This window comes from Arvicola amphibius, chromosome 10 (assembly GCF_903992535.2).
Source record: "Arvicola amphibius chromosome 10, mArvAmp1.2, whole genome shotgun sequence".
NCBI lineage: Eukaryota > Metazoa > Chordata > Mammalia > Rodentia > Cricetidae > Arvicola > Arvicola amphibius.
The window spans coordinates 21,390,792-21,462,880 of record NC_052056.1 but is presented as its reverse complement, the minus strand read 5'-3'; positions in this window follow the sequence as shown (position 1 = coordinate 21,462,880).

The following is a 72,089-nucleotide window of genomic DNA, read 5'->3' as shown; positions in this document are numbered from 1 at the left end:
CTTTTTCTTATCCTGATGACATACAAAATTCACATTTAATTTTCCCCCATAAGTTTTAACACTGTTTGAATTACTAATATAACTAATACCCTACCTAGTTTTACTCTTTGGGAGATTTTCTGTTGAACATATATGTTGAATATTTTAGTAAATTTTTCTACTCAGTAGTAAAGAAAAAAATAAAAAGTTAACATTTACACTGTATTTTCCATTATCCAGTTTGCTAATGTTAAGAAAAGTGAGCTAAATACTCAGTGCCTCATATATAAAGAACATCAGAATTTGTCTTCTTTTAGTGATGATGCAGGCCAGATGAGTGAGCATCGAGAAACAAAATATCAGTTTTCTGTTAGACATCCACGATAATATTTTTATTTTCCCTTAGGGAACTGCCACATTTTTTTGCTGAAGAGACTGATTCAGAATTAGATATCAGCTGCCTGAGATGAAGCGGCTTACTCTTAGCACATGAACTTTATAAAACACATGACTTCTTACTGGCATAAACTCTAAACAGACACACTTTTTTAAAGCCCCAACTTTCCATAAGAACATTTTCATGTTTTAAAACGTAGCTACTTTTCCAGATTCTCAACACTGTAAATAAGTTATGGTAATAATGTGACATACACGAGGAAGTGGTCACTGTCAGTTTCTGTGAGTATTTAAAACAGTCACAAAATTGGACCAATTGCCAATTAAGTTACCATAGTTATTATTTGATTAGATATAATAGCAATATGAACCTAAACAACATGAATCTAAAAATTATGAGCATGTTTGAGAACCATATCATTCTTATAAAGTTTTACTTTCATTATTGATATTTTACCCAGAGTACAGTAAACCTAACCTTCTTTATTTTGCAGTTTCTCTTTCAAAAACTACTTTCTCTACATCATGGATAATAAAGTTTCAAAGATATATAATACTTAAAGATTTCTCAAATGCAAAATAAGAAAGCCAAAATTAACACAGAGACCTGAAATCCTGGTGCCACTTCCTTTCCCTTAGAGAAAATCAAAAATAAATAACACAGCTAAAGTAAAGCTTGGATATAATATATCATGAAAATTATTCATCAACAGTATCACGTGATATAGGAATCCACCAAAATTCAACAACACCATGAAAAATCTATGACTCTATGAAATTTGGTCATTGGGAAAAGACTCAGTAGAAGAGTTCTTATCCTACAAGCCTAAGAACCTGAGTTTGATTCCTCAGTATCCAAATCAAAATATGGCCCACAGCGGCCTGTACTTGCAATTTTGGTGCTGAGTAGATGGTAACAGAATTCCTGGGGCTTGCTTCTCAGTCAATCTAGACTAAAGGGTGAGTTCTAAATGAACAAGAGACTCTCCCTCCAAAATAAGGTAGATGAGGTGGATAGTTCCGGAAGAATGACTTCTGAAGTGGTCCTCTCTTCTTCACATATACATGATATGTACCTTCACAGAGCAGTGTCCCATACACACAAGAACATACACACACATACACACACAAAAAAATTAAATACAAAACAAATCTTGGTAAATATTTCTTTCCTTGCATGACAGCGTTTTACTTTATTTTATTATTTATTCTTAAGACAGGATTTCATGTAGCCCAGACTGATTTCAAAGTAGCTATGTACCCTAAACTGACCTTGACCCCCAATCCAGCTCGCAGGACTAGACTTGTAGGTGCATATCACCACACCTGGTTTATGTGGTGTCAGGATTGAATCCTTAGTGGCTCCATGAATACTAAGCCAGCATTCTACCAAGTTACACCACGGTTTCATTTCAGTTCATTTTTTAAATTGTGATATTTATATATGTGTGTATGTTTATGTAGTGATATGGAATAGCAAATCAACTTAAATTTATTAGCTGATTTTTATTTGGAAATCTACTGACTAAACTTGAGACAACCTGCAGATCAGTCAGTTCATTAAATGCATGATGAGAAACTAACTACACTTGTTTTTGAGTTTTACTTTTCTGGATGATATCTTGGTAGCTCTTCATTATAAAATCACTATATCTGATAACAACCCTGTATTTCAGAGATAACTCATATCTTGCTGTAACTGTGTTGTCTTTAATGTTTGCATTTCACCATTGAAAGTTCATGAAAATTATTTTATGAAGACTTATAACTAGAAATTTCTGTTGGAATTATGTGCAATAGTAAAAAACAAGCTAGATATCAAAGTTAGAAGGTCCTTTATGTTTATATCACAGGGAAAACCATTTTCTCTTCTGCTCTCCAAACAAAAACATTGATTCTAAAGCCAATTTTTCTCTTCCACACAAGTAACCAAATCAAAATAACTCAAATAATCTACTTTAGCAATTGTGAAGCTGTTTTTATTTTGAAAATAAGGGAATTAGGAAAATTAACAGTGTTATGGGGAAAAAAATCACACGTATCTACATATATGTATACATATACATGTGCACACATATAAAATAAATACACACATATGCATGAATATATACATGTGAATTTACATGTAAACCTGTACATACACATACATCCCTTGCTGTATAACAAGGCTGTTTCACCAGAAGACCAAATATACGCAAGAATTATTAGTACTTGTAGCTCATAGCTGCTAATAATGTTCATCTCAATAGGAAATGGAGGAGCAGTAGGAGATTCTGATGAAAATCCTGGAACTTTGCCTCAGCAAAAATGTACATTAATTCAGTTATTTCCTGTCTAATTTTAAGAAGGCCTGAGGGCACAGCTGAAGTCCATACATATTGTACAGGTTAAAATCCCTAAAAATGAAAACATGACTGCTCTTTAGTTGGGGTGCCTGAACTCTGAAGTAAATTACTTGTAATTCTCACAATAAATAAGACCACCTAAGGAATCATTCATTTTCTTTTCCATAATCTAAGGATCTCCAGCAGGCACATGAATGTTAAGAGTCCAGTTGTATCTAAAACCTATAATTAATTCATGTAGGGATGTATAAACCAGTCTGAGGAAAATGGCTTACCTTCATTTCTTTTTATACATCTGATTGAAATGAGCACAGGAGCTTAGTGATAAGAATAAATCTATTTTCTGTTACATTGCACAGACAAGTTCCTTTAAAGTCTGATGAATTTTTCCCTTTGTATAATTTATTCACAAATGAAGGTTCATGAAATTCATAAATAGTTATGGTACTTTGTAAATTAAAGTCTACTTTTTTCTCAAGGTTTTTTGGGTACATTCCTCCTCCTGTGTTCTATTTATAGACAGGTGGAAATGTTCTTTTATTGTCTAGAATGTGTTTGTTTGCACATTAAGGTTAATAAGCGCCTCTACTTCACTCTCACTAGCAACAATTTTCTGTCTCAATTTAAGTAGACACCAGTGCCTTTATGGGTTGTTAAACATTGTTGTGGGTGCTGCAGTTGCCTGTGTAAGTGCTCTCTCGGAGTCAGATATGTGAAGGAGTAACTGAGCACAGTGGGGAGTCATACCTAACCTGCTGGGGTTTTGTAATCCACCAAAGATAAGAAAAAAAGAGAAACAGAGGGAGAGGGAGACAGACTTTATTCTCTGCATCCCACCCCACCTATATCTTAGTAGAATATTGTACTCTCCTGACTATGGATCCAGGCTCAGAGAGGTTTTCTCTGCTCTGCTGGTGTCCTGCTATTTAATCTTAGATTAAAACTACATTGTTAGTTCTCTTAGACTGACAGCTTGTTGTCTAATGATTTTGGGATTTTTGAGGCTCAAGAAGTGAACAGTACTGTTTTAAATCATCTATTGTATTTGTCCTTATAATTATTTTTTATCATCTATCGTTCTACAAGTCTACATATCTTCTAACTATCTGCCTATTTTATCCATACATTCCTGTGTAGATGTGTATAAATATGAATGAGTAAATAAGATGGATATGAACAGATGGATGTGTGTGCATATGTGTGCCCATTTCTAAATGAGAAATGTATACTAGGAGTGATCCCATATGCTAGGCAAGCTCCCATTAATCTACACTGCTATCCCCAATCTATCTACCTACTATTTATACACGCTCTGCTTCACTGGAGAGCAAAAAAAATACATATTTTTGCACTTAGACTGGTTTTAGGGGAAGATAAGGTAAAGGATGAGGTTTTTAAATTGTTCTGAGATTTTTAGCTTAGCTCTCTAATCTTTTTCTACTAGTAGAGATGCCCTTGGTAGTCCATAGAATCATCAACCAAAACATAAAATTAAAAATAATTTTTCATTTAATATTTCTTGTTTTTGTTTTTTCGAGGCAAGGTTTCTCTGTAGCTTTGGAGCCTATCCTGGAACTAGCTCTTGTATACCAGGCTGGACTTGAACTCACAGAGATCCTCCTGCCTCTGCCTCTGCTGTGATTAAAGGCATGTACCATGACCACCTGGCTCATTTAACGCTTCTTACTCAGCAGTTGGATAGTTAAGCATATTAAACTGAGTTGGGAGGACCTTGGTCTTAGCATAGAGTGGGGAACCCTGATGGCTCCTTGGCCTTGAGAGGGAGGGAGGGGAGGTATGGGTGGAGGGGAGGGGAGGGAAGGGGGAGAAGGAGGGGAGAGAAAGGGGAGAAGGAGGGGAGGGAGGGGGGAGGAGGAGGGAAGGAGATGGAAATTTTTAAATATAAAAAAAAAATAAACCATGAGGAAAAAAAAAAAAACTGTCAAACATATTTGATAAAATAAATTCTTTTCTAATACAATGTATCTTGATTATAGTCTCTCATCCCTCTACTCATCCCTGCTTGTAGCCGCCACCTGGCTAGCTTTACCCAAAATGATTACACGGAAACTGTATTCTTTTAAAACACTGCCTGGCCCATAGTTTCAGCCTCTTATTATCTAATTCTCATATCTTTCTTAACCCATATTTAATAATCTGTGTAGCACCACGAGGTGGTCACTTACCAGGAGAGATCTTAACCTGCATCTATCTTGGAGAGGAGAGGCATGGCGACTGCATATGGCGACTGCCTGAAGCGTCTGCCTCACTTCCTTCTACCGAGCATTCTGTTCTGTTTACTCCACCTACCTAATTTTCTGTCCTCTTGGAGCCAAGACAGTTTCTTTATTAATAATGAAAGTAACACATAGATACTCCTCCATCACCTGTTCCTCTCTACCTCCCTCCCCTCCCATCCACATTCACTCCCTTTCTGTCTCTCATTAGAATAGAACAGGTTTCTAACAAACATGACATAATAAATCATAAAAATATGAAACAAAACCTTTCATATTAAAGAGTTCCAAGAGCCATCAGAAGAGTCAAACCCACTCATTCTCATGGTCAGGAGTCCCATGAAAACACTAAGCTGACAGCTATAATATACATGCAGAGGACCTGACCCAGATCCATATACACCCTGTGCTTGCTGATTCGATCCTTGTGACTATTCTTTTTGCTTAGCTGATTCTGAGGGCCCTGTTCTACTGATGTCCTCAAGCCCCTTTGACTCTTGCAATCTTTCTGCCTACATTTCTCCAGGATTCCCTGAGATTTAAGGGAGAGATTTGATGGAGACACCAATTTCAAGACTCTCTCTACATAATTTCTGCTGGTGGGTCTCTGTATATGTTCCCACGTGCTGCCAGAGGAAGCCTCTCTGATGATGACTAGAAAAGGTACTGTTCTATGAGTATAGTAGAATATCATTAGGAATCACTTTATTGTTTGGTATTTTTTTCAGACCAGCCATATTTGGTTTTACCTAGAAAACTGGACTGGGTTTTGTTTTGATTTTGAATATGGAACCAGTCCTTCTGAATGACTTCATCTTGGTGAGTTCAAAAGCCACCCCATAAACACACACACACACACACACACACACACACACACACACACACACACACAGGCACAACCAGAGAAACATAATTTTTTTTTTTTCCTCATGGTTTATTTTTTTTTATATTTAAAAATTTCCATCTCCTTCCCTCTTCCTCCCCCCTCCCTCTCCTCCTTCTCCCCTTTCTCTCCCCTCCTTCTCCCCCTTCCCTCCCCTCCCCTCCACCCATACCTCCCCTCCCTCCCTCTCAAGGCCAAGGAGCCATCAGGGTTCCCCACTCTATGCTAAGACCAAGGTCCTCCCAACTCCCCCCAGGTCCAGGAAGGTGATCGACCAAGCTGAGAAGGCTCCCACAGAGCCCGTCCATGAAGAACAATCAGAGCCCAGAGCCATTGTCCTTTGCTTCTCAGTCAGCCCCCGCTGTTGGCCACACTCAGAGAGACGGGTTTGGTCGCATGATCCATCAGTCCCATTCCAACTGGAGTTGGTGATCTCCCATTAGTTCTGTCCCACCGTCTCCATGAGTGAACGCACCCCTCTCGTTCCTTAAAAAAAAATTAAGGGCATGGAGAGATGGCTCAGTGGCTCCGAGGAAGTAGTTTCCATTCCCAGCACCCATATGGCATCTCATCTAGTCTCTGGTCCTTGGTTACTAAAGCAGCATCAGGTATGGGTTTCTTCTCATGGAGTTGGCCTTATATAAAATAAGACATTGGTTGGCTATTTTTATAAGTTATGTACTAATATTACCTTATAATATTTTTGCAGATGGGACAGATTGCATTCAAAGGTTTTGTGGCTGAATTTGTGCCCACATTCTTTTCTCGGTAGCCTGCAGAGTACGTTCCTGCTCCGAAGAGACTAGAACATAGGAGTGAAGACTCCATGGACTTGCCAGGTCAAATTCCCCTTGTGCAATGAGTATGTAGATTCTGTCTTTTGCAATGGGGCCCTGCTATCAACTTGTGGAGATCAACACTTTTTCTAGCATCTTTTCTATCAGGGTCAGTGTATCTAGTTTCATGTTGAGGCCTTTGATCCACTTTGACTTGAGTTTTGTACGGGATGTTAAATATTTGCATTTCTCTACATGCTGATATCCAGTTATGCCAGTACCATTCGTTAAAGACATTATCTTTTTTCCAATGTGTATTTCTGACTTGTTTATTAAAAAATCAGGTGTATTTGTATTCATATGTATTTGGATTTAGGTCTATTCCATTAATCAAGGTGTTTGTTTTTATTGCAATTCAATGACCTGTTTCTTACTAAAACTCTGTAGTACAACTTGAAATCATGGATGATTATACTTCTAGAAGTTGTTATTCTTATTCAGGATTGGTTTAGCTATCATTTTAAACATTTTTTAAAGAAACTAACAAGTTTTAAAATGTTGGCTGTTTGGTTTTAATGTGAGCTGGCTAGCTAATAACAACAGCAAAAGAATTTTGAATTCCCTAGTAAAGATTCAAATCTATTGTTGATGGGTACCAAACGCTCCTTCCGGAGAGGAGGTAAGAAGGTGTGGTGTCAATAGCACAGACCAGGTAAAAGACAAAGAGCAGACTCTTTTATATATCCTCCTTCCAGCACCCAGGCTGTGTTCTGATCCTTTAACATTGTGTGGCCACCCATCATTGGCTAGGTATGGTCAGAATCTCTAACAGTATTGTTGCTAGGCTCTCAGGCAGACTCCAGGTTGACTCATCTCTCACATTGTAGGCCTTATCTTTCTACAATAAAAAAAAAGAAAAGCCGAGAAATCTTCCTGTATCAGTGATTGGATTCATCATAAAGTAAGCTGAATTCTCATCCTTAACATGTGCCAATTGATAAACAGAGTATATGGAAAGGAACTGAATCTTATTAATGGGAGATAGATCTTGTGGGAAGACTTTGATGAAGTTAGGTACACTGTGTCCCTAGATTCTAGTGAGACTTCAGCAGAATAGCGTCCCCATACTAGCAGTAAACTTTTCATGCCCAACTAAGGAAATTAAAATTCAGGTGGTCTAAGAAATGTTGCCATTCTACTTAATGCTCCTTCTCCTGAAGAGCTACTTCCTCTGTTTCTCCTGCCTGTGTATGTTACCATAACTATAGTTATACCTGTAAATTAGGTAACATGCCAACAGGTTCAAAGTATAGCGCACAAAGGGGGGCTACATCCCAAGGTAGTCACTTGTATTTTCTAATCCATATAGGTAAGTTAGTATTAAGAAATGGATTGCTGCTGGAGAAAAGGCCTAAGAATTTGCCAAAACATTTGGAACTAAGCAGTGAGTATGAAGGATATCTGAGGCATATGTTGGTATGTTATGACTGATAGATGTGAGATCTGAGCAAGGAAGGAGCAAGCTGAAGAGAATCTTCTAACTTGGAAGACCCGTAGAGCATCCTGCGTGGGATGCTGAGAGAGGTAGGGTGTGAACAGGAGTAAAGACAACAACAAGGAAGCATGTTACTAACATGATAATGTTTTACCCTGTTATAGATGCAGGCTCCATTTCTCTACTAGATAAATGTGTCTCAAACGATAGCTATGCCATCATGGCTGGTAGTCTTTACAACTATTCTCGGTCTTCATTTTATTCACCTTAAAATGTGATTCTTTTGTAAGAAACTGGAGTCTATAAACACAGAGAACAAAGTTTTAGTCACTATAGCACTAATATAGGGATAAATAAATAAATAAAATTGACACAATAAGTGATTTACTAATAAACTTGCCTGGGAACTATTAAATTAAACTAAGACTAACTCAACTAAAGGAGTACTGTCTCCAAAATGCCTGGAAGGTTAGTAGTATTCTAACCAAACATTGGAAACTGTGAGGTAAAGAATAAATTCTGTGCTACATTGAAGTCTAGTATGGCCAAGAACATTTCTGCTAATGCCTTTCGCCATGATTGACCTCCAATTAGAATCCATTCTCATTACAAATAGAGGCATCTGTGACTCTTTTTTAGGCCTATCCAAATATCCTCTTAGGGACAGCTCAATGGAGCAGTGCAGGGTAACAGCCACTATTGAGTCCTAGACAGTCAAAGTCCCCTGTACTGGTTTCAGAAAAGATAAAGGAAGACAAGAAAAACCTGGGTAACAACTATTCAGAAAGAACATCAGTACCTAGCAGAATATTGTCATTCTCATTAATTCTAAATGGTAGTTAGAAAAGAAATTGCTTAGTGTTTTACCTGGAAGTTTTTCTGTTAAACTGAACCAAGACATAAATAGTATTGGTTCTTTAGCTCAGAAAATGCTTCAGGGACCATATAGCTTTATAACCATTTCAAGATACATTCTAAAGTTTTTACAGCCACTTTCTACTTTACAGATGTTCAAGGCTGGATGGGATTCTGGAGGTCATCACCCTGCCTGAAGGTAAAGGAGACACAAGTCCTCCTAGAGTTAAGAAAAGGGGAAAGATTAAGGAATTCTCTCTTCTCAGCTGCAGTGCCCACATCATTCTAGACACAAAGTTCCACTGAGCTTTAAAGCCTAAAATAGTAATCTGTAAATGCAGAGAACATTTCTCAATAGAAAAGGAGAGTCTCAAAATGTCGGTTGTGCCCTCATCATTGGTAGGGCTCATTTTTCCTATTTTTCACCCTAATTGTTCTGAGTTTGTGTATGTGTGTGCCTTTGCACTCGTTGCTATTCTTAGAGTCAAGTTTTATACCGAGACTTTATCCTTTAACAAAAATTAAAATGGAAAGGACCCTATTGCTTTGCAATTTCAAAAAGACAGATGAAAAACTGCAAAGCTCATTGTACTGAGGCAAAGCAGTCATGGCACTGATGCTATCTAAAGGAATGTTGGATTGTGGCAACAGGATGGTGAAAGAACTGTTTCCTATTAGCTCTAACAGCAGGGCTTGTTATCATTTAAGTGCACGCTCTAATACACTTAGTGTCTTGTGCTACATTTAACAAGATTAAGTGAACACACACTGCTTCGACTCAAATCTTCATCGGAAATCAGAGGTAAGCCTCATTTCTTGCCAAAACATCCTCTTGTGGCTCATTCTTAGAGCAAATTTCATATAAGTAAATCTGTTTACCCAGGTGTGCCATTGATCGGTAAAAGGATTTTTCTTTCAGGTAACTTTTTGTTTACTGAACTTTAAAACTCTGTCTGAAAAAGTCTCAAAGTAGAGATATCAAAGAAGTGCTACTAAGGACGATGACTTGTAACAAAATGAAAATGTCATTGTGAATCCAGCAATTCATTAGAAGAAAAGCAGAAGGATTTGTACTGACAGTTCCTATGTGGTTTCATTGCAATCAATAATTAGGGTTGGATAAGTAGCTAGTACTAGGTAAGCTGCCTGAAAGACCCAGTGTCTCATAGCCCCACAGGTTGCTTATCTCTCCTACTTGGAAATATCTGAACTGCAGAAAAACTTTCATAAAGCATGTGTCTAGATCATTACTAAGAATGATCTTACTGAAAATGGTAAACTTCCCTTCTGTCCTAGGCATCTGTCCTTTCAAAGTCTGTTGCTCCTTTCTCATAAATTACTTCTTGAATTTATATGGTGAGTAAAACATGCATATGAATCCAGACAAATATTTTATAAGCTATCTTTAAATTTCATTTTTCTACTTCAAATATCACAGATACATAGAGCTTATAGTTTGTAATTTCTCACACTCTCAAGCAATGAAATATGACCATATGTATGAAATAAAAGTGTGATTTGGAAGCTGGGGAGATAGGTCTGTCAGCAAAGTGCTTGCTTACAAGCATGAGAATCTGAGTTCAGTTGTCAGAAAAGTTCAGAAAAAATGGGCAAGATAGTACATTTTTGTAATCTCAGCTCTGAGAAAGCAGAGGCAGGTAGATCCCTGGGCTCTTAGTCTTTCCTTCCTACCCTACTTGGAGATACCCAAGCTAATGAGACACTTTGTCTTAAAGAACATGAATGATGATGAAGGTATGATACCTAAGGTTGACTTATGCCTCCATCTGAATGCACAACTCTGCATGCACACCTCTGCACCCATACTTGCACACACACACACACACACACACACACACACACACACACACGTTTCTTCTATACTACATTTGTCCTTTAAGTGGTTTAGAAATCTATACTTATTTGGGTATCTCATTTTAATGAGTCTAATTGCCTTTTCAACTGGCTGGTTCTTGAGAAATAAATCTTTTTTATCCTTTTTTTAAAAATTATCTGCCATCAGTGACATTACTTTGCAAGGTCTTGGTTTTCCTCTTGGACAGAATAATTGTCTCCAAACATGTCTATTTCTAATGATATGTCTTGTGAATCTATTGTCTAATATGACAAAGGTAATTTTGCAACTGTCATTTAGAATATATACATCACAATGGAGAGATAATATAGCATTATCTGATTGGTCTAGTATAAACATGTAAATCCTAAAAGTCATTTCTTCTCTCTGCCAAATTAGGTTCTTGAGGAATGGGAAGACAGTGGAGTCAGAGAAATGCAATATGAAACTTCCAGTCAGTACTTTGAGGGACTCAGGGAATGAAATCAGCCTATTCCTTGTGGAGAAAACTCAGATTCCTCCTCCCCCATCGTCTACAGAACAAAACACATTCTTAACTCCTTGATCTTAAACCAGTCAACTGAAGTACCACTTTTGACGTCCAGAACTGGATCCTCATAAGCATTCATAACTTATGCCACTATATAATATTCATATGGTAGTAATTTCAAACCAACATTCAGTCTTAATAACTTTCCATTTTCCTCCAATTACTATCAGTAACCACTTAGAAAGTTTCTCTCCTTATATACATACATACATATACATATATTATATATACACACATATATATACATATATATATATATATATATTACAGATTTTGAGGAACTCTCAGAATCATGACTTGTGTAATTCATCATTTTGTGCTTAAGGCTAGATGACTGGAACACAAATTGTGATTTACATCTGTTCATGCTGAGACTTATCTACTTAATTTCTATTCAATTTCACTAGCCTTCCCAGATGGTTGACCAAATATCATATCCCTTTACTCATTTGTTTCTGAGCTACTCATTTTAGAGTTTAATATTTTATTAGGTATTTTCAAATCATCATAAATTCAGCATGGGCTAGAAAAAATACAAAACTAGAGTCTTCTTAATGGATATACATGTATGATGAATGCATAGAGACATGGATCTCTTTCTGTACAGCTACTGAATCTCACACCACATGTCCCGATTTTAGATATGATTCTTTAATTCTCATGTTTAGTTCTGTCCTAACTCTGACATGTTATAAGAAGTGACGTAGGGGTGGTGTTTTACAATTTCTGAAGTTCTAGCAAGACTTTTCTCCATTCATTTCTGCAAGCACCATTTTCTAAACTTATGTCAAGTTAAGCCATTTGATTTCAAGAAAGTTATAGTGGAGTCATAGTTTCATAACATGGAGGATTGTTTTCCTTTTGATTTAGAAGATTATAAAAAATGTTGAGTCAATGTTACATTTCCTTTTTGTTACCAATGGCTTCACAGACCTGGGAACTCAAATTGAAGGTTGTATAAGCCAATAGCAGACACTGTCTCATTGCACCTCTCAAGAAAGCTCAACAGATTATTTCCCACATGAGTTTGACACAGACAATTCAAAATTTATTTCCAAGTCCTTTACATTAGCCAATAAAAAAGCACAAATGTGTTTGTTTCACCACAGTGATTTGTAAAATGAATTATCACAGCATCAAAAAAAACCACTAGAGTCCCTTTTGTAAGATCCATTATAGAAATTTTTATAAATAATAATACCTTACAATGGCATAAACACATTCAGAAATCACTGCAGTGTTTTAGATATTTGTGAGCAAACCCTTGCTCCTTAGCATGTTCAGAACTGAGGATTTAGAAATCATTTCAGTTTTGTTCAAGTGAAGAAATATGCTAATGTTAAAGAGATGACACAGCTCACTGGTGCATAAGCCTCCAAAACTATTAGGAGTTGTGAAATTTGAATTCAAGTCTCTACTACTTCAAAGAAAAATTAGTATCACATAATGTCACAAATTTGAAGATATTTTTATCATTTATCAGTTGACAGAACAAAGACTAGAGTACTTTCCTCATAGACTTATATGCTAGATAACAGATTTGTGTGGTAATCATTGCCTTGTGGGATTTTTAGGGTCATTAAGGGAATCAGGAACCAAAGGAAGCTTAATACATTAACTTGTTTATTTTTCGTATGGTTTCTATATCATTGCAACTAGTATCATATATAATTAACATGAACAGCCAACATCACTTCCAAGTAATTATGCTACATATTTTTCTTGGGAGCTCCAGGCTCATATACACTTGGGTCTTCCTATTTCACTCATTGACAAATATCTAAAAACTCAAGTACCCAAGTAGCTCTTAGTTTTCCTCTCACCTCTGGAGGTCTTTCCTTGGGCCTTGATTAGAATAAAGTCCATATCTTAGAGTAGAATTATCTGTTCAACATCCTGTGTTTCTTCCCACAGCAAATATCCCCATCCCACCCCCAATGACATAAGCAAAATCTCCAAATGTCCCCTTGGTTCATCTATTCTTTCCCATTCATGAAGACCACATGAGTTTAAGTTGAACAACTAGATTATTTTCCATGTAAATCTCTTGGGCATATTGACTTGGCACAGTGGAATGCCTTTCTGGACATACCCATCTCCTACATAAACTCTGTTCATTTCTAAACATATAATTATATGTAGGTGGAAGTAGTCCTGTGTATTCTAAAACACCATATAATATTTTGCAACATCAACAACATTTACTCTCTCTCTCTCTCTCTCTCTCTCTCTCTCTCTCTCTCTCTCTCTCTGTGTGTGTGTGTGTGTGTGTGTGTGTGTGTGTGTGTGTGTGTTAACCAACGTTGTGATAATAACCAATGTTATTATCCACATTCTGGTACTGGAAATCAATTCTAAGGGTCTTACATAATAGGCAAATTCTATTTCATTCAGTTACATTTTCAGTATTTGGTTTCTTCAAACAGAATATCATAATATATTGTAGGCTTTCCTTGTGCTTGAAGCCCAGGGTAGGTTCAGACTTGTTATCATTCAGCCTTTGCCTCTAGAGTACATGGATTATTCATTACCTACCTAGGTTTATTAGAGTTAAGTTCTAGGAAATGGTGTAGTATCTTTCAACTGACCTAAAATCACCAGGACATATTTAAATACAAAAATGGGCATGTGACTTTTAAAGATATGAATACTGAAATGAATCCATCATGGAACTGCCTACATAAAATGAAATTTAATGCATGTCATCTCATCCTGTAGTGTGCAGCAGAAAATTGCTTCCTCTTTGTTTTGGTGCTAAAAATGCCAGAGAACATTTTGTACATCATTTGAACGGAGGCCTTGGCCATCAATATACACAAGTGTAAGCTGCTTTACCCTTGCCAAAGTCACAGAACATGTAACTATGAAAACATTGCTTTCAAATGTCAATGACGAATCCATTCCCAAAGGTCAAGTTTGGTTTTTGGGTTTTGTTGTTGTTGTTTACATTCTTTTTATCCTGTGCTTTCCTAGAGTGTAACATTAAACAAGCGAAATTATATGAAAATTCCTTCGACTTCAGAAGAAGACCAAAAGCAAAAAAAAATGATTATTTCCAATTTATGAACATACTCTAAGACAACTGGGTCATGGTTGTAACTACCCCTGCTTCTCAAGAAGCAAAAGAAGTAGATGATTGCCCGGAAGCAGTGAACATCTACAGTTGGAACAATGAGAAAGTGCTTTCCACTTCTTCCCTAGTTTCTAAAAGTATCAGTAGCGTTCACTAGTAATTATTAGTGAAGCAGCCAATGATTATTCGCTATTTGTCACTGAATAAGGAAGCTTTGGCTAGCATTACCCAGGTATAAAGGCTACACACAAATTCAAATATGAATAAGTATTTATTTCAGAACTACATGAGCACACACACATGCACACACATTCACATGCACACATACACATCTTTGGAATAAGCTGTCCCGCAGGTAAAGAATGTAAATCAACTTTCTTCAGACATATGATGAGTTATTAAGGATTCTATGATTTGCACCAGGCAAGATAATATTCTAAAAGGTTTCCCCACTGTAGAGCTGAATCAGGAAAGAAGTGTTACTGTAAATTAATACCATGTCATTGGTCTAAGAGGAAAGATTTATATGTTCTTCAAAGGTTAGAAACAAAGGTCTTTGTGTAAGATTCTCTCCCTGTCTCTTTTTAGACACATGCTGAAGAGATCTTCATAATGAATGCCACACTTTCTCACATGCACAACTAATGAAATGCTCATCACAAGACCCGGATAAATGGCAACACACCAGCATTGCTGCTCTGCATTTTCTCTAGCTTGAAATATTTTAAGAACACAGGTCTTTAAAATGATCATATTAATCTTTTTGTGCTTGAAAGTATCTAGACATTTTCTCTAACAGAATTTTGTAAACAGGTTTATTTATTGCAGTAACATGGCAATTGATGTGATAATGCAGGAAAATGCATTATATAATTCTATAAGTGTAGAAGCCACGCTATGATAAATGAGCTTGTTTACAGATTGTTTTTCTCCTATTTATTTTGGCTAACTATATTGGCATTACTGTTTCCTGAGACCTTCTGTCCTTTAAGGCTGTCTGTAGGGAAACGGGTAAAAAATCCACATTCTTGGGGTCAGAAAAATGGCTCTGCTGTTAAAACACTTGTTGTTCCTCCAGAGGACCCACATTTAACTTCCAGAAAACACATTGCATCTTACTACCATCTGTGACTTCACATCCAGGTAATTTATGGACCTCATTCTAGCATGTATGGTGAACCAAAATGCATATAAGATAAAATAAATAAATCTAAACATAATTGTAAAAATACATATTTATCCATTTACCATATGACAGTGTACAATTAAAGAATAGAAATCCAATTTCTGCTTTATGTTAATGAAATTATGCATAATAAAAATAATTTTATCCTACCTTCTAGCCTATAAACCTTTAGTGGTATGATTTGGGGATAATTTATTTACCTACTTTTATAGCAGTAATAAATAGCTCTTAGTTTATTGTAAAAAGGAAACTTAAACATATAAGCACAAATAGCCTTCAGGTTTAAAGACATGTGTTTGTATTGTCAGAGATACGTGTCTTTGAGCACCAGGGTGTCTCATCTGGCCTTTGATGAACTCACCTGGTAGCTTGTATGCTAAATGATCAAGGTTACCAAAGTTGCTCCGAGCCAGTAACTTCTTGCTTCTTTGTTACATTACCAAGAAAAATAAAGAAACAGAAAGCAGTGGGGAAGGGTAGTAAAATGAATGTTGATTTACAAAAAAAAAAGAGAGAGAGAAAGAGTCCTAAGACTAGAAAGCATTTCAAGAGGAAAACTACTGAGTGGTCTTTCATGAGACAGCAGAAACTGGATAAAGAAAGTGGTAATCTTCATTCTCTATGTATATCAAGTTTGAACCAGTATGAGCCTAAATATCCTAAGCATGCTCCCTTAGCCAACTCAGAGAGGTGATCCTGCATTGCTTCTCCAACCACATTAATGATCCTGTATTTAACAGTCACCTTTAACATTCTCTCCTTTCTTCTTCTCCTTTTTTTATAGATGAACTATTGAATCACCTTATTTCTGTTCTCAAGCTATATTAGTAGCTCCTGAAACACCATAGACCCATCTCCCTTACTTCCTAAAGAGAGTTTATTCCTCCTGTATTAACACAACTCAGAAGATGGATGCAAGAGGATTATAAACTCAAGGACAATGGGGACACACCAAATAAACTATAATGATTAAATTTTTAGGTCTTGGCGAATAAAATGAAACTTGGCATATGATTTTCATGAAGTGGTCACCAGAAACTTTATAGGTTTTAGAAGTAGCTTCCAACTGTATGCTTAAGTAATTCTGTCTGGTATATTTACTTAACATGGGCCAATCCAATACTTCCCAAAGCCTGGTAGCCTCTCTCACAAGAGGAAGGAAAACAAGTGATAAATTGTTTTTTTTTTTTTAGAACTTTGTTTTGGGAAATTCTGAGTGTGTATAAATTTTGGGAAATTCTGAGTGTGTATATATATATTTGTATTTTAGAGACGAGTGTCATACTCTGCAAACCAGGTTTATCACAGTCTCTCTTCTTATTTTCTATTTTTTTTAATTTAAGAAACAATATTATTGAAATAGCTAATCCTCAGGCCTTAACCTTCATCATGCCAGTAGTAAAGAGGCATCCCCAGAACTCTATTAGTTGCGCATCATTTAGGTGAAAGTATTTGCTAATGGAATCTTGGCCATATTCATACTCTACCATTTTTAGGAAAGAAATATGGAAAATGCACATGGCTGCCTGTCTCACAATATATTAAGCATATAATCTGTTCAATCAACTTGTGTTTTTCACACATTTATTAGCTTCTGTTAATAGAGATAAGCATACTTTAACTCTTCCAGAACAAAGTTCCATATTTTAATTTAAAGTAAAATTATTGTATAAAGTTGTAATGATTAATGTTTATAAATGTCTAACAGTAGATCTGAAGGCAAAGCTCTCTTACATGTCACCATTCCCCATGGTCATTGGAGATGCGCTGGCTACATAGAGTCTAAGATACAACTCTAGTTCTACAGTTTACAATCAAATGAACTATAACAGTGACTGTGGAGTTACTTCTGCTTTCTTGGTGATTTAATGGTATTTAAATCATTCCTGTCTTCAGGAACATGTCCTGAAACAACTCATATAAAAAAATCAAATTAGATGATTAGTCCTTAGTGACAATCTTCTAGAATTCAAATTTGTTTCATGGGTGGATTCCTTATATACAATGAAGAGCAAAGAGTTCTGACTGTTTGCATCATTTTTCTTCTAATATTAAAAGTTTTCAATGCAGCTTTATCCTTTAGGATATATTTATAGTACAAAACACTATAATTTGAGGTGCAAATCATTTTGTTTAATTATATGTAAGTTTATAATGGGGAAAAATGAAATTGTTCATCCACTAGAGCATACCTCAAAATAGAAAAGCAATCCTAATTTTAAAAGTCTTTCTTTGTTTAGATTGGTACATTTTGCTACAAATTGTAACTTCATGGATTTTTTTGTCAGATCATTAAAATATACAGTATTAAATACTGGAGTTTCATTTTGAAACATCTTTAGATTCATGTTGAGAGAATCCTTTGTAATTTCCCTGAACTAGCTCGAAGTGTATAAAACAGTCATTTCACAAAACACCACCAGACATTTGTGAATATTGTGAAAACTGTTCCTCAAAAAAATTAAAGAAAGTGCGAGGAAAGGCTTCCATTGATGCTGGTGCCCCCTGGAAACTGGGCCAATTAACGGGTGCGAACATTAATGATGAGTGTTGGTCTGGCCCCTAATTTCATCTGCAGGATGACAAGCTGTCTTAGAACAGAGACCATTGACAAGGCAAATTTAAGGGCTTGTCAGGAGTACACAGGGGTGGATGAAGTTATCACAAGTAGCAGAACTCCTCTGAGGATCATGTATCCCAGTGGAACTCAATAATCAAATGAAAATATCATGCTAGTTAACAAAATTATAACATATCCTTGAAATGAGGAAATAATAAAGTAGAAACACTAATTGGATACAAAAATTTCTTCAGTCCCTGAATGATGTTAATTGACTCTTCTGGAAAGTCTTCAGGTTTCCCAAATTGGGATTCTTTAATTAAAAATAACATTTACCTTTATCACAATTCTCTTATTTATCTTTTTTATATTAACCCAGATTTTCTTTAAGAAAAAAGTTACCATCTCATTATTTTAAAGACAAATATAAAGTAAGTGAAGATTATTTTCATTCCTTAAATAAGCTTCATGCTGATGGGCACAAAGGAGTGAATAGATGGGCTTCAATATTTAACACAAAGTAAATATTTCTAAGAAGTCATTCCAAAAATTAGAGAAGAAAAGTAATGAAGAAGTATACTACATGATGATATAATCTGTACCCAATGCACAATAATCTTCACTTTCTTTATGAGATTTGTCTTTAAAATAATGAGATGGTGATTTTTTTAAAGAAAATATGGGTTAATATTAAAATATACTTATTCTCTTGTTATTACGCTCTTATATTAATGAAGCTCCTAGATTTTTCCATTGAGTTTAATTAATAAGTAAGTGGGAAAGCCAAACACTGGGCAGAATCAAAGGAACTTCAAAGAAGACAGGGAGGAAGGATAATAGTAGAAGCCAGAGGGGTTGAGGACATCAGATTGCAGCCCACAGAATCAGCAGAGCAGGGCTCATCGGGACTCACAGAGACAGAAATGATAAACACAGACCCAGAATGGGTTTGTGCTAGGTCCTCTACATGTTATGTTTTGTTGTATAACTTTGTGTTTTTGTGGGACTCCCTACAGTGGGAATAGGGGTAGCTCTAACTCTTTTGCCTGCTCTTGGGGTCTTTTTCCTTATTTGGGATGTCTTGTTCAGCCTTGTTAGGAGGGTTTTGCTTAGTCTTATTATGACTTGGTATGCCATGCTTGATTGATATACCTGGAAGCCCCCCACCTCACTGTCCCTCTCTTTTTCTGAAGGGAAACAGAGGAAGCCTGGTTCTAGGGGAGAGGAGGTGGGTCTGTGAGGGACTCAGAGTAGTAGAGGGAGGGGAAATTATGTTCGGAATGTAATGTGTGAGAGAATCATGATGATAATGATGATGATGAAAACAACTAAGTGGGGGATTAATGAATCTTCCTTCTATAATAGCTCCTCCCATAAATATCATATTATAAATGGCCATAAAACCAACAAGTGGCACAATAGAGGGAGGCACAGACAAATGCATTAGGCTTTCTTCTCCACCTATACATAATAAATGGTAAAAAATAAATAAGGTTTGGAAAATATCTCAGTAAGTAAGTGCCTACCATACAGGCATAAAGGCCTGGATTTGATCATCTAGAACTCCTCCCACCCACCCCAAAAGAAGCTAGGTGATGTGGTACATATTTGTGACCTCAGTACTGGTGAGGCAGATGCAGCAGGTTTCCTGGAGTTCACAGGCCAGTCCAGAAAGCCTAACTTTAGCACACACATATATGTACAAAGTTCATATGAAAACATACATGTACCACACACACACAGAAATATACAAAACCAAATAATGGCATAGAATACTTAAAGGTAATCATAATCCAAATATATACACCAAAATCTGTATTTTGATGTACTAATAGGCAAAAAAAAACTGCTTTCTACTATGCCTGAATTGCTTGCAAAGCTTGGCCACAAAGAAATTTTGAAATTTAACAAAAATAAGGAGAAGAGGAAGAGGAAGAAGAAGGAGGGGGAGAAGAATGGGAGGGGAAGAGGGAGGAGGGACAGGGGAAGGGGAAGAAGAAGAGGAAGAAGGAGAAGAAGAAGAAGAAGAAGAAGAAGAAGAAGAAGAAGAAGAAGAAGAAGAAGAAGAAGAAGAAGAAGAAGAAGAAGAAGAAGCAGCAGCAGCAGAAGCAGGGATCACGAAACATAATGGTGGCAGCATGGATCCTCTTTCATTACTCTGTAAAAACCAATAATGGAAACAAGTTAGATCACCCAAATATTAAATACAAAATTTGTCTTCTGAAGTCACGTAGAAGTCTTTATATCAAGTTGAAAACTCATTCAGTAAGTCAAAACATCTCAAAACACCTTCATTCTAATTACATCCTAAAATTAAAGCCTTATGTTTACTAAGGCAAAAAATCCATTATTGTAAGATATTGATTACACAGTATAAAGATCTGTCATCATGACTGGTTTCATAAAAAAGCTACATGGCCAATAGTTAGGCAGGAAGTATTGGTGGCACTTCCAAACGGAGAGATCTCTGGGAAGAAGAAAGGGCGAGTCCTCAGCCAGACTCAGAGGAAGCAGGACATGCAGGAGATGTAAAAGTACAAGCCAAGTAGCAGCACATAGATGAATAGAAATGAGTGCAGTTAAGTGATAAGAGCTAGTTAGAAACAAGCCTAAGCTAAGGCCATGCTTTCATAATTAATAAGAAGTCTCCCTGTCATCATTTGTGTCCTGGTGGCCCAAAGAAAAATGCAACTACACTGCATCACCCAGGGACAGATGCAGGGAGAAAGCTGCATTGAAAATCCAGGCTGACTGAGGTTTGTCCCTTTCCCATCTGTCACTGTCACCTGCCGTGGCTTCAGAGGCACCTCCCCCTATGTATGAAAGGAGATTTTTACACTGGAAAATAACAGCTACCTGTAAATATTTAATTTTTTGTTAAAATAGGGCTTGCAGTTTTATGGGAACTTTCTGTGCATTAGTGTTTCATCCTTGTGTCAATTTAATGTGATCAATAATTGTGATCAATCATTAAATCACCCTATTATGAAACTTGAAATCTGCCAAACTTTGTACCTTTTTGTGTTCTGAGATGACATAATACATGGAGACTTATACTTGTCTTCCTATGATGAGCTCCAGGGTAGAGTGAAAATCATCCAGAAATGTCCCTTTAGCCTATGCGTATAGGAAGAATATTAAACATGTGAAATTGAGATTTAGACTTGGGTGCCATCTCTACATGATCTCATTGTGAACAGAAAAGTATCCCAAACTCTGAAAAATTCAAAGACCTAGAACTCTGATGGTCAACCTATTCTAAAATGTGTGTTCATATTGCATTTTACTAAATTAAAGAAAAATAAATGGTAGAAGAGAACCATCAACTTCTTCAAGGAACATAACTACTAAACAATCAAGGGAGAGCAGGAGTCTGCATTTTGTTTGAATATAGACTTAGAAACACCATTGCTAGTTGCAGAATTCTGTAAGACATATACCTTGAAATTCTTGGCATGAATGCTTTAAATAATTTATCACAGAACTCTATACAGCATACAGTGAATTGCATCTAGAAAAAAAAATAATATCTATTCAGATGAGTTTCCCCTGGGGTAAATAAAGAGTAAAAGGGCTGAGTACAATCCCACAGAACAGCATACCCAATTGTGAGTGGGACAAAAGAATCGCTTCAATACTGGAGGCAGCGCATGTCCCAAATAAGCTTTTAAACCAACACAGATGGTGTAGATTTGATCCAGGGCTGTTACATAAGCACGTTGATTTGTAAGTGAAATTGTCAAACCTCAGCGACAAATAGCTGTACATCTGTTTAATGATTATCCCTGTCCCATTTTTAGGAGTGAGCACTGTAATTATTTTCCTTGCATACAAAGAATTTGGAAATGAATCAAACAGACACTTTTGATGTACAGTGAGACAATTATGTTCCTCCTCCCTCCTTACTATTCAATATTTCCTTATTATGCTGACCCTAAATTGGAACAAGGAACAATGAATATAAGCCAGTATTCTAAAAATAGTAATCACCCAAATTAGAAGTGCTAGAGAACTAATTCTACCACACAGACTCCATCACATCGCTGTTAAAACGTGATCTCATAAAATGGTGTCTATAACCCTGAAAAGAATAGCCACAGCTTTCCTCTTTGGGAGACCTAAGAATCTCATTGTCTCTATCATCACTAAGATATAATAATGGGCCAATAAAATCACATCCCTACCCATCGTACTCGCAGCTGCTATTCTTTCTTTAAGTCAGCTCCTTAACTAATATTTTGCTATTTATTGGGTAGCTATCAATCAGGTACATAGTATAGCAGAAGAAAAATAAGATATAGTTTTGGAGCATTAGATAAATTACAGGTGACAAGTTTTCTGATGTAAATAATGAATGCAAAACAATCTAGGAAAGGGAAACAGTATATTTCTTGTGGATAAAAATAAATTAGTTCATTTGGGAGCAGCAGCAGAGGGTAGGATCTCAGCTTAGTAAATTTCCTTCTGGCACTGTTTCTGTAAAGGTGTTATTGAAGGACAGAGTCTTACTAATCTGACAAGCCTACAGGAGGGCTACCATGTGGCTCAGATCTCAAAACCACAAAAGATTTAAACCACATATCAACTACACTAGACATTTCAAATGGAAACTGCAAAGTACACGAAATACACATAAACATGACATTTTAACACCCATGAGGATAGCCTGTGGATATTACAGCATTGCATTTGCTGAAAATAGTTGTGGGCTGTAAAGATGGTTCCCAGAATAATGATTCTGTCTTGCAATAAGTGCACTTAAGTCTGAAAAGTCAGAACCCATGTGAAAGTCAGTTGCATGTGTGTAATACAAGTTCTTATGGGATGGAAAGAGAGAATCCTAGAGAAAGTTAGAGAGCCCAGGATAGCAGAAACAAGAGCTACATGTTAACTGAAGGGTACTGTATCAACATGTAGAGTGAAGAATAGTCAAGAAAGACACGTGATATCAACCATAAGACTCTGTATGCATGTGTACACACATATGTTGCATGCATATGTGAAGGTAATCAAAAATAACTACTAACACAGGATTAAGTACAATAAGATGTTATTTATTTAAGGGAGACTCACAGATCCTCTGTACAATCAGGAAACAAGAACATAATTCAGCATCCATGTGTGAGAGAGGAGAAAAAGAGTAAGCAAGCAGGCATGCATCTTTTTGGTATTCAAGGCCACACCCAACCTGGTCCCACCTCTCAAAGAACATTGGCTAAAGGAGGTTTCCCATCACCTCCCCTGTTTGTCTAAATAAGAGAGTTCCAAACCCATATGAAACTATATACAATAAAAACGGATATCAAGTATAAGAATTAGAATTGCAATCAGCATAAACAGTATTAAGCAAAAAACATATGCTAAATGTTTCAATAATTATTTTATCCTAAAGAGCCTAAGTCTCATATTAGAACTGGCTTGACTAAGTCATAAGAGAAAAGTATGACAATCTAGTCTTCAACCCCATAAAAGGCCTGAGAAAGAGATAATATTACTTAAGAAGACAGGTAGTTCAATCAAGCAGCGTCCAAAATGTGCAGTAAATGCCAGAGACAACTGGTTACCTGGGCAATCACCCAAACTCATTTGCAATGTTGGAGGAACCAACTTTGGCTAAGGCCTAGAGTAAAAGACAGACCATTTTTAGAGACAGGAAAATTTTTAAAACTGTCTTACCCTATCTTGGCAAGGTTTGTCATTATTATTATTATTATTATTATTATTATTACTACTACTACTACTACTACTACTACTACTACTATTTGGGGTTTTTTGTATCCTGCTTATTCAGTCCAGACACCATGCATTTTGTCAGTGGTCAAGGCATGGGTAGATCCTTGTCCAAAGGCCACTTTTGCCAAGAAGAAAACAAGCTCCAAATGGAGTGTCTTTGGTGCTCATCATTCTCTCTGGAATAGATCAGTGCTGCCAGTAGCTATCGTGTCTCATGTCAACAGAGCCCTAAGTTATTTAAATGCCATATTCTATAGTACTTTGAAGTTGTTGAAGATCTATTCTATCTATGTAGAATACAATCTCTATGTATCTAAATAACCTGATTAGTCTAACTTTAAGTGTAGAAAACATGCATGACTATTGACCTATAATTCTTAATACCTATATAGCTCAAAGACTAAGACTTCATATTAGATCATTAGACAATCTTTAAACAACTGTGCAGCAAATAAGGAAATGGCCTCAAAATGTAATCAATGTATGAGTATCTTGATCAGGGGTAGAAATGCCTGTTTAGTGCCAAAGAAGGTATAGGATTCCTTAGAACTGGAGCTGGAGATTGGAAATCTCCATGTGGGTGCTGGATCCCACAACCCAGGTCCACTGTAAGGGCATACATTGCTCTCAACTGTAAAGCTATCTCTGAATCTCGTGATCAGTATTTCTGTGTTCAGATGTACAATTTTCTAGAATTTATTGAAATAAATAGTCAAATTATTAATATATGATCTTAGAACTATGGTTGAAATTGGTTGTAGATGAAAAGACTAGTTCTAGGCTCATCACTGATTCATGCATTTACAGCAGTACCTTGATGTTTCAATTTCTACTACTTTATAGTACATTTTGGAACAGGCACATAAAATACATCAAAACCATCAAATAAAATCATGATTTCTTGAAAGCTTGCTATTCTTGGTGACATGAGACATGACCTGGTCATTGGATTTTCTTGTGCTTGTTTTTTCTGGCATATGTCTTTCTGTGTTTTGAGCTGGTGGCTACTCTATCTGCAATGGAAACCATACATGTCTCAGTTTGCTGTGAGGCTGTGGCTGTTGACCTGATACTAACTTAGTGTGAGAGGACTGACAAAGCTCAAGTTGGTCCCAAATTTATTGTTGGTATATTATTAGCAATAGGATGAAATGACTTAGAAAATCTGATCCACCCATGTAAGCTATACTTTGAGCCAGTGTACACCAGATGTTTCAACCACAATCCTAACCTGTGCCTGAATATCAGAATTCTGTTTGGCTCTGTCCAGAATAAGTACTGATGGATCAACTCTAGGCTCCTGTGTCATGCCTCTGCTTTTAATACCACAAAACTCTGTTATATATTAAGCCAGTAACCAGTTAAGACCAGTAAAATAGTGTGGAATAACCAAAGCCCATATTGTTATTGACTGTCTCTTGCTGAAATGAATTCATTGGACAAGACTCCTGAAGTGCCATGGGAGAAGAATGGACACATATGCTTTCTGAAATTTGTCTATTACAGAGGTGAAATGAGCAGAGGCATACAGGTAGTGCTCTGAGTCTCTTCCCTGTTTACTCAGATCAACATTAAGTATTAGACTTACCATAGCAATAATGTAATTTCTGCCATGCCCTACCTATAGTGACCATGTTCTACTATGTGAAGTTGGATTAGTATTAATCACCTCTCTGAATGCCAAAGATTCTTCTAAAGTAGGTCTTATGTCACTTTCACAGGCATAAGAAAATACATCATCTGAGAACCACGCTTAGGTTCGTGCTGTTATTAGTAGTGATAAAGACTCAAGTTCAATTCTGTCTGACTAGGGTTGAAGCCTACAAATGATGCTATGTTGCTTTGAGTGGTTTGCGTAGGGTAGCCATTGGTAGATTTCAACAGTACTGTCTTGTTACATAACTCTCTAACAAAGCCTTGTTCCCTAAAATTTAGAGTTTCTACTGAAAGCTCTGCTTTGCAAGGTTGAAGAAGTGGTGACAAAGTCACTTTGTGATATGAATAATGCTCTTGCTGTGGCTCAGTATTCAGACATTGGTCTGGAAGAAGGATGACGTAGGGGGAGGCCGCTAGTTAGTTCCTGGCCACTTAGCTCTGAGATAATCAAACAGATACTATATTAATTAAATCACTGCTTCAGGGCTGACGAGATGGCTCAGAGGTTAAGAGCATTGCCTGTTCTTCCAAAGGTCCTGAGTTCAATTCCCAGCAACCACATGGTGGCTCACAACCATCTATAATGGGGTCTGGTGCCCTCTTCTGGCCTGCAGGCATACACACAGACATAATATTGTGTACATAATATAAATAAATAAATAAATAAATAAATAAATCACTGCTTGACCAATTAGCTCTAGCTTCCTATTGGCTAACTCTTACATATTAATTTAACCCATTTTCATTAATCTGTTTATTGCCACATGACTGTGGATTATGGAGTAAATTTCCCAGTGTCTGTCTCTGGCAGCAGCTCCATGGCTTCTGTTTAACTCTGCCTTCCTTTTCCCAAGCTATAGGCCAGGACAGTTTCTTTATTCATTAACCAATAAAAGCAACACATAGACAGAAGGACCTCCCACACCAGGATGACTTGACTGCTATAGGTACTTGTTGTTGCTCTTTTATGCACCATATTGGCTTTCAAATATAAGGCCACCACATCATTTTCCTCTCCATTCGTCAATGTTTGTGCCTGAGAGAAATATGAGAGCAATTCATTTTCTTCATTTCATTTCATTTAATTTCTTCTTTTACTCTTTCTTAATTTGTTTTCCTTTTCTACTATCAGGAAATCTAGTGTGAGATTTCTGTCTATATACTGTTTATAGCATTGCTTAATAAAATAGCTGCTTTGGGCCTATGGCAGAGCAGAATATAGGAAGGTGGAAAATCCAAAAAGAGATATATAGAGTAGGCAGAGTCAAGAAGACTCCATGTAACAGCTGAAGGAGATAGAAGCCATGTAGCTAGGTGCCCATGAAGCAAAAGGTAACAAACCATGAGTCTCGTGGTAAAATACAAAATAATAGAAATGGGTTAATTTAAGATATAAGAGCTAGCTAGAAACACACCTGAGATGGCCAGACAGTATTTTTAATTAATATAGTTTCTGTGATTTTTTTTGGGTTTGGACAGCCAGAAAATGAAAGAGGAACTTCCATCTATGAAATTATTCTCTCTAACATAGACTCACTGAATTTTATGAAGAGTTTGGCTCACATACCACTGTGTGACTTGACATATACATCTTTTGTAAGTTGGCTACCTAAGGATTTTACTGACTACTTTATTCTCTGCCTATCTCATTTGGTTGACCTAAGTACCCAGGTTAGAAATATTTGTAAACTTATTGGTCCTTTGGCTATAAAGCCAAGACTGTTTGCTCTTAAGTTATAGGAGAAAGTCTGAAAACTATATACATTGAAAATGATCAACTCCACTTGAGTTGATAGTAAAGAATAATGATAAGAGCACAGTATCAGCTTAATTTGACCCATCTAAGCTTGATGTGGTACATGCGCCAACACAGAACTTACCTATTATTTTAGAGACCTACTTCCCTAAGTGAGCTATTGAACATAGCTCATTTTCTTCCAGTGTGCATGGTAAGTAACAATTTATTGCAATCATTTTCTCTTCAGTTGCTACTTTCTCCAACTGCATTCATTTCAAAAGCTCTTGCTTTAAAGAGCAAATGGTAAGGCTGCTTCTCCAGCTGACCTGTGGTTAAGACTGTTTTCTCTACAAATGAAATGCTGCTCACGATGACAGTGTGGGCCTTGTGTATTGAAAAGCTAAAGAACCCTGACCTTTTCCATACCTACTGGCACAGACATTCAGTTAAAGTCCTACTTTTGATACTATTGTTATTGCTAATAGAAGAACTAATGGTAATAATAACTGTACTTATAATTGATATTTTCAAATAGGTTTTAAATTATTTGCTTTAAATTTAGATAAGATTGCATGTTTGTAAAACACATGTAGTTTGTATGTGAGAAAAGTTAACTGAAACAGGCAGGGCAAGTTCAAGTGTTGTAAGTTGTTCATTTCCATCTCGTATTTAATACAATACTCTGTGCATAAGTTCCCTGTCTGGCCCAAGGAGATCAGTTATATGAGAACTGCCATCCAAATAGTTTGTGTTTCTTAATTTTCAAACTTACTTAAATTTCAATGTTGAGGAGAAATGACCCAGGAAACTCAATCTGTCTTTTACACATAAGTGAATGATGCCCCCAGAGTAAACATCCAAAGAGATTTTTTTTCAGCTATAAAATTATTCACACATTTTACCCAAATTATGGTTTTGACACTTTTTTTTTTTAAATCTGAAAACTGAGAATCATTCTTTACTGGGCGAGATTCATCATTTGCATGGGTGTACAGACTCAGCAATGGAGACAACTGCTAACACTAATGAAGTACACAGAGGCAGCACTCTGCTCTTGTTTTTCCTTCCCTACTTCTCCCCTTTGCCCCTACTCCCCCACCCATCCTTTCCTTCCTTCTTTCCTCCTGTTTGTCCATGAGTATTCTGTAGAAAATGAAAACCAATGTTGTTTTCCATATGAACAAGTTCTTACAGAGAGAAAAAGGTCTACTTTCTTGCTGTTCTTGTCTCAAGTTTCAGGAAATCTTTGTATACAGAGACTAAATGACTCCCTTTTCTTCCTGTGATGTTTACAGGAATATTTGTGGCATTTGTAAAATTCTTATTACACATCACATTCAGCAACTGAGTCCTTTCTTTAACAAGTATATTCTCTATAAGAATCTAAATACATGCATTCAAGGAACACAGAGGTAAAGCACAATTAATAAAAACTCAGACTCAGAAATTGGGGTTCAACCTGAATATCCCAAAAGCAAAACAGCCAGACACTGGCTCTTACCTTGACCTCAGTCTGAAATGGCAATCCTGCCTCCTGGAATCTCAGAAGGAGACTATACCTGAGAGCTGTCTTCCCTGTTTTATATTTCTCTCTAGGGCTCAGATTAAAGATGTGGACCACTGGGATTAGAGGCATGTACTGCCAGATTTATATGACAACTAGAGTGGCTACTGAGATTAAAGGTGTGTGTCATTGTGGTTACTGGGATTAAATGTGTGCGTTACCACAACTTGGTTTGTAAGGCTGAACAGTGGGACTGTTTTGCTCTCAGATCTTCAGGCAGTCTTTATTTATTAAAATACAATTGAAATGCCAGTACACAGAGTTTTCTTCCTTCAAGTTACAAAACCTAGTATAGCTACTGAATATATCAGAAGAAAATTATATAAAACTAGTACTATATGAAAAAACAGAGAACTATTAGAGAATACAATATTTTTCATGTAAAATAAGATTAAATATGAAGACAGTTCTTCACTCCTACACAAGTTTACCTAAAAGAAAATATTTATTATTCCAATTTGATTGTTATGGCATACAGGGATCTTTGTTGAGTTTCATAGTCTATAATTTCTGAAAGCATTGATTATAACCACTCATAATTATAGTTTAGGTTTTACCAGAATACTGTTAAGACAGCTGTTGTGTATTCTTCAGCAAAGTCAATCTTGAAACAGGAAAATACACTAGATCAGGTCTTTCAAGTACACATTAGTTGGAGCAATCACATTGGACAAAAACTTTTATGGCATTATTCTCAGGTAAACAAGGTTGTGAATAAACAGGGATGATCAGAAATAGACTTGATCTAGGGGAATGATGTTTTGGTGACAGATCCTACCTGTTCTCTATACATCTTAAGATTTCATGTCAATGCCATAAACCAGAGTTTATGTTTCTTGAAAGGCATTTTAATAATTATTTCAGCTGTAAGATGGCTCAATGGATAGTCAATTTTCTTGCAAGCATGTGGACATTAGAATGTATAGAATCCATATAAAGCCAGACTCAGTGATTTAACGTGTCTGTGAACCCTGGTCTCCAAGGTGACTGGATGCTGAGAATGAAGAATCACTGGAAGCTCTGGGTGGCCAGCTATGAACAACAAAAGACTTGTCTCAAATAGCTGAATAAGTGGGATGGAAGTTACAGTTGTCTGTGGACCTCCACTGCTGACTGTAAGATACACAGAGATTCACACACACACACACACACACACACAAGAGAGAGAGAGAGAAAAGAGACAGAGAGAGACAGAGTCAGAGACAGAGACAGTGACAGAGAGAGAGACGGAGAGAGAGAGAGAGAGAGAGAGAGAGAGAGAGAGAGAGAGAGAGAGAGAGAGAGAACAAGCTTTGGTTTATACTCAAATAATATTAACTTAAGGATAATTTCACTTCTGTATGTGATATTTTGAAATGGCACATTAGTTCTTAACATTTCATGCACTGCTTCTGTTCTCTCTCTTTTTGAGAGGTAAGAAGTAACAAGAGTTGCAGAGCATTTTTTTAATCTACTAGCTAGGTTAATCTATTCAATATAAAATATAAAATAAAGCTAAATCATCTGGTCCTGTTTTTAAAGATCTCTATGCATATATGTTATTCAAGGCAAGGGAAAAGAAGAGTCAGCCAAATTATAGGTGCGAAAAGTGTCTATGCTCACGTGTGCTCACACATTCATAGAACTTAGTGGAAATTTCTGGCTGGTATCAGAATAACATCTGCAAGACTATTTTAAAGATTTCATAGATGTTATTCAAATGTATATGGCATCAAAAGAATTGAAACTAAATGAATGCTCACACACTCTGTGTGTGCTTGATTCTTGCAGTAGAATTCAGAGTTAAACCTGCGAAGTCTGTAAAAGCAGATCTGTGTAAGAGACTTCTTCATACTGAGGTTTAGACTCTGTGCTGAAAGAAGAATAAACTTGGGAATTGGAAAGATCTAGTTTTGCCTCTTGGCTCCTTAATACTTAAATTCTTTATCAGTAAAACATGGACATTAATACCCTTACTGACATTTAATGGAATAATATTTAAAAGGGCATAGCACAGCAAGCAGAACATTTATGCATACTAATTTATTCTATCAGACTGTTTAAAGATTTCATTAAGTTCATCTGTAAAGAGAGTTATAAAAAATGTTAATTAATTAAAGGTCAGAAATAACACTGGGCTTTGGCATACCCAAAATTTGGGCACTGTATGTTTATATATAATCTACCGATAAAATCATATGGACATTCTTTTGAGGCATCACACACACAAAAAAAGCATATAAAAGTTTAGTAGCTCATCCATGTTCAAATACTAAGTGAAAGGCAGATCTATATTCTCAGCTTAGGAGCTTTCCTAACCCCTCTGAAATCTAGATCTCACTCTGATAATACAGATAAGCTACGGTTTTGTTAAAAGTCATTTAACACTGTTCTCTTTAAAAAGGACAGTAAGCTGTGACACTTAAAATACCTAATTGAGATTTACAAGAAATCTAGAAGGTTTTAGGTAACACAACATCCATGAACTCTCATGGTCAGCCCTTGAGCACATCTCAGGGAGTTCTTGTCTTGCTCAACAGCTATTGAAATAGTTTCAAGAGAACAATGCTAGGCTTAACTCAAAAACACAAAAATAAGCATATTGAATTTAGCTATTACTCTTTTATAGCTAATTCTCCACAAAAAATGAAGAAACAATTAATATTTGGTTATTAATTATAGAAAATGAAAGCAAAGGTGCATTTATGATCTTACATAATGTACACGTAATTGTGAATTAGTGATACAAATAATCACATTCATTTTGATGAATACACGTATGATTATATTGAAACCATCTATTTTGTGAGATTTTACATATTTTGAAGCTCAGATGGAGTTGAAAGTAGGGTTTCCCAACACACACAGCTTGGAAATAGTAGGGTCTCTCTTGTGTTTAAATCATTATCTACAATGTATCTAATGCACCTTAAGAGATGGGAAGATTGTAACAGAAATTGGAAGTAGATAACTAAATGGAAAATATTAAGCATAAATAATTGTTTCTTTAATAAAGTAGTTATAATTTCTTTTTCTAGCTGTTTATAACCATGGAAGAAAGGATGCTTTATAAGAAATAAAAATGACAATGCTGGTCTTATAGGGTAAAATAAACTATTACTACTATATCTATGTCATTCTGAGTATATTGACTAAGAGATAGCATTCTTACTTTTCAGATATGACAGGGATTTGTGAAAATTGAGGTTTTTAACTATAAAGGCTTCCATTAATGATGATTTCACTGCTATATATGGAAATATTTCAAAATGTGATTCTGAAAACAGATATGAATTATAAATTTACTCTTACGAAGTACTTACTACACTGCCAGGTGATATTGGAGCATCAGGTGTCTGATATGGCTATTATGTACCCATCATTACATGCTGGAGAAATCCAATGATCAGCATCTAAAAATGAATGATGCTCATAACAGTAGGCAGAACATGGCCTACAAGTGGCTAGTGCAAAAGGTAATACAAACTTGCTAATCACTACAAGAAGAGTAATCTCCAAAGACACATTGATTCTTTTCCTGGGTGACAGATGTTAGTGTACTGGCCTCACACAAACGTGTCGCATTAAGAGAAAAAGTCATTTAAAATACTTTTGAATGAAATCCAAGAACTATAATAAACCATAACCCCACTGGTCATAAAGTGAGATTTTGTCTTAAGGAGACATTTTAATATAAGTGCCCAAGACAATTTGCATTTAATATTTCAGTATCTACCACAGTACACATCCATGATCATCTCAGTGCTTTGTAAAGATGGATGGCATGGAGACACTTCTTTTTCTAAGGTTTAATGAGTAATCATGTCCCTTAATAATAATAAACTAAGAAACTGATGCTTAGTATAATAGAAAAAAGAGGAAGGGATGTATGCTATCTCCTCCTCACTATGACAGTGGCGCAAAGGCATCAATGGTTCTACGGTGTTACCCAAAGTTTCAGCAAGAGCTAAAACACTTGCTCATCTTCGCTGTTGAAATGATGTAACCTCACATAATATAAAGCCATCAATGATATTTAAAAATTACATATAATCATAATTCATTGCATGAAAAGAATTTGAATAAAATTTTAAGATATTACCAAAAATGAATAGGATTGTCTAGGAAAGGGGGGCATAAAACAATGTGCAAAAGAGAAATAATAGCAATCTTCATTTTATATCTACAGTTATTTCATAATTTCATAGTTTTATTTGACCTTCATCTCTTGTCATATAAGTACATGTTGCTATGGAAGTGAATATGACTTTAAATTTTGCAGACTATATTTCTTAGAAGAGTCTTCAATTTCCCATTGGCTGCCATAAATGAAGTTTTGATGACTATAAAGGGCACTTATGGAGCTTATGTGAGTGCATCCTTCCAGCTCAATGTTCTCTCTGCAACGACCTTTAATGAAAGTAGTATAGGACTCAGGTCAAAGGTTTTTTTCAGGAAATCTCATATAATAATCTTAATACTTCTCTTTGATTTATTTTTCAAATCCTAATGCATATTTTTATTAAAAAACTTTACTAACAACTATTGCCATGAGGATGTTAGTGAGTCCAATTTTATAATTTAGATTGTTGAGATATTTCTTAATTTTTATAACATTTTTCTAATACTCATCTTGTTAATACTGAAAAAATAATTTCATAAATGTTAGTAAAGACTGTTTATACATCAAAAATAAATAAATTTATTCTTTTTCATCCTTTCATCTTTCCTTTATTTTTAAGTTATGACAATGACAATCTAGCCATAAGGCTTTGTAGACCTTATTATACTAAGAATTAACATGATTTAACTGTGTCACAAATTCCTCTGCATCTGAACACTCATTTATTCATCAAGAACTGCCTAAGCCAATCATTCAGAGTATTCTGAAAAATTATTTTATTACTTCAAAGTACACTACCATTTAAAAAAAGCCATCTCTTTAAATTTTGGAGTCATCAATGACATGTAATAATTTTGCTTGCTAAATAAGAGTACAACTAAAAAAATAGTATTTTATGTAAATACAGACATTTCCTTATAAGTTTAGAAAAATGTAAAAGTGAATTGTAAAGTCTCAATCACATGAATATTTATTACATTATTTAGTTATCTGAAAAAGATTATGTTTGTTTGGGACTAAAAATAATCTAATTTGAATTTCTCAAGGAAAAGCAGACTTTGCAAATCCAAAATATTTCCTACAGCAAAGATTTTCTCAGAAAGAAAAATTATTACCAAGCATGTTACACTTAACCCTCATATTAGTTCTTTTACTGTATTTAAACAGCATGATATCTACAGACATAAAATGTCAAGATAGATAAATATTTCCTGGAGAAAATAATAGATGGAGATGCCTGAAACTTAGGGATATGGATAATATTTAGAATACTGAAATTTCAACCAGATATGATAAGGAAAGAAAACAATTGTCCTGGATATTTGCATTTCAATATGAGAATCATACAAATCCTAAAATTCCACATGCTGGAATTTTATGCCAATGATAACATATTTCACCAAACTTCTGAAAGAACTGACATTAATCACTTGGTAGATCAGGACAGAGAATATTTCAGGATGCCTTTTCTTTTTTTTATTTCCAACCTGTCTTTAGAAGAGAGAACAGCAAGATTCTAAGGCCCTGAAAGTAAGAGGAAATTAAACTATGTCCTTCGAGCTATGATAAAGAAAAGGAGAGTGTGAGAGAAAGCAACAATGTACAGTGATGGCTAGATCTCCTGGGAGGTGAATTATGAATCATCAACTCCCCACAACAGTTTTAAGTGTGGGGTGGGTATTAATTCTCAAGGGACTCGGAATATAGATGCATTTGTTGTGGGAAATAAGATCACTATGTTTGCTAGTTCTGTGCAGTATATAGTACTCAGACTGATTAGAGAATTTGATATTTAGTAAGGCCCTTCCTTATATGACAAATTATTGCTGTATTAATTTACTCAATTGCAGAGAGAAAGAGAGGGGTAGGGAGAAAGATGTGGAAAGAGGTTAGAGAAAGGGGGAGCAAAAGAGAGAAAGAGAGACTACAATTCTGTAGCTATGCAACTTACAATCTAGTTGAAATTCTGGTGGGAATAGATACATCTCCTTGTGTCTAGGAGAGGAAAAAGGAACCATAATAACAATGTGGAGACAAACGAAGTCTTTTCAGGACGGATGTCTTTTGAGTCATAGTGAGAAAGGATGATTCAAATGATTTATACATTGAAAAGTGCTGGATGCTTCCAAATGAGGCTTTTCCTGTTCTGCATATAATTATTCTGGTCAACAGAATATAACTATAATGAACAGAAATAGATGAAAATTCTAAGACAGGGTAGAATATGGGTAAGAATCTTCATGAGAAGATGATGTGCATTCACGAATTTCCCAGGGCTTCTGTGACAAAGTAATAGAAATTCATTCTACCTGTAGTCTCAATTACCACTCCATTATTTAGTACAAGTGAATAAAGTACTAAATTATATATCTGCAAGTAACAATGCAGATTTTGTAGTCTTCTGTTAAAACTGCAGCTATACTCACTTAAACACAAACTTCTGATTATGAATGATAACTTTTATCAGGATAGATTTCCCTGGAAACTTAAGAACTTCAATCCAGTGAGTGACTTTTGCATTTACATTTTACTTTCACACAAGTTAATGAGGGTGGAGAGATGGTTTGCAGGTGATGTGGGATTCCCCTCTGTATGTTGTGAATATGTTTTATAACCATTGGTTAATAAAGAATTTGCTTCAGTCTATGGCAGGACAGAATATAGCCAGGCTGGAATAGCTATAGAGAGAAAGTAGGTGGAGTCAAGGAGAGGCCATGTAGCTGCCCAAGAAGTAACATGTATCAAACCTCATGGAAAAATAAAAAATAATAGAAATGGGTTAAGAACTAGCTAGAAATATGCCTGAGACTTCGGCCAAACAGTGTTGTAATTAATATAGTTTCTGAGCGATTATTCAGGTATGGGTGGCTGGGAAATGAATAAGCAATCTCTGTTTACAGACATGTTATAAGCACGCATGTGCCTCAGATAGCTCCTGAACTCTTGAAGATCCAGCTCCAGGGGATGTGGCTCCTGTGACTTCTGCCAGCAAAGGCACACTCATGCACATACCTACTTAATACATTTAAACAGTGCAAATCACTTGCAGGAGAACATTTATATGACCTCACATATATGTAAGTGTCTGCATACTATCTGAAATTGGATATTAAAATATCTGCATCATTACTATGTGCCATTATGGCATTATACCAAATGACTTTACTTTTTAAGATATTATCAGTGAAATGCAGATATATATGCATATATGTACAAGTATGTATATACTCACATATATATTCTTTTATAACTATAATGAACATTTAATTGTATGTATAAATATGTTCCAATGTATTAGAAGGTAAAATTTTACATTTCATTCTTAAAAATTCAAAATAAATAGCTTCATGTTTAAAAAAAAATCCACACCCACATATGGTTAAAATACTTTTTAAATTTAAAATAACATTAAAATTGATGTTATGTGTGAAAACTATAATTATTTCTATTTAAAAAATAAATTATTATTGCTTGATTAGCCATGACGAATTGTTGGGTATTTATCTTATTTGAGGTGTTGCCACCTGATTTTATAATGAAAGTGACAATGGTTTATATAATAAAGTTTGAACAAACAAAAATTTGACCACAATGTTATGGAAGCAATTACAAAGTCAAAATAAGCCCTCAAAACAATAACAATGACAATAGTATAAGAATCATAGTGATTGTATCCCATTAGTGATATTTGATATCCAAACTTTCAGTGGCTTAAAATTACACAATGTGATAAATAAAACACGAAAATTGTCTTTCATTAATTATTTGTGAAGTTTGTATGATTTCAAACGCACAAAATCAAATAGTTACTTAGTGAATAACACAGTTATTTAAGAAGCCAGCAGATGGCAGTAGACAGTTAAAAAGTAACCAGGAGGAAATAAATTAAACTGCCAGCTATTACACCTGCAGTTAGAGGATCCAATGAACAAAATATTCTCTTCTGTGTAATGTAATGAAGATGCTACAAACTTCATGTGGCTTCTTTTATTCTGGTTTTTAGGGAAAATTTATCCAATTTTGAACACAGCGAATATTCAAATATATCACTTTTCAAATGCATAATGGCAGTAATTCCTAATCTCAATAAAGATTGTGTGTGTGTGTGTGTGTGTGTGTGTGTGTGTGTGTGTGTGTCTGTGTCTGTGTTCAGTATGTGCGCATGCATGCCTGCAGAAGTAAAGAAGGGTGCTGGGTATCATGCCAATTTTCTCCTTATGCCCACTACAGCATGGATGGGCTCACTGTGAGCCTTGTCAGTTTGGTTGCTCACCTTCCTGGACTTAGGAGGAGTGAGGAGGACCTTGGACTTAACATAGTGAAGGGAACCCTGATGGCTCTTTGGCTTGGAGAGGGAGCGAGTGGGGGTATGGGTGGAAGGGAGGGGAGGGAAGGGGGAGGAGGAGGAGAGGAGATGGAAATTTTTAATAAAAAAAAAATGAGAAAAAAAAAAGAAAGAAAAGCTGGTGAGAAACAAGCCAAGCAAATGCCCAGTGTTGATAAGAAAAAAAAAGATAGGGTCTCTCGTGGAAGCTGAAACTAAGCTGACAGCTAACAAGTCCCAGTGGTCCCCCTGCTCCACTATCCTTAGTCTTTAGCTTCCTTAGACAACCCTGGGGTACCCAGCTACACCAGGATTTTTATATAAGTGCTGGAGATTTGAACTCAGGTCAGCATGATTGCACAATGAGTATTCTTAACAGTTGAAGGAGCTCCCCAACCGTAAAGATATTTCTCCCGGAATATGCAAGGTCAGGTGTTGGAGGAGAATCTTAGATGTGGTTTCTGCAGTTCAACCATGTAACTTCAAAACAATCAGCGGGCCTTTAATTTTGTTACTTCCATTCAATACTGGTCTTCCCAAAAGCTTATCAAAAATAGCCCAAGTCTCGTCTGTATGAAATAAGACAGCTGTGCAAAAGTAGCATTAAAATTCTGAGTAAATATAGTGTGATACTTTCACAATATGGAAGCCATCGACAGGAAGTTTTAAAATGAACTGTTCTGGAGGAATGGAATGCTTCAGTGGAATGAAAATAGAGGCGAAGAGAAGATTCGCTGCAGCAGATGCTTTTCAAGTTGTTTTTCACCGTGTCTGAATGACCTAGTAGATGCCTTCTTCTCTAGATGAAGTTTGCCTCTTTACTGCTCCCATGATGTGCTGCGGTCATTATACACACAGCCTGCAAAGTCAGACCACCCGAGTTCATCACTGATTTACAGCTCTGTGACCTCTGGTCAATCACATTCCTTAAGTGTAGGTGGCTGTGCGTGCCTGTGTGCTTGCGTGCGTGCGTGCGTGCGTGCGTGCGTGCGTGCGTGCGTGCGTGCGTGCGTGCGTGCGTGCGTGTGTGTGTGTGTGTGTGTGTGTGTGTGTGTGTTTATCTACAGGACAAAAGTAACAATTTTTTACTTCTGCAAATTGAAAGAACCCTTGCCAGTTTCTTCCTCCCAGATGAAAGTGGCGTCTACTCATTGTGTTGAGCCTGAAAGAATATGTTTGAAAGCCAATGTGGTATGATGCAATTGTCTTTCCAACATAGGTCATTCAGTTTGATCTTCCTTCAGTGACATATTCTGCTTTGTTTTATACTGATGAACACATTCACTAGCATTTATACACACAAGAAGATGTGATGTGTCACATCCGACGTGGCTTTCAGTTTGCATCAACACCTCCCCCGACCCTGCCTGTGGAAGTCAATGAAAAAAGTCATGGAGGACATTGACTAAGTGGTCAGATTTCCTCGGTTCCTATTATTTTTGTTCCACCTGCAACTGAAAACCATAATAAAAATCATTACCACTATTGTTGCCCCTATATTCCTTCTTAAAATCAGGGGTGCTATTATGCTTTCATTAAGTGCTCTTGGATTGGTATGACTCATCTTGCCTTTTCTAATTCAAATTATGATGTCAGGATGTATTTCCCATTAGAAATTTTATAACGCTATAAAGATAGCAAATTTGTGTGGCCTATATGAAGGTCAATAATCCATGACTCAGAATCCTTCAGCCAGCCAATTAAGATAGAAGTGAGACAGAAATAGTGGGAAAGAGAAAACTTTTTATTCAACTCTCAGCAAATATTCAAAAGACATGAGTGCAATGGCAAATGAGGAATATATGTATATATGTACATATATAATTTATAATATTTATATTATATGTAAATTGTATACTATATGCATATATTATATGTGTATTATATATTATATGTAATTTCAACTTGATGTAATACATAGGCCCATTGAAATGTGCTTGGTCTATATGCACATGTGTAGTATTTTATTTTGAATTAATGTCAAAAACATAATTCCCAATAGTGTTAATTTTTACTTTTTATATTTAAGCAATTGGTTTTTTTCCAAGGAATAAGCTTTACACAGTCATCTGACTTTAACATGCAGTACTGCTGGGCAACCATAGGCCATGCAAGATTAGTTTTTCTAAGCAATACTCCAGATTTACCATCCACAATTCATTTAAAAGAGCCTTGTTTTTCCCAAAAGCCCATTCCATTCACTAACCAATTATAAACTGATGTCTCCAAATGTGTTAAATTGGGGGGGGGGGCATTTAGAGTTCAAGGGTTACAAAATAAAGACTGAACATTTATCAAGAGAGGTATCAGTAGTGAATATTTTCAGAACATTAATAGGCATACAATTATTTTGATAGACAAGCTATATAAATCAGGGCTTTGATTCCCATTTTTTTCTGGAAGAAGGAGATCCCTATTTTGTAGTTAGAAAGAAACTCAGGGTAATACCAGCATTCTTATCTTTACTTTAGAGATGCTTTGTTCTATTTCCTCCTTCCCCTCCTTAGGTGTTGGCTGCACTGACACTGGTACATTCTCGTCTGTTACCATTGCCCTCCACATGGAATGGTCTGCAGTTCTTTTATATGCTGAGTGTGGAAGTTGCTCTAATTCAGTTCTGAACTCAGGAATTCATGGCTACTTCAAACCAACACCTCATGCTAACAGTCGAAATTGTCCTGCCATCATGGTTTCTTAATCTGTCTCTCAATTGGTTCTGAAATCAGAGAGATGGGTGGATGCTTCATAAACCAAGTCAACATTAAAACACTTTGTCAACAATACAAATACAAATTTGTATTGATACTGATACACCTAGGACATAGCTAGAGATAGGCCAGAGATAACATGTGTGAGGTCCAGACAAAGAATAAACCTGTATTGCGCTCATGATGATCCAGTTCCTGTGGCGAATATTAAGGATGCAATAATTTGTTAAATTTTTCTGGGAATTATATCTCCAGTTTTCTGTACTGATTCTGAACAACAACCAATTTATTATTTCCTCACTGCTGGCAGAGTTCTGTCGGTCTCTTTAGAAAAAGAAAATTTGAATTCAAGTATTTGGTAAATAGTGGAATCTTCTCTGAAGTTTTAGGTTGAAATAATTGTTTTTGATATTTGGTATCATGAAGCTTGTGTCAATAAATTTGGTGAGTGCAATGGTTTTGACTGTGCAGCAATTTGATATGAGAGTTTATGACCTACCAAAAGATTACTTCTCTTGCTTTTCCTTTGAACCCAGAAAGTATATCAGTACTTCAGGGAGAATAAGGGTCAGGCTTATCTCATTTAGTTTTGAAAGGTGTTCTGGGTAATGCATCAGCATTGACTTGGTCCTTGAAAAAGATTAATCTCTTGAAATCATTCCCATAGCAGAGATTCAAGCTTCAGCCAAATGTAATAAGGTAATTATGAGTGCAGTTCCACTGTCACTCCTTATTAAATCAAGGCTCTAAAATCCTTCCTAAGTTTCCTAATCAGTAGACATGAACAATTAACATCTAATCAGCCATCCATCATACTTGCTAGAAATATTTTACAAGGAAAATTGAGGAGATTTCTCTCATAAATATTTCCCTGAAGATGTGCTATATGTTCATTCTCCACTCAGACTTCAATCATTTGCTATGTAGTAACCTGTTTGCCAAGTTGACTATGTTTAACATAACTCCTATTGGTTAGAAATCATCAGGAATTTTACTGTTTTATGTTAAGATATTTATGTTATTTTTTCTTTAATTTTTAAAGCAATCTTTTCTCATTTTTACACAAGAGTCCAAGTTAACTTTCCGTCCACTCCTCCTGCTCCCCCACCTTCTGCCTATCCTACCCTTCCATCCACTCCTCAGAGAAGGTAAGTTTTCTCATGCAGCGTCAACAAAGTCTGGCACATCACTGAGGCAGGATCAAGGCTTTCACCTTTATATCTAGGATAAGCAAAATATCTTTCCAAGAGAATGAGATCCAAAAAGCCAGTTCAAAGACTAGTAATAAATCTTGGTCCCACTGCCAGTAGCCCCACAGACTTCCCCAGTCACACAAGTGTCACCTTCATTCAGAGGACCTAGTTTTGACCTATGCAATTCCCCCACTGTCAGTCGGGTGTCAGTGAGCTCCCACTAGCTCAGGTCAATTCTTTCTGTGCGTATCCCCATCATGGTCTTGACACTTTTACTAATATTATCACTTTTCCCTCTCTTCGACTGGACTCTGGGAGCTTGGCCCAGTGCTAGTTGTGGATTTCTGCATCTTCTTCCACCAGTTGCTGGATGAAGTTTCTATGACAATTAAGGTAGGCAGCAATCGGATTACAGGGGTAGGGTAATTCAGACACCCTCTCCATTTTTGCTTATGGTCTTAACTGGGATCATCCTTGTGGATTCCCAGAAAATTTTTAATCAATCTACCTCAAGACCCCAAAATACCATTCTTGGGCCTATACCCAATGGATGCACACCCATACCCAAGAATATTTGCTTAACTCGGTTCATAGCAGCATTGTTTGTCATAGCAAGAACCTGGGAAGTACCTAAATGTCCCTCAACTGAAGAATAAATAAAGAAAATGTGGTACATTTACTCAGCAGTTAAAAACAATGACATCTTAATGGATTGCACTAGAAGATATTTGTATTATTTTATGTGGGAATATCTTGCCTGCATGTGTGCATGTCCATCACATATGTGCCTGTGCTCACGGAGTCAGGAAGAGCGTGTCAGATCCAATGGACTATCAGTGGTAAATTACCATGTGGAGATTAGGAATTGATCCCAGGTCATCTGCAAGGGCAGCAAGCAGACCTTACTTCTGAGCCATTTCAACACTCCCCATTTTATGATTTTAATGACTTTATTGATAATTAGCTTAACCAATTGATTTTTATGGTAGAAACGAAGCCCAAAAGACAGCCTTTAGCATTTCCAAACATGCTTACTGGATGGGAAAATAAACAGAGGCAGGATTTAAAGTGATCTTACAACTAAGCAACATCATGAGTCCTTTAGAGCTTTGTTTTTGACTGGACACAAAAGCTCATCACATGGCACTAGTGGACCTGAAACTTGCTATGTGGACCAGGCTGACCTCAAACTTGTAATGATTGTACCTCTCTCTGCCTTCCAACTGCTGGGAATACCGCATACCTTTTATGCCCAAATATTGTATTTCAGCATTCAAAGAAATGTTTATGCCTTCAACCTAATGGGGAAGCTTTATTTACCAATTATCTTCAAGAGCTGGGACCAAGTTAGGGTGTGGCTTTCTAGGAAACCAAGAAAAGCAGGCGCAATAACCCAGATGCATGCTCTCTCTCTCTCTCTCTCTCTTGCTCTCTCTCTGTCTCCCTTCCTCCCTCCCTTCTTCACTCCCTTCCTCCCCTCCTCCGTCCCTCCCTCCCCCCTCCCTCCTTCCCTCCCTCTCTTCCTCCCTCCCTCTGTGTGGTTCCCATGCAGCACAGCTGAGCTTGGACTTCTCGTTCCTGTTTTGTGAGGGTTTTCCCTTATATAAATAAAAATATAATTGTTTTATCTTTTAGCTATCTTAGTTATTTCCAGAATCGAGCTAATTTGTACATCAACCTACTCTATGAGTCCCTATTTTTAATGTGACCAAAACCTTTATAGAGAACTCTAAGCAACTAAGGACTGGTGAAAGGAGAAATAGCCTTCCTAGAGAAGAGGACACCAATTGGCTATCCTATACCAAAGGGTTAGCCCCGAAAACATACAACTAACAGTATACAGACTGAACATAAAGGGAATGTGATTAACCTGAAAATGAGCTTTATAGGCTCGTATATTTGCATATTTGTTTTCCAGAGGATGGACTGTTTAGGAAGGATTAGGAGGTGTGGTCCTGTTGTAAGTAGTGTGTACCTGAAGGTGAGTGTTGTAGTTTCAAAAGCTATTGAGAGGCCCAGTATACTAGATAGTTTTACATCAACTTAACATAAGCTAAAGTCATGTGAGAGGAGGAAAACCTCAAGAAAATTTCTCCATACGATTGGGCTACAGTCAATCCTGAGGAAGCATTTTTTTAAATTAGCGATTGATGGGCGAGGGTACAGCCCACTGTTGGTAGAGTCATCCTGGCATTGTGGTCCTGGGTTCTGTAAGAAAGCGTATTGAGCAAGCCACGGGGAGTGAGTAAGTAGAATTCCTTTATTGCCTCTGCACCAGTTCCTGCCTCCAGGTTTCTATCCTGTTTGCGTTCCTGCCTTGATTCTCTTCAATTGTGAACAGTGTTGTTGAAGTGCAAGCCAAAAAGGCCCATTCCTCCAGTACTTGCTTTGTTCATGTTGTTTTGCTTCAGAAATAGAAACCCTAAGACACTGAGTCTCTCTTTCTTCCTCCATCTTGCTGGTTAGATGTGTGCTCTTAGAAACTGCTCCAGCACCATGCCTGCCTGCCATCACACTCCTTACCATGATGACCATGCACTAGCCCTCTGAAACATGGATACACATGGTTGCTTCCTTTTCATAGTCCTAAGCTTCCCAGAGCCCAGAAATTCTTCCCATGCACAGTGTCTATGCTCTGCAATTTGTTCACAGTTTAAAACATAATCCACAGATAAACACGATGCTTAATATTCCTTTCTTTTCAGCCATTCTGCATTATAAAGTTTAGAAACTGCCTTCTCTTTAGAAAGAACTCCACATACTAAGGAACTGTCTGTTTGCTCAAGAGTCTAGTCTTCCTTGAGTAGACACGCAATTAAATCATGAGCACTCTGATTGGTGATGTCTCTACATTGCACTGCCCATTACCCTACCTCTATTTTCACCCATATCTACAAACGTCCTTTTTTTCCTTTTAGATTTTTTTTTCTTTTAAAAAGTATTTTATGCTTTCTTCACACTACAAAGCAAATCTTTTGCTTCATTACCTCCTTAGGGAAAATGGTCTAACATTTAACTAGTGATCCAGTATCAAAATCTCATGTTCTGTTCATCCATCAACATCCAGAAATTTGATTGGCACTCTTTGTCACTGCATAAAACAGTCCTTATCCATAAAATCTAATGTTCATTTTTCAATTAATCACACAGCCAGTAGTCACGTTTCAGTGTGTCCTTCTTGACTTTCGTGTACACATTAACATAAAACAACTTCCCTTAAGACACAGTTCTGCATGTGAGTCTGATATTGCTCGCTATGGTGAGCAGTCTCTTACTAGGTTCAGCGTAGATAATAACCATCTAATGAGCTTTTAAATTTAATCTTTGGTTTTTATTTTTTCTGTTTTTTATTTTATTTTGTTTTGATTTTTGTGTTTCAAGACAGGGTTTCTCTGTGTAGCTTAGGCTGCCCAAGGCCTCTCTCTATGGGGACCAGGCTAACCTCTGATGTGGGATTCCCCTCTGTATGCTGTAAATATCATAGGTTAATAAAGTAACTGCTTTGGGCCTATAGCAAAGCTATAGGAGAACATAGCTAGGCAGGTAAAACTAAGCTGAATACTGGGAGAAACAAGGGCAGAGTCAGAGAGAAGCCATAGATCCCCACCAAAAACAGATGTCAGAATTTTAGCTGGTGAGCCACTGCAATGTGGTGATACAAAGATTAATAGAAATGGGTTAAATTAATATGTAATAGCTAGCCAATAAGAAGCTAGAGCTAATGAGTCAACCATTGATTTAAATAATATGGTTTCTGTGTGATTATTTTTAGCTGAGCAGCCGGGAACCAAAAGTGGCCCTTTTTACTACAGATTTCTAGCTCTCAGAAATTCACCTGCTTCTGCCTCCTGAATGCTTAAATTAAAGGTATGGGCAATTACCACCCAGTTTGATATTAAGCTCTTAAGCTTCAATAATAGCTGTTTTTATGGCTGTATCAATAATATCTAACAGAAGTAATAAGTAACACATGCAACTTTTAAACATACTGAACTAGTATCCTGCTGTAAACATACATTGACAAATATTAATAGACATAAGGATAGATATAGATAAACACTTGAATTATATACTAACTGTATTTGGCACACATATGGAGATAGGTCAATGGTGTTTCCATTGTCAATGTCATTGAGGAAACACTGATATTATACATTTTAAACAGAAATAAAAGTGGGAAATAGTAGATACAAAGAATTGTTTGTTACTAAACATCACAAAGTATATTTCACACTAGTGTATCAATGATTTAGAATTTTCACCTCTGCTACCTTTCCTTTCTTATGATGCTCCCGGCAGTATACTGCAAGGCATGACACTGGGTTGTTTCTATTGAGGTAGACGTCTGAAAAGGCTGATCTGAGAGCAATAAAGGCCATCATTGTTAAGCAAATGAGCACAGACCTTGTCTAGAGAGACACATTTCTACACCTGCTATCAATTGTCCTAAGAAACCTTCTCCCTCCCTCTGTACATGCTTCTCCATTTCTTCCTTTCCCTTTTTCTCCTTCCATTTTTTTTAGCAAGCCACATTTCAAACCCTTTGAATAAATTCAAAATGCATTCATATAGAGACATCCAGAAGAATTGTGTAATTCGAAAACTACAATGTACCCTTTTGTCTGCATATAAAATTCACAGGATCTGATAATGTATTTTCTATAAGTTACAGTTCATGTTTTATTAGAAGTCATTTTCTACAGCAGTCTAACATTTCCATTCCAAATATCTACAGCTTTTCAGTCAAAACATGCTAACTGAAATTTGAAACATTTTCAATAAGTTACTTCATTCCCTTGTAGAAAATCTCATGGGAGAAAACACCTTATGAAAAATAGACCTGCAGTTATCTGACAGTTGCCAGTTTTCCAACACAAAATGCAGATCTATGCTCTCTACTTAAAATATAATGGGTGTTTAGAAGTCAAGTAGTCCACAGAGACACTACAGGGACTAAATATATTATCCTTAACAACTAATTTTGTCACTTATGATTCATAACCAACTCCTTACACAAAGTTACAGATTTTCTAATAACCCCATTGAGAGAGATGAAAGGGGAGGAGCTGCAAGGCTAAACTCACAGCAGTCTCAGCTGCTAACAGATCAGAGCAATTGGTGACTTCCATGTTTCCTAAAAGCATTGCTTCTGAAGAAAATCCACAGAACCTTTTACCATACTGGCTGCAGGAAAACTTTAGATGCCCACTGTCACCTAGCTGCATTGATTGGGAGTGGAAGTATGATCAGCTTGCATCGACTTGCCCTGAAGAACTGTGTGCCGTCCAAGCTGCAGAAGGAAATTAATGCTTTCATATCATGCCTGAGAAAAATATGAGATTCTGTTCACTTTGCCCTCTAGACAAGGAGGCATATGCAATAGCTAAAAGGTAATGGCTTTCATAACACGAACTGGAGACTTTTATTAAAATCATTATTTAGTGCACAAAATATAATGAACTGAAAGCTGTAGCATTTGAAGCATCAATTTGTGTTCATTACTTCTAAGGTCCCAAGGTTTACACTGCAAAAAGCACATAGTTCTTCAATTAAAACTATGTCTTTTATTGAGAATATATATCTTGTATGGTAATTCATTACAGATAACGATAGTTTTTTATAGGCTAGAAGCTATCATTTAATCATGATGAGAATGTTTTCTGTTTTATTCAATTTATTTTCCCAAAGAGACTAATGACCTCAGATTCTACAGAGCATACATGTTGGTCCCTGAACATATTTTTAAAGATATATGAATATTCAAATGTTGATTTACATTATGAATTTGTAGACTATTAGTAGCTGATCTACTATATATGAATGTTTATAATGTAAGGAAATAGTTGGAAATCCCTTGTAGCATGTCACATTAATAATAAAAAATATAAAGTGTAAGTCTGGAGTTATTTTTCAGCATTGTGAATTTGCTTTTGGAATTTTAGATGGCTTTCTAGTTTTATCTTTAAGAACTAAAAATGTGGTGACTGAAATTTAACCTCATCTTGAAAAAGAATGGATGCACACTGGAGACTGTTTTTTAATCCTGAACCTGTGTCACAAACCAAGTATCAGAATATTAATCATAGGTGCAAAGTAAGTTTACTAAAAGATATGCATGTGCATGAAGATATGAAGCATATTCATGGTTCAAAAACCTCTATGTTTCCCAGGAAAAATAATGAATGGGTAAGTCAGAGAATCTAGATTCTAAACCCAGTTAAACCTCTCTTTAGCCAAACTACTTTGGAAAAATTCAACGTATTTTTAAATTTGGGCTCATTAATATCATATAGACTATGGAGAAAAAATAGGAAACCAAACAGTGCCTTTTTATTTTCTTTCACTCTAAATGCAATTGTCTAACTTGAAGTAAATTTAATCATATAAATAATAGAATAATATAGAAATCTGCTGTTTTGATTTCTAAAGGACAAGAATTAGTTCATCAATGTTACCTTTGGCTGTAGCAAAGAAGAAGAGTCATATTAATTTTCATCCATCACTACTTTTTCCCATTGCCTATTTTCTACTATATTGTGTGAAACACAAATGTTTGTGCATGTGTGTGTGAGCCTGTTTCATGATCACATTCATTAAGCCATTACAATAACATAGACATAACAATGCTGAGAAATAATTGTCATTTAAATGAATATATCTTCCTCTTCTGTAAAGGAAACTGACAGCAATACCTCTTCAGCCAGGTTGTAAAGATTCAAAGATACACCAATAAAATATTTTACAGGTGGTCTGGCATATTATCAATACTTAATCATGCCATTGTTTAATTATTATTACTGACTTTAACAGGTGTCAATTAAAACTGACAACCATATCAATATATTACTGATCCAAGGCAGTTAAGTTCCAGAGTTGAGTTAAGTTAAACATTTTCTTATATATTAATCACCCCAGCACAGAGGGGCGAAACTGTTCTTTCTATAATAAAAATGGATGTATTGTTGGGAACCATTTTTAAATTTTATCTTAGATTCTTTTATATCTAAAGTGTTTTCTTTTGGATATTTTTGCCTAAATTATTATATTGGGTGCTATATTTACTTTATAATCTTATTTTGAGACATCCAGGCTGAAGATGTAGGTTAGAAAAATTAATGAAGTACTAAAAATATGTTGTAGAATGAACATGAAAACTGACTCCAATATCACATTTTAGCTTACTATGTAAGTAAAAAATTTTTATTTAAAAATAGGATCTCTACGTTTCACCTCTCAGTTTTTCCTCAGTTGTATATGATTTTCCAAAAGAGATTTTTCAGAAAGAAAGAAAGAAAGAAAGAAAGAAAGAAAGAAGGAAGAAAGAAAGAAAGAGAAAAGAAGGGAGGGAGGGAGGAAGGGAGGGAGTGAGAAGAAGAAAAATGTCTTTTTTAAAAAAACACTAGATGGGATAGAGAGGTGGCTTAACAATTAGAATATATTTTTTTTGTTTTTGTTTTTGTTTTTTTAGAGTAGATTGGATTTGATTCTTAGCAACCACATTGTAGACTTACAGAAGTCTGTAACTCCAGTTCTGGGAAGTCCAGCACCTTTTTCTGACTACAACAGGCATGGTGTGAACACACATGTAGGCACAAAACCCATACATGGAAAATGAAAAATTACTTGGACAATATACTGTATGAACATTTTAGGGGCAGCTTGTATTTCATCCCAAAATTTTGATGTTAAGTTAATCTTACATAATGTTAAATGTTTTCTTTGTGCATAAATAATCTCTTAGGTGTGACATTTAACATGTAAGCTATCCTTTATATCAAATATTAATCTGCAGGTAAACATGCACTTATGTAGTGTTATAAAACTGCTCGTAGCGTCTTTTCTTTTGCAATTGCATCTTATTTTTGTTTAGCAATGACAATTTATTTACTATTTAATATAAAAATTATTCTCTAGAGCTTTAATTAATTCATTATTTTTTCTTTTCTTATGCTTAAAGAAGAATGGCTCTCTATCCCTCACGAGCAATCAAGTATTTTCATAGTTAGGCGTGCTCTCACTTACTTCTTACCAATGTTAGGATTTTTGCTCTTTTCCTTGTGGAGGGACTTTGGGGAACTGCAGGAGGATGGAAGTAATGAAAGAGGATGTTTTATTATATTGATGTATGAAATTCTCAAGGAGAATATTTTCATTTTTTATTTCACAATGAGCCCTTGTGTAACAAATCATAGTTTCTTTTATCCATTAAATTACTTTTTTATGCCATTTTATACTATTGTTTAACTTCTATATGCTCTGACTTCACCTCAAGTAACAGACCATCCCATTTGGGATACGATTGTTTATTTTATTTGGTTTTCTTATGAGGCCTTTTTATATTGCTCAGTTTGATTTTACTTCCTATCTCCTGTACTCATGATCTGCCTATCTCAGCCTCCATAGTAGCAGACATGATAGGCACATCTGTTAAGTGGCAAGCTTTGTACTGTAATTTTCCTATTTAGTCTATGTTATTAAGTTCTCCTAAGTGGCTTTTAAACTTCCATCTCTCATGTCGGTACACACAGCTGAGGCTTAAAAGAGAGTTTTCTACGAATGTGATTCACAGCACACGTCCTTATATTTTAAATTTGCTTTTGATGCAGACATTTATTCACAAATAGACCACTTTTCATGTCAGTTTTTAAACTTATCTATTACGTTCAAAAACAGCAATATACTTAAATTTTTTGATAGCCAAAGATCTATAATGCATTTTTCAGAAAATTTGATTGCAGAATTTTAAAATGTTAAACTTATTGATCAAGGTTTAAGTTCTATATTTTCTTACACTTATTCATTGTGCAGTGGTGACTTCAGCAACAGGGTTTTAAAGTAAGTAATGCTTCCCTGAACTCCCCTGATACTAGGAAAGTGAAAGGAGATCCTTTTCTGGACATTCAAAGGCTCGTTCCATGGTGAAAACCCTAGTTGGAGAAATATAAAGAATGTGTGTCTTTCTGAGTAATTCAAAGACTTCATTCCCCTCGTGTTAAATGGAGGCTTATGGCATCTTCTCCATCCTGGTCCTCTCAAATGCTGGGATATAGGCCTTTGCCACCATGTTCAGCCTCATACCCAATTCTGTGCTACTCCTGACTGTACAAGTCTGAATAAGAACTAAACTTTCTACAGGTATCAATCTCCATGGTTGTGTGAGGTTTTTCTGTTTTGTTTTGTTTTGTTTTTCACAAATATGGGGTGGGGAGAAAAAAAGCTTAAAGAGTGGATGTTTTTTTTCTCCCTTACTTTCTGAGGTTTGATCTAGAGCCAAACAACAGCTTTTCTGTTCTAGAATTGTGGAGAGCATGTACATTCCAGTCATAGGTGAGTGTAGGTGAGGTGTCTATTTCTATCAAATGAATCATAGAATAGCTTGCAGAAGGAAGGGGCAGAACACAAGGTATATAATATACCACCAGAGATAGATGTGCTGAAACTTTGTTGGTAGGCCATGACTTCGTGGTGATATACAGATTTATGTAGATGGGTTAAATTATTATGTAGGAGTTATCCAATAAAAAGCTAGAGCTAATGGGCCAAGCAGCGATTTAAATAATACAGTTTCTGTGTGATTATTTCAGGGCTAAGCTAGCCTCCTTGCAACACCTTTCTACCCCTGAAAGGTGATATGGTTTGAACCATCCACTTAGTTACTGAAAGTACATGAAATAAACATCCTTGACGACGCCTCCTTTGGAGCTCCTGAGGCTGTTGTTTCTTTAAATGTGTATGTATGTGTGCATGTTTGTGTGTGTGTGTGTGTGTGTGTGTGTGTGCGTGTGCACACTCTCTGACTGTGTTAGTGAACACTACACATTTTGCATTTTATTTCTGTTACTCTTCTAAATGTTTTCACTTGCTTACAGTTACCTACCATAAATTCTTCCCAGGCTCTGACACTTGTCAAATCTTCTATGTGCACAGCTGTGTGATCTTATTTCTGGTTTCTCCATTGTCCTCTGTAGGTCAATGTGTCTGTTTCTGTGCCATCACCATGTAGTATTTTTCCCTAGACCTTTGTAATATAGTTTGAGGCCAGAAACAGTGATACACTGGGCTGTGTATTATTTTTCTGGATATATCTGGACTATCTCTGGACACAATAGTAAGAAAACTGAACCAATCCAGATAATTACAAAAAAATAATGAAAATACAGTACATATTCACAAAGGAATTTTATTGAGTTATAAAGAAAGGTGAAATTTTGAAATTTGCACAAAATAGTTGGAACTGCTAAATGAAGTGAGACAATCCAGGTTCAGAAAGACAATATATTTTCTCTTAGATATGCAGATCTTATTTTCTAGCATTGCATGTGTGTATTTACGTGTGAGTGCAGACAGAGGCGGAGAACCTAGAAAGTGCCCATGAGGAGGAGGGAAATGTGACTTTTAGAGAGATTAGTGAAGATTGTTGCAAAAGGCATGTGATAGGAAAGTAGTGGGGAACAAATGAGGCAGAAATGCTTAGCAGGGAGTAGAAATTGGCAGATGGCAGATAGAAGCAGTTAATGTAGGTAAGTAAGTGCATAGGTACTTAAAAGGGAACTTGGTACCTTTGATATTTAAAAAATTAACATAAATCATCCCATACAGTTTATATTAATCTAAATAATTTTATAACATGAATAAGCCACATTATATTCTGCATCACATGTATATAGCACATGCATAAATGCACAGTAGCATATAAATTGAGTCTATATAAACAAATTTATTTTCTCCCCAGTCTATGTGAGTATATTTACCATATGGCTATTGGACAGAAAGAAAATCATTTCGAATAGTACTCTGATGGGTATCTGAGCTTGGGTGCCGGTGTAGGCTTATATAGCAAACACATCTGAGATAACAGTGTTCAGGAGACCATTGTCTCTTTTCTCCATGGGTCCTAGGCTTATTTGAGGTTGGATGGCCCATCACTATATATATTATGGGTAGACTACTTGTCTAGTAATATCATAGCCACTTTAAATGTAATGTTTGTGTAAATATGTCCTATACTGTTTACACAATGAAAATCAGGTAAAGATTCATTTCTCAGAATATAATTCTGTGGTTAAGTGACATATCATATTGGACTTCAGCATTAAATTTTGTGACTGGCAGAAACTCATTTACATGAAAGCAATTAAAACACAATGATGATTACATCAGAAAACAAAAGATTAAAATAGTCAAATCAACTTCCTTTGTTCTACCCAACATTTACATCCCAAAAGCATCCCAAAACAGAGCCAATCAACTATGTTTACTCAACAAAAAAGAGAAATGAGTTTTCTACATTTGAGATGTGGCACAAAATACCTTCCTAAGCAGCACATTAAATAAAAAGTGATTTAAGGGACATTCTTTTATGAATGTGAGAGTTGAAGTCTTCAATGATTTGTACAAAAAGAATGCTTTAAATTGCTCATTTGTCAAAGATGACTAAGCCACTGAAATTGCTTGCATTTTTCTATTAATTCTGAAAATATGCAAATTATCAGTTTCTTAGGATATATCTATCCAGATTAAATATCACCCAATAATCATTTTTAAATGTTTGAAATTTTAGGCTGACATTTTCTAAAGTAGGTAGGTACACAATGATATTGGATTTCTAAATTCAAGGAAATGATTCTAAGTCATATAAATTAAAATTGTTTAAATCCAGTCACTTTACCCATTGTTGTGGAATAATCTTTTCCTACACTGTGAAGATGTGTCACTCTGATTGGTTAGTAAGAAGCTGAATGACCAATAACTAGGCAGGATTTCTGGGCTGGAGAGAAGAAGAATGCAAAGTTGCCACCCATTCAGAGAAAGCATCATGGGCAATAAAGAGCAAAGGTAACAGAGCCACATTAAAAAAAAAAAAACACAGACTAAAGGATATGGGTTAATTTAAGCTATAAGAGCTAGTTAGAAACAATCCTAAGCTATCAGCTGAACTTTCATCATTAATAATAGGTCTCCATATCATTATTGAAAAGCAAACAATCCTGATGAAAAAGTCCAACAACCCATTCATAGGTGCCCAGAGGAAAACAAACAGAACATTCTGAACACAAGATAAATATATCAAGAGGACAAATCACAGAGTCCTTCATAGTTTAATTTCAGAATTATGTCACTAGCCTCTAACATTGATCCAAAATAGTAAATATTTAATGTTGAGATAGATGGTCAGATTTATAATAAGTAAAAGGAATATAATAATTGAGCTTTTTAAAATATGAACAATTTTAAGATAAGTTTAACTGTGAAATGAAATACCAGGTTGAAATCAAATTGTTCAGAAATTCTAAAGTATGTTTGAATATGTATGCTTTATCATTGAACTGTATTTATAGACCAGTTTTAGGCTCACATCAAATTTAAGTTTGCAATTTGGAGATCAAATAAAGCTTCTGTTCCTACAAACTCATCCTTTTCCTTACTCTGAACATTTTGTATTACAATGGTCCATTTGTTATTATTATATAAGTTACATTGACACATCTCTTTTCTTTTGTTCTAATTTCCTTTTTATTTAAAACACAATTCAGATTCCATAGTTTATATTTGTGTTCATTTTCATTCTCATAGATTCCAGATTTTGATAAATACAGCAGTATATAAATTTCTGAGCGAAGAATAATATTCTAAAACAATGACTATAGAGTTATTTCACTTCCCTTAAAAGCCTCTCTGGTTCTATGGTGATATGCAAGATATTCATGATATGGCAATAGGATCTGGACATTTCTGGCACCCTCTTCTCAGCTGCCCAAGGAACTAGCTGGGGGCGTCTTCCTGGACACCTGGGAACCCCTCTAGAGTCAAGTCTCTGCCAACCCTAGAATGGCTCCCTTAATTAAGATATATAATTCCTTGTTCCCATATCCACCCTTCCTATTTCCCAACCATCCTATTCCCCCAAGCTCTTCCCATCCTCCACTTCACACTTTTCTCTCCCCATACCCCCATACCCCCATCCCCCCATCCCACCCCACCCCCAAATTTCCATTTTTTGTCCGGCAATCTTGTCTACTTCCAATATCCAGGAGGATAACTATATGTTTTTCTTTGGATTCACCTTCTTATATATCTTCTCTAGGATTTTTTTTTTTTTTTACGAATTATAGGCTCAATGTCCTTTATTTATGGCTAGAAACCAATTATGAGTGAGTACATCCCATGTTCATCTTTTTGGGCCTGGGTTACCTCACTCAGGATGGTGTTTTCTATTTCCATCCATTTGCATGCAAAATTCAAGATGTCATTGTTTTTTACTGCCGAGTAGTACTCTAATATGTATATATTCCACACTTTCTTCATCCATTCTTCCACTGAAGGGCATCTAGGTTGTTTCCAAGTTCTGGCTATTACAAATAATGCTGTTATAAACATAGTTGAACAAATGCTTTTGTAATATGATTGGGCATCTCTTGGGTAAATTCCCAACAGTGGGATTGCTGGGTCCTGGGGTAGATTGATCCCAAATTTCCTGAGAAACCTCCTGGCATTGGATGGAGAAAAGGACAGAGCCCCACATAGAAGCACCGGATTCAGCTCCCAAAATCCTGATGAGGAGCAAAAGGAGGGAGATCATGAGCAAGGAAGGCAGGACCGTGAGGAGTGCGTTTACCCATTGAGACGGTGGGACAGATCTAAAGGGAGACCACCAAGTCTAGTTGGAATGGGACTGATGGAACAGGGGACCAAACCGGACTCTCTGAATGTGGCTGACAGTGGAGGAGGACTGAGAAACCAAGGACAACGGCGATGAGCATGAACTCTACAGCATGGACGGGCTCACTGTGAGCCTTGTCAATTTGGTTGCTCACCTTCCTGGACTTAGGGGGAGCTGGGAGGACCTTGGACTTAACATAGTGAAGGGAACCCTGATGGCTTTTGGTCTTGGAGAGGGGCGGAGTAGGGGTATGGGTGGAAGGGAGGGGAGGGAAGGGGGAGGAGGAGGAGAGGAGATGGAAATTTTTAATATAAAAAAATGAGAAAAACAAAACAAAACAAAACAAAAAACAAAACAAAACAAAAGCCTCTCTGGTTTATCAAATCACTTCTCCACACTCAGAAATTCCCAGTAAGCAATGTTTGTTTGTTTGTTTTATTATTCTTTTTTAGCTGTCTTTTAGGAATATTTTTCAATTTATAATGCCAAATAGAGGAAATCATATAATATTTAACTTCTTCAAATTGGCTCATTATTAAGAATTTAAAATTCTTCCTTGCATTTTAATGGATGGATGGCCCATTTTCTTTCAATGCTGAATAACAGCTAGTTTTCTGTATATTGAGTATTTCTGCCTTCCTCTACTGAAGGACATTATTTTTATGAACTATTTAGACACGTCTTTATTTTATTGTTCTTTGTTGTTTTATGTTGTTGTTGTTGTTTTGTTGTATTTTGTTTTCTGAGACAGGGTCTCACTCTGTAGCGTAAACTAGCATAAAACTCACTATATAGCCCAGCTGCCCTAGGATCTAATGCCATCCTCATGAACAGAATAATACCTAGGTTTTGGCCATTTTTAAAATCAACTATTTTATTGTCTTATACAAAAAATAATTCATATTGAATATTATTTATGGTATTTTATAAAATACATCTTTAGCAAATATTCTCACTAGTCTGTCGCTTGTCTTCCCTATTCTTGTAACAATACCTTTTATAATTTCATAATATAGATTTCCTGGGATTAATTTTAATGAATGTTAGCTGATTTATTGTTATTTTGTAGATCTCTTCTTTGGTGTTGCTTGTGGAAAGTCATGACCATATTCAAGGGCTTTAAAATATTATGAATGTCTGAGAATGAACTGTAAATTTTTCTTATGATCTCTTCCATAAATGCTGGGTAAGTTTCACCAGTGATCACAGGTGACCTCTGCAGTTTCTACATTCATTGGTAGGCTCTTAATTCCTGGCTCAATTACTTTAAAAGGTGAGGGCCAGTTGAGGCATGGGTTAATATTCTTGGAAACTTCTGGATCTCTAATTTTGTGCTAGGCAGTAATTTGGAGAAAAATATGTAGGCATTAGCATTTCAATGACAGCTCTATTCCTTTCTTTCTCCTCCTCCTTATATTCCCATTGTACAGCTGATAGAACAGTTTGAATTGTCTTCTGCTTATTGTGTATACTACTCCAATCTCTTGGAGTTTGAGGGCTCCCTACTTTCTCCCTCCTTTTATTACCCCACCCCCTATCTGGTTACCTTTTTTTCTCTTCTTCAATATTTGCCTATCTGTAAGTCTTGCTTGAGAATAGCATGTCATTCTGTTTACAGGTAAATACTGTATGATCCAGCTCATTTTAATAGGCCTTTTCTCCTTTACTTTTTTCATTTTTTATTAAATTATATAATTTTACAAATTTTCACCTCCTCCCCTCCTCCCATTTTCCCTCCCCTCCCCCATCCTCCTCCTCCTTCCTCTCTAGTCCAAGGAGCAGTCAGGGTTCCCTGCCCTGTGGGAAGTCTAAGTTCCTTTCCCATCCATCCAGGGATGGGAGTAAGGGGAGATGGGGAGGGAAAAGTGAGAAGGGGAGGATGGGGAGAGCTTGGGGGAATGGGACAGTTGGGATGGAGGAAGAGTGGATATGGAATCAGGGAAGTATATATCTTAATTAAGGGAGACATTTGAAGATAGGCAAGAGATTAGACTCTAGAGGGGTTCCCATGTGTCCAAGGAGATGTCCCCAGTTTGCTCCTTGAGCAGCTGAGGAGAGGGTGCCTGAACTGGCCCTTTACTATAGCCATACTGATGATTATCTTGCATATCACCATAGAACCTTCATCTTGCGCTAGATGGAGATAGAGACAGAGACCCACACTGGAGCACTGAACTGAGCTCCCAAGGTCCAAATGAGGAGCGGAAGGAAGGAGAACATGAGCAAGAAAGTCAGGACCGCGAGGGGTGCGCCTATTCACCAAGACAGTGGGACTGATCTAATGAGAGCTCATCAAGGCCAACTGGACAGGGACTGATAGAGCATGTGATCAAACCGGACTTTCTAAACATGGCTGACAAGGAGGGCTGACTGAGAAGCCAAGGACAATGGCACTGGGTTTTGATTCTAGTGTATGTACTGGCTTTGTGGGAGCCTAGTCTGTTTATATCCTCATCTCCTTTACTTTTCAGTTTTGGAAGCATTCACTGTTATTTACTAAGCCTAATTTTCCAATAAGCACTTCGAAGTCTTTATAATTTTCTACATGATTTTATCTCTGGCTTTTCTTTTAGATTCTTTCTTAAAAATAGATCCATATCTATCACCATGCACAAAACTCAAGTCCAAATGGATTACAGACCTCAATATCAATCTGAACACACTGAACCTGATAGAGGAGAAAGTGGGAAATACTCTACGACACATGGGTATAGGAGACTACTTGCTATGTACAACCCAGCAGCACAGGCATTAAGGGCAACATTGAATAAATGGGACATGCTGAAACTGAGAAGCTTCTGTAAAGCAAAGGACACTATCATTAAGACAAAAGGGCTACCTACTGACTGGGAGAAGATCTTCACCAACCCCGCAACAGACAAAGGTCTGATCTTCAAAATATATAAAGAACTCAAGAAACTAGACTTTAAAATGCTAATTAACCCAATTAAAAAATGGGGCATTGAACTGAACAGAGAATTCTCAACAGAAGAACTTCAAATGGCCAAAAAACACTTAAGGTCATGCTCAGCCTCCTTAGCGATCAGGGAACTGCAAATCAAAACAACTTTGAGATACCATCTTACACCTGTTAGAGTGGCTAAAATAAAAAACACTAATGATAACCTTTGCTGGAGACGATGTGGAGTAAGGGGTACACTCATCCATTGCTGGTGGAAATGCAAACTTGTGCAACCACTTTGGAAATAAGTGTGGCAATTTCTCAGGAAACTCGGAATCAACCTACTCCAGGATCCAGCAATACCACTCTTGGGAATATACCCAAGAGATGACCTATCATACTACAAAAGCATTTGTTCAACTATGTTCATAGCAGCATTTTTTGTAATAGCCAGAACCTAGAAAAAACCTAGATGCCCTTCAATGGAAGAATGGATACAGAAAATGTGGAATATATACACATTAGAGTACTACTCAGTGGTAAAACAATAACATCTTGAACTTTGCATGCAAATGGATGGAAATAGAAAACACTATTCTGAGTGAGGTAACCCAGACCCAAAAAGATGATTTTGGTATGTACTCACTCATCAGTGGATTCTAGGCATAAATAAAAGACATAGAGCCTATAATTCCTGATCCTAGAGAAGCTAAATAAGAAGGTGACCCGAAAGGAAAACATATAGTTATCCTCTTGGATATTGGAAGTAGACTAGATTGTCAGGCAAAAATCAGGATCTTGGGGGTGGGGGTTGGGTGGCAGTAAGGGGTGAAGGGGAGTTGTTGAGAGAAAAGTGAGGAGGGGAGGATGGGGAAACCCTGGGGGAATGAGATGGTTGGGATGGAGGAAGAGTGGATAGGGGTGTAGGGAAGAAGATATCTTAATTAAGGGAGCCATTTTAGGGTTAGCAAGAGACTTCACTCTAGAGGGGTTCCCAGGTATCCATGGAGATGTCCCCAGCTAGTTCCTTGGGCAGCAGAGGAGAGGGAGCCTGAAATGGCCCTTTCCTATAGCCATAGGATATCTAGGTGATATCTTGCATATCACCATAGAAGCATCATCTGGCGATGGATGGAGACAGAGACAGAGACCCACACTAGAGTGCAGGACTGAGCTCCCAAGGCCCAAATGAGGAGCTGAAGGAGGGAGAACATGAGCAAGGAAGTCAGGATTGCGAGACAGTGGGGCTGGTCTAATGGGAGCTCACCAAGGCCCCCTCTACTTGCACTGAAAAAGCATGGGATCAAACCAGATTCTCTGAATGTGGCTGACAATGAGGGCTGACTGAGAAGCCAAGAACAATGACACTGGGTTTTGATCCTACCGCATGTACTGGATTTGGGGGAGCCTAGTCTGTTTAGATGCGCACCTTCCTAGACCTGGATGGAGGGGGGAAGGACCTTGGACTTCCCGCAGGGCAGGGAACCCTGACTGCTCCTTGGACTGGAAAGGGAGGGGGAGGGGAGTTAAGGGAGAGGGAGGGAAGTGGGAGGTGGGAAGAAGGCGGAAATTTTTAATAATAATAATAATAATAATAATAATAATAATAATAATAATAATAATAATGTGCCTACCTCAGCTTATTGTTCTTGTTTATATATGTCATCTAACTCTTCCATTCAGCCCATAGATCGCCCACCACTGTTTGCCTTTTCTTGTTTTTATTCAAGTCTCTTGTCTGGCAATCCTAACTCTGATTCTGGTGAGTTTTGTCTCTCTATAGTGTGGGTACTAGTTTTTCATGTGGCTACGTTTTTCTTTTGTCAAAAAGGTAGATTCATCAGTAAATGAAACTTCAGTAAGTAGAATCTGGTGACACACACAGGGAAGATATGCAGGTTTCTCTGTAATTGGTTCTCAGTCTTCAGATAAGCAGGAGCATAGCAAGGGTTTCTCAGTATCCTCATTTCTTGAATATAAACTTTGAAGTACTTGGAGGTTAGTATGTCTCTTCGTCTACATCCTTTAGGCTTTCCTGGAATCTGTGCTTAGTTTCCAATTAAATACTTGCCTTTAAACCTACTGTTGGAATAGGATGTTCCCATAACTTTCAAAATGACGTCTAGTTTTCCTTTCTTTCCTTTTTTCCTTTTTTTTAACTAAATGGTTACTGTAGCACCTAAAAAGCTTCCCAAGGGACCAATTCCCAAAAGTGTGCTGAATAAGCTTATGTCTCCCAGAGTTCTGTCTGTCAGTGTTTTCAGTCATTAACCACAGCTAATTTTCAATTACAATTCAGGTTTTGCTTTCTGAGTATTCATCATCACAGAGGTTTCTCCTCAGGAAGATTCTGTCTATGTGCCCCTGTGTCTCTCCAGCTTCAAAAAATTAGCACTTTCCCTTATGAAATTATTTTTGATGAAATCAAACTATCTGCTGATTTTTTCTAATATTATTTTTTTACTTTAATAGTGATGAGTTTTTATTTGTTTATTTTTGTTTCTACCTTTTATTGGAAACAGATTCCTTTCCCATACAATATATCTTAATTACAGTTTCTACTCCATCTACTGCTCCCAGCTCCTTCCCACCTCCTCTACTATCTGGATCTACTCTGTTTCTGTCTCTCATTAGAAAAGAAATAGCAGGTTTCTAAGAGATAACAAAATATAACACAATAAAATATAATAAGATAAAACAAAACTATCACATAGTTTTTGAAAATGCAAGCCAACAGAAAGAAAAGAGTTCAAGAGAAGACACAAGAATCAGAGACCCACTCTTTCACACACTCTGGAACCCATAGAAACACTAAGCTGCGAGCTTACATACTCAGAAGACCTGAAGCAGACCCATGTCAGCCTTGTGCCTGCTGTTTCAATCACTATGAGCTCATGTGAGCTTTGCTCAGTTGGTTTAGAGGTTGATGTTTGGAGTGGTGATTTTTAAGTTCATTAATTTTAATAAGTTAAGTACTAGCATAAACTATACATTGTAAGATTTGCAACATGCATGCTAGACGTGCATATGTGGGCATGCATATAAAAATGTTTAATAAATATATTACATTATATGTATGTATTAATGTTTGTTGACTGAGGCTTTGTTTCACAGATACCGGGCACCAATCATGATTTAGTTTGAACAATATGAGCAGTTTTTTTTTTTTTTCAAGCACACAGTTTCAAATGAGTTTTCACTTTTAGAACAAGGTTATAAAGACTGTCTAAAGAATATGGCTGCTGTCCCTCGGCTTTCTTGCCCCACATTTATCTGAGGTGCTATTGTTAACAGAAAGCTGCTTGCAGAGGGAGGATTCAGGGAGGATGCATTTTATTAATTTTATTTAGTGTTTTGCTACTAGTAGGAAGAACACATTCCAGGAGGTGGCCGCATATCATGAATTTATAGCCAGAACTAACTGGACTGTATAGGCTCTTTGAAAAAAAGGGAGAGTAGAAAATCATGTTTGCATGGAATGGGGGTGGACTCTGAAGGGATGAGAAGAAGGTTAATGTAATCAAAGCACTGACTTTAAATATGCATTACACTGCATATGTGTGAAATGGTTATACAATTGCCTCACAAAGTTGTAGGAAGACTTAAGTAAGATTGTTATAAAAATTTTAGCACAATTAATGGCTTAGGTAAGGGTTCTGATTAGAACTCTAGAACTCTAACAGTAAAGAGAAAACAAATAAGCCTACTTTACAACATTTTATTTTAGATTTCAAGACTGAGAAGTCAATGTAAGTTTATGTAGGATTTATTTAAAAAGTGTTTTATTGATATATCTCAAATTCATATGTTTCTACATGACTTAATACTCAAATAGGTTTTTACTTTCTTGCTCATAAAATGGAAGCATCCCCTGCTGACTTTGTCTCATTAAGAAAAATGCAAATACCTGTTTTGTTCTTAGAAATTCCAAGCATTTTTCACATCATTGCTTCAAACCTCTTCTGCTTCTGACATGGTATCCATAATTGTATCCACAAATTTTAATTCATTAAAAACAATCAATTGAGAGTGTGTCCCAAGTGGAAGTTAGAATAAATGAGCCAATGCATGTGTGTTTACAAAATACTCCCATCAAAAGTCATGAAAAGTGTTAGCTCCCATACTGCTCTCACTGTCGATGACACCTTGGCAGTATTTTGGTGAATCACTCCAAAGCCAAGGCAAAGGATATGCCAACATGGTTTAATGAAAGATTATAATTTTATTTATTTGTCTTTGGAAACAGAGAGCCAAGGGCAGGAGACTGAAGCAGGAAGTAAGTACTTGGGATCAAAGTCCTGGACTTTAAAATTCCAGTGGCAGCAGGACCTTATTCAGAGGTGTCCCTGAGGAGGAACCAGCAAAGAACATAGGAAAAGTACAGGTAACACCATGGTTTTGGATCCTGGGACCAGCTATTCTCACATGTGACCCCCAAATAATGTTTCCTTTCCCATGCTCTTGCTTGGGGTGGGATGGTGGCAGTGTTTGACTTCACTGATGATGAGCAATGGTCAAACTTAGAGACTCAATACTTTTGCCAAGTTCGAATGTTCAAAAACTTCAGCAGTCATCACGTTTTTATTATCCTTGACACCCATCAGTTGCTTTGGCATTCTTATTCCTTTCCCCGACTGCTTTAAGCATCACTTCTTGCCAGTGTCCTATCCTCTTTAGGTATGTTTATGCTATGCCTCATTCTGATACCAATGTCTAATGATTTCTGAATTCTAATCTTCATTCTTTCACTCAGTTCCTTGGCAAATAATTTAGTTACCAAATGGCTGACGAATGGTGTATGCTAACATGTTTTATATTGAATTATTCACTATTCTTTCCATTTAGGTTAGGGTCATCATAATTCATTCATCTCCCTTTTTATTCTTCATTTCTTATTTTATCTGCCCTATTGCCAGCTATGCATTAATTAGTCTTGATTTAGCAAAACTTCTTGGGGCTATTTTCTCTACTCCTTTCCAGAGAGATTACCTTACTTCAGTTCTGATAAAAATCAAGTGGAAAAATATTATTTATTGAGGATTAGTTTTCACCACAGAACTACCATTTACCAAACAATATTCTGGTCACCTTGATATGGTATTAAAATATATAACAATGGTGTCTGCCTAAGAGATGACACAGTGTTTAAGAGCAGTTGTTGTTCATGTGGAAGACCTAGCTACCTTCAGTGCCTATCACCCACATGAAGGCTCAAAACTATCTAAAGTTCCAATTTCAGGGAATCCAGTACCCTCTTTAGACCTCTGTAGTCACTAAGGATTCACATGGTGCATATGCATGAAAGATTTCCATACATATAAAATAAACAAATCTACAAAAATTTAAAATATAAAACATGAAATGTTGCTGGGGAAAATTCAAATTTCCATGTGATTTTTTTTAAGGTAGGAAATAGTGATAGATCTTTTTATAAATAATTAGAGCTGAGCTATATAAAGAGCCATAATTGAGCAGCAATTTGAGCATGGAGAGGACAAAGTTTTCATGTCTCCTCCTCTAATTTCTCTGCTGGCCTGACACTCCTCCTAAGCTGTCTCTTCCATGGGACACGTGAGTGATGGCAAGATAAAGCCCAGTTGTGTTGCCTTTCTGCTTATAAACTGTCCCGTTTTCATCTCTTACACCTGCTTACTCCCCGTCTCAGATCCCATCCCTTGCTGTCTCAGCTTCATGTAACTTGAACACGCTGTAGCTTTCAATATCTTTATATAACCACCATTTGTGACCATCAAGGAAATATCACTCTTTGTTTACAAACTGATTACCATGTAGGGAACCATTTTAAATCCTAGCTTCTCTGGTCAGAGTTTTCTAAATCCTGGTGCTAACAGTAGCCACCCTGAGCTTTATACATCCTCTGGTCTTACATGAAACACAACAGCTCAGAGTTCTGTGTCATACACAACAGCCTATCTTTCGGGCAAGAAATGGTTTATATTTGGTGTAAGGAAAAAATACTAGTGGTTGGTCGTGCCCTTTACAGTTGGGTTTTTGAGACTCTGCAGCCCAACGGAATGATAACTTTCTATGTAACCTATGGCAGACTTGAAATCCTGATCTGCCTGTCTCTGTGTCCAGTCTGTTGATATTCCAGGTGAAGCGGTATTCTGAGGTTTGAGGTAAATTTCATTAGAAAGATAAAATAAATTTTATCTGCACATATCTATCTTTACATTAATTTTTTTGTTCTTCAAATTTCATATTCTCCATTTTGTCCCCATATGGTGTGTGTGTCTGTGCAAGTGTGAGTGCGTTTGTCTGTGTGCATGTATATTGTTATTCTCTGCTAATCTGAATTAGGAACATAGAAGAACTATAAAACTTTAGGGATATAAGAGACTAGATCACCACTGGGTTTTAAAGGAAGGGCATAGTATGAAGTTCAAGAGAGGTAAGGAAACTCAAATTGAGTCTTAAGTTTTAGAATCCTAAGAGTTGAGCTTTTCTGAAACAAAGAACTCTCTAAAACACCAGAGTGTAGGTTTAAATGGATATTGTGCGGAAAATCTATAATTGTATTTGGTATTGACAAAGTCAAGAATCTTGAAACATTCCCTTGCATGATAATTATAATACTCTAAAGAAAAAGTGAGCTATTTCCTCTCCTGTGTTTGCATAGGGGACATTATACTTTACCTGCTATTGTTGGTACATTTGGATCTATTTTAAGTAGTCAAAACTGCAATTCAGCAAATAATTTGGCCTTCAAATTGGTGAAAATAATGAAAATAATGGCTGGCATGTCATTTTAAAATAGCTTCACTCTAAATGCGACATTTCAGCAGGCAGCAAATCGATGCATGTATTCCATAACTCTGCAAACACTATTTCGAGCAATTTCAATGGTAATTTGATTTTAAAAACAATAAAACAAAAACACAAGAATATAAGAAATTAGCATTTTTATATAAGTGGAAGAAATAGAATGTGGTATACTCCATGCAAGGTACCAGTTTTCTAATATAATTGACTTTATTCTGAAGTCTTATCCAAGTTTTCTTGGTGCACAGGGAACGAGAATGTTAGAATCTTATCCCTGGACTAACTTGAAGACTTGCTATATTAAGCTATGAGAACAATAATAGTAATGTTGCTACCCAAAGTAAGTCTTTCTTTCTAATGGACCATACAATAGGCATAGTAAGATGACTACAGAGGGTATTATATTAGAGTCTTCCAAAGCAAGAGTCCTGATAGAGTAGAGGTTTCTTGTCCCTTCATTCTCATGCATTCCTGATATGAAACAATTAGGAACAACAGGATGGATATGCTTGCTCATAATTTCTTTTCTTTTTCCAAATGTGGATAATCTATTCGTTGTAGTTTGAGCCATTTTCGTGAGAACTTTTTTGAAAACTGAGCTAAGATCAACTGAGTTTTTAGTATAAGCCCGTAGGCTCATTTCATTGAATATGATTTCCAAAAATAAAAATTTAATCTCAGAGCTTTAATAAAAAATGATTTTAATGGGAAACATTTTAAGTAAAGTGAACTGATATTAATATTGCATTGACTTAAATACTTATTCCTAAAACATAGCCTATTGTTTCATAATGTATTATCTTCCCTCATTCTGTATCCTAAGCTGTGTTTTCCTAACTCTCTAACACTGTATTGAGATGTATAATACCTAACAGTATACATTCTAATCTTAGCTCTAACAATCAAACTCAAGATTTGATGAAGTATAATTGTCTCAAATATTCATATATATTTAAATTTTTTACATGAAATCATATTTTATGCATTAGGGCAACAATAAAACATGACTACAGACACACAGAAATAGCATATGGCCTCATGCACAATGATGAAAATATGGGATGCTGGGATCCCGAAACGTGCAATAATTATCATTTTACTGATGCATTGATTTTCTACTTTTCTCTAATTGCCACTAAAAGAACATATTTTCTTTATAAGAGTTCTGAAATTGAAAGAATGCTCCAAGAAACGAAAATGGATGCTGCGTAAGGGTCATGTCTGTAATTCTCCACTGCTTACTCATTCTGGGTAACAGAAATTATGATCCTCAGTCAGATTTTTATGGGGGCTGTTTGGTTACCAGTGGAGGTAACCAGTTAGTGCCTGTCTTTTATTTAAAATAGAATGTTTGTAAATCTACTATTTTACCTGACATTCAGATGTTTGTAAATCTACTATTTTACCTATCATTCCTATAGTCTGTTTTTTTTTATTATAGCCTACACTTTAAATTATATCTCAAAATCTCTATCATTTTAATATTTACATCTCCTTTTATGTCCTTAAATCTGTTAACTCTTTCATCCTAACTTGTATTTTTGGTAACTCATATGGTACTTTTAGGCTATTGTCTTTGCTCCTTTTTCCCTAGAATTTGAAAAACTAATTCCTTATTGCTGAAGACATCTTACAATTCGCATGCTCTCTTTAAATGGACCAGAACCGACCTGAATGACTCCTTCATGTGGACTAGTACTCATGGCATCATAATATGCTATGCAAGTTGACAAGGAAGAGAATCATTAGATAGCCCTACCTTGTTATGAGGCTTATGAACTACAAAAATGATCATCATTATATCCCCAAAGGTATAACACTGATAATTATTCTTTGGCAGTGACCAACAACTCTCCAATTAGACTTAAATTCCTCTTAATAGCAGGGAAGTCATGCCTGGTATTATATAAGCCAAGCCACGGTTGGTGAGGCTGTGCAACTTAAGAAAAAACCTATTACTGTCACTTTCCTAAACCAATATAATCCTAAACTATATCCTAAATAGGCATCCTTACCCCCACAGATAAATGTAGTTCTTACCCAGTGCCAAAGAAGCTTCTTTTTTGCCCCAGACCAAGAGTATTACAAAATATCACAACTGGCTAAAATTTAGTGACACCTGACTATGGGTTGTCTTTCCCCAGCTGACATCTCTGTAGTTCCCCTACACCTAGACCTTAGGAAACATGGAAGAATCGAGGATGGGTATATGATAAGTGCCAGAACAGGATATCCCTGGTGGTATTGTATCTCCTATATAAGACGGGGAAGATGAGCCCAAAGAACCCCAACATCATGGTAGTTAAAATAAGACTTGAACAATGACAAAACCAGTCGACGTGCCTTTGTGGATGGGAGAAATCTCAGGAGGCTCCACCCGTAGTTCAAGAACTCTCTATAGTTAAGAACTGCTGAGAGATGGAGAATCAATGTCCCCTGCGATGAGTTTCCTGATAGCCTATCCACTACCTAACCATCAGCCCTATGAGCACATCCCTAGGAGCAACGCTAAATTGACTCAACAGGCTAGACTTATATGTGTATCTTTACATGCAACAACAGCTAATTTAAAAAGAGGAAAAAGAATAGGGTTAAGGAATAGATCTGGGATGAGTTAAGGGAATGAAGTTGAGTAACGAATGGGCAAATATGAACAAAATGCATTGTATGAAATTCTCAAAGAATTAATTTTAAAAGTATGTTAAAATTCTCTTTATCAAAGGAAAAATACTCCAGGTTTTACAAAATTATTTACCTTAATATTTCACGACAGATAACATTCTTAAAAATTCATTAGCATTTTAAAGATTAAAAAATTTATAGTATCCCAGTGATCTTAGTTTCTATTAGTGTATTTTGCTTCTTTTATACAAGTCAGGAAATAACTTCAAATTTACTTACTCCATTCATGGGGCTAATTAAGATGCTACTAACACTGCATTTATAAAGTACTGTAGAAAATGATGCTTGGTAGATGATTAGTAAATCTAACATAAAAACAAACTTTGTTTCATTCCATCACCAAGATAAACATAGCAAGCACAACAGAAGCCAGATATGAACAAAGAACTCCTGGCTAGTTTAAACAGAGTCAATACTTCCATTTCCTGATAAATTTAGCATTTATGTCAGAGCTTACATAAAAATCTACACCAGCAGTTATAATTTACCCAGATTGTGACAGTACAACAGTTAAAGTCACTGGAGTTTTAAAAAGACAGAGTGTGGTATCTCTTTAATTAGAGTTTAAATCTGCTTGTCTTGAGGCAGTCATAAACTGGGAAAGCCTGGTTACCTGCTCCTTTGAAAGATAGCAACTGTCAAGAACACTCTTAGCCATTACTCCTGTGAGGCCTAATGCTCTGCTCCTACATCTGAAACACAGTGTTTCAGGTCAATGAAGAATGCAATACTGTGGAGGGGTAGGGTCAGGACCTCTTAACTGTAATGCAATTTCTGTAATAAAATTAATTTTATGGCTTGCATAAAAATTTTATGCGGGTTAAAAACTGTTAATTACTAGCTAAATTTTGTTCCTTGGAATTCATAAAGGAAGCACTTCCACCCACCATAAAAATTATTAATTAAAAATAAATAAATATCTGTAGTGTTCCTTACGGCCTCCACTTCTAAGTCATGTCAAAATCCTAGCTGTAGACAGCTGCAACCTACATGGTCTTTTAAGGAGATTGGAACAGAAAATGTGGTGACTTGTGGGACAGGACTAGAGTAGTCTTTGTTTCTTTCATAAGCTAGTTATCTGGGATGACAATTTAAATTTAAATAATATGGGGTAGGTAATAGATTTATATACCCTAAATTAATTACCCAGGAAGAGAGAAAGCATAGAAAATCCTACTTGACTACCAGCAGAGTTACGCTGCATCAGGTTAGAGGCCAGACAAGGGAATGAGAAAATATGGTCTTTCACCTACAAACTCAGTAGTCTAGCTGTGTCAAGCTACTAAGCTCCCAGGTTAGAGCATGTGTTGGTATCTCTTACAGTTTTTTGTAAAGTCATGCTATCTTCCTAGGTCCCTTCTCACAAAGATATTCAAATGACTACCAAAAGTCTTTTTTTACATTCACTTGGAAGGATTACTATACAAAATAGGAAGAAAGAAACATGAAAAAGTTTCTTTCCAGTATTTTTGAACCCTGTTCTTGTATACTAAAGAGACTAAAAATTTGATATGCTTCAATGAAAACATAAGAAAGATTCTTTGAAAAGAAACGATTATCTAGAGCCTTAGAGATTAGATCTAAGAGCCCTCATCTCCCTCACCCGCCCCCCAAAAAAACCTTTCTTGGATTGTAGTGTTACAAAGCTAAACCTTTAAAGCCATCAAAATCTCCTGAGAATGTTGAAACACAGTGTGTGTGAACAAATCACAGAAGATTTGAGAAACATCAATTTTTTAATGTCCTAAACCACTGGTTTATAAAATATAAAGGGATGTAGTATAGCATGGATTTGAGGAAATACCCTAGAGAGATGATTATTGGCAGGCATATTTGGCATTGAATTGTGCTCCATAATGTAGTTTAATGGATGCATAAAGAAATGAATGGATAAACTAAACTGTGAGTAATATATTATCAACTGATAATAAGAATTTATAAAGTTACATAAATTTTCTTTTTCAATATTTATTATAATTAATGATAAAATTTTAATACTATTTTCAAGTTTAATATAAAGGTAGATTTATATGAATTCATTGTGGGAATGACTGTAAGATTAAAAAAATAATGTTGATTAGTAAGTTTGGGTTTAAATTCTTTTTTTTTTTTCTCATGGTTTATTTTTTTTTATATTTAAAAATTTCCATCTCCTTCCCTCCTCCTCCCCCCTCCCTCCCCTCCTCCTCCCCCTTTCCTCCCCTCCTTCTCCCCCTTCCCTCCCCTCCCCTCCACCCATACCTCCCCTCCTTCTCCCCCTTCCCTCCCCTCCCCTCCACCCATACCTCCCCTCCCTCCCTCTCAAGGCCAAGGAGCCATCAGGGTTCCCCACTCTATGCTAAGACCAAGGTCCTCCCAACTAAAGAAGGAAATCAGTATTTATTGAGGCAAAGCAGAATCTAACAGGTCCTGTTTAGAAAGGAAAATAGGATGTTTCAACCAGTGATGCTGTTACTAGGTTTCACGTGGAAATATCAGCTAGTTAACCACATAAACAGTCTGGACTTCATCAAAATACCAGGCATCAAAGCTTGAGATCACCTGGTAACAAAACGGAACTTGTTTTGATATAAGAAAGTAATGCCACAATTTAACCCCATTTGGCTACAATTTAAAGATCAACCAAGAATTCCTCAAAAGCATTTCTAACAAGCTGCAGCCAATAGGGTAAAGGTATCCAAAAACCCAAGTGAAGAAAATATTTCCAGAATAGGTAAATACTTATCAGGGCCAACACTGTGAAAAACAGAGTTGAAGACTATGAGAGGAAGATCCATGGGCCATGACAATTATAGAAGCTACAGCTTTGTAAAGGAAAAGGTGTCTTCTCAATGTGAGAACAAAGGTTTTGTAATAAGTAGAGATTAAGAGTCAGTAGCGTTTTTATCAAAGGATCAAAAAAAGGAGAAAGTTGTATTTAAGAAGACTATTTGATGTGTAAAAATTATTTTCATTTTGTTTTAATGTTGGAATAATTATTCCTTTTAAATATATGAAGAAAAATAAATATATGAAGAATATAAAAATTATCACTTTTAAATATGAAAGGATATATGTTGTCTTGGAGAGATGACAACTAATATATATGAGGAATAGAAAAGTTGGTGAATATTGTTTATTAGTTAGGTCAGAAGTGATGGAGCCCTGTCCACAGTAGAAGACTTAGTATTTCCAAAGCTAATGTCCCAGTTTCTAAGAACTTCTTCATAGTAGGGAGTGGTGTGTCAAGCCCTAAGATGCATTCTGGTGCATATTGTAATCTGCAATGTGGAAATGCTGGAGCTTTGCCAAGCAGCAGTGGTCACCATTCAGTCCACGGCACACTGCTGCTTGACAACATTCTAGCATCACAACATTGTGAATCTCAATATATCTCCATGAACAGTCTTCACTTCCCTTCTACCTCCTGGGAAAAGCTTGAGAGCTTTTCAAACCCCAGATGGAGCTAAAGGGTGTGGCTCCATTGTCACACAGCCACCTGCGTTAACTGGACTCTCACTACAGGTCAGTCCCATTCACCTCCTTTCCTTCTTTGAACATAGTGCATACTTATGTGTTTCTCTGCCTTAGTCTTTGTTACTAATCAGAAGGCTATAGTGCATGTTGTCTTCTCTTGTCTCAGGTCTTACTTGCTTCATATTAGGTTGTCCAGATTTTCAGTTATAATTTGTATCTTCCCACCTTTTACAAGGCTCTGTTTACCTTACTCAATAGATGATAGGCTGTCTGGATTTACTCACTGCTTTGTTTTTGAGATCATTTTTGACAATTTCCTGTGGTTATATCATATTCAGTCCTCACAAAACTCTTATTCCTCCCAACTCTTACCAATTCTTGTTGTCAATGTGTTCCCCTCTTATTTCCACATCTGCTTTTCTGTCTACTGACATTAAAGATATTTGCTTATATGAACATGGCTAGAGATTTTTTTTTAATATAGCATGGATAACTTACCACTGGCTATATTGCTTAAAAAGGACACTCCTTTCGCCTGGAAGTTAGTGACTGCATATGGGGGAACAAAATGGTCTAATGAGGCCATCCCCTTTCTCACATTTCTTTGCCCATTCCTTTGGAATTATGAACACAGAAGAATTATTAGTTCTTAAGCAATGCTGAATCAAATGCCTTATCAAAGATATTTTAAATTAATCTTTAAAATGTTGGAAGAGAAGAACAAATGGACTAAAGTAAGTACAGCATTTTATTTGTGAAACTTTAAAAAGATACATTTCATACTCTCAATAATCAAACTCTCATTTTGCTTCTGCAAATAACCCTGAAATGCCTTATTAAGATGGGGACATACACACACACACACACACACACACACACACACACACACACACACACCAAAGCAGAAGCAGTTAAGTATGAAGAGAAAGGGGATCAGTAGTGATGGAAGGGGAAAATGATCAGATAAGGTGAGGTTAATAAGTTTGATATATATTATATACATGTATGAGAATATTATGATGAAACTCAGTATGTATAATTAATACATTCAAATAAAAAATTAAAAATACAAAAAAAAGAAAGAAAAAAAAATTAAAAATACTACCTTAATTTCTTAAAATTGAATAACCACTAAAGTAAAGCAAAATTGCAAATAGAGAAAGAACTAGTTTATTGTAAATGGAAAAAATATCTGAACCCCAACTTTTAAGATTATTTCAACCAAAAATGATGGGATTCCTTGATACTGAGTCTACAAAAGTGCAGACTAAACATTCTTGTGAACTAATGCCTTTTCTGTGGGTTGGATGTTCTAAAAGCAAAACTTTTGTTTCAGTCTCCTCTTGCTAATTAGAAGACTACATTAGATCATATCAGTAGTCATTTTCATAAGAAAAC